The sequence below is a fragment of the Leptonychotes weddellii genome, chromosome 10 (genome assembly GCF_054177405.1).
Source record: "Leptonychotes weddellii isolate Sample4059 chromosome 10, ASM5417740v2, whole genome shotgun sequence".
Taxonomy (NCBI): Eukaryota; Metazoa; Chordata; class Mammalia; order Carnivora; family Phocidae; genus Leptonychotes; species Leptonychotes weddellii.
Genome location: NC_138378.1, coordinates 18,780,437 through 18,851,236, shown reverse-complemented (window position 1 = coordinate 18,851,236; position 70,800 = coordinate 18,780,437). Strand labels below are relative to the sequence as shown.

General features: G+C 51.3%; 1 protein-coding gene and 1 long non-coding RNA gene across 2 annotated transcripts; one reads left to right on the top strand and one right to left on the bottom strand.

Moving 5' to 3' along the window:
* Window positions 1–11,732: 11,732 nt before the first annotated feature.
* TGM2 (transglutaminase 2) lies at window positions 11,733–44,774 on the bottom strand. The gene is made up of 13 exons (XM_081832796.1): window positions 44,621–44,774; window positions 41,410–41,589; window positions 36,535–36,777; window positions 33,165–33,283; window positions 30,571–30,699; window positions 29,098–29,275; window positions 25,066–25,201; window positions 24,295–24,398; window positions 22,051–22,293; window positions 20,212–20,484; window positions 15,427–15,587; window positions 14,239–14,375; window positions 11,733–13,548 (listed from the first exon to the last, which is right to left on the bottom strand). Exons 1-13 carry the CDS (start codon window positions 44,628–44,630, stop codon window positions 13,398–13,400), a joined length of 2,064 nt encoding a protein of 687 aa, XP_081688922.1. The 5' UTR covers window positions 44,631–44,774; the 3' UTR covers window positions 11,733–13,397.
* On the top strand, window positions 16,682–23,808 carry LOC145723798 (uncharacterized). The gene is made up of 2 exons (XR_014149092.1): window positions 16,682–17,975; window positions 18,221–23,808. It is a non-coding gene; the product is annotated as an uncharacterized LOC145723798 (long non-coding RNA).
* Window positions 44,775–70,800: the final 26,026 nt, after the last annotated feature.

The window sequence follows — 70,800 nt, the reverse complement described above, 5'->3', positions numbered from 1 at the left end:
TATCCTTAATTGTTAGAGGATTATGTAGGCTTCCTATTTTGTCTCAAGTCAAAATTGGTATATTTTGCCTTTCTAGGATGTTGTCCATTTCATTTAAGTTTTCAAACGTATTGACTCAAAACATTCTCTTTTTTCCTTTAATGGTGACAGTATCTGTAGTGATGTCTCACTTTTTAGTCCTAATATTGGGGTTTTGGGGAGCCATTTATGTTTTTCTCTAGATCAGTTTCATTCAGGGGTTTGTCAATTCGTCTTTTTAAAGAACCAACTTTGGCTTTGTTGGAGTAGCTCTGTTTTAATTTTTGCTTTCTTATTTTATTAATTTCTGTTCTTGCCTTTATCATTTACTTTTTCCTACTTTTATTAGATTTGTTTTTTTTTTTTTTAAATATTTTATTTATTTTTTTTTGACAGAGAGAGACATAGCGAGAGCAAGAACACAAGCAGGGGGAGTGGGAGAGGGAGAAGCAGGCTTCCTGCAGAGCAGGGAGCCCGATTCGGGGCTCGATCCCAGGAGCCTGGGATCATGACCTGAGCCGAAGGCAGACGCTTAACGACTGAGCCACCCAGGCGCCCTAGATTTGTTTTGATATTCTTTTTCCAATATCTTGGCATGAATGTTGATCAGTTTTCAGCTTCTTCTCTGACATATGCACTTAAGACTATAAATTTCCCTCTACATACTGATTTACCCACACCTACAAATTTTGATATGAATTTTCTTCATTATAAATTGATCAAAAATATTTTCTAGCTTCCTTTATCAGTTCTTCTTTTAACCCATGGGTTATTTAGAAGTGTATTTTTAAATTTCCTAGCCTATGGAAAATTTCTAATTATCTCATTATTGATTTATACCTTCATTATAAGGAATAGCAGTTTAGATAATATGCTCTGTGTGGTTTTAGTTCTTTGAAATCTGGTGAGACTGGCTTTATAGCTCAGTTCATAGTCAAATTTTGTAAATTGTCTTATGTATTTGAAAATAAGGTGTTGGATGCAGTTATCTGTATGTGTCATTTATTTAAGTCCTTTGAGTAAAGACTATTAATGCTCATTCCTACCTGATTCTTCTCTTTTGAGGGTGGATATAGGCAGACTACACTTTTCCATACCCTTGGAGACAAGAGAGGCCATGTGACCAGTTCTAGATAAAGAGATGTGAATGGAAATATGTTTACCTTCTGGGCCAAGGCACCTAAGAATGTGTGCTACCTCCACATTTTTTCTTCTTTAGAAGCACACTGAGATGACAGAGCCATGTGGTGAGAGACGCCTGGATCCCTGGGTCACTGCATGGAGGAGAACTTCCCTAAGAATTGCCTGACCACTGCACTTTGTGTGAGTAAAAAATAAACCTTTGTTGTATTAAGCCACCAAGACTTTGGGATTTTTTTTTTTTTGGTCACCGTTGCATAACCTATCCCTATACTGACTTTTTGCCTCCATGTCCGGCCAAATTCTGAGAGAGATATATTGAATCTTCCATTCCGATTTGGATTTGAGTATTTCTAATAGTTCTGTCAATTTCTCTTTTGTCCATTTTGAACTATGCCATTAGGTGTTTATAAAATTAAAATAGTTTACTGAAACATTTTTTATCATATGGTACCCTTCTTATTTCTGGTAATACTTTCAATGACAAAGCTTCTTTTATTTTCTATTAATATGGTCATGCCACAGTTCTTTTGCAAGCTGTATTTTATTCCATCCTTTTACTTTCCACCATGTTATATCCTTATGTTTCCTAGTGGGAGGGGTGATGGGAGGAAAGGGAAATTTAGAATGAATTCCACATACCTTCCATGTGTGCTGGTCATGTAGCTGGGTCCTGAGTTCATAGAAGAGAACAAGATACAGTCTCCTCTCTCCAAAAGGTTACAGTATAGTAGCAGAGATGACATGGGTACTTCAAAAATCACGTGGAATGTAGTAAGTGCCAGACATCTGATACATGCCTTTATAAACCATCGCTGAGTGAATGATGTGAATTGCCACAAGAGTTCCGAGGAGAGAGAAATTATGTCTGATGGGAATGGATCCAGGCAATCTTTGGAATGGCATTTGAATTGGGCCTTGGAAACCAGTTATTTTTGGACGTTCAGAGAAATAGAAGAAGGTAAGAACAATTCAGGCATGGGAGCAGCATGAAGGCGTGGAATATCTTTTTATGTTTATGGAGATATAATTTATATACCAGAAAGTTCATCCACTTAAAATGTACAATTCAGTGGTTTTAAAGTGTATCTAAGAGTTACGCAACCATCACCATAACCTAATTTTAGAACATTTTCATCATCTCCAAAAAGAAAGTACTCATTAGCAGTCACTCCCTATCCTCTTGACCCCACCCCCTCCCTGGCCCACCCCGTGGCCCTAGACAACCACTGATCTACTTTCTATTTGTCTATTCTGGACATTTCGTATAAATGGAATCATCCAATATATAATCTCTTATGACTGGCTTCTTTCATGTAGGCCTAAAGTTTACCAGGCTCATCCACGTTGTAGCATGAATCAGCACCATGTTCTCTTTCGTTGCGGAATAATATTCCATTATATGAATGCCCCACATTTTATTATCCATTTGTGAGTTGATGGACATTTAGGTTATTTCCACTTTTTAACTTCTGTGAATAATGCCGCCCTGAGTATCTGTGTTCAACTTTTGTGTGCAGGTATGTTTTTATTTTCTGATTCCACTAAGAGTGGAATGGATGAGTCAAATGGTAACTATGTTTAACCTTTTGAGGAACTGGCAAACTGTTTTCCAAGGTAGCTGCACCACCTCATTTCCAGCAGGCACCTATGAGAACTCCAATTTCTCTACATCCTCTCTCACATCTGTCTTGTTGATCACAGCCATCTGGTGGGTGTGAAGTGGCAGCTTGTGATTTTGATTTTCGATTCCCAATGGCTAATGATGTCGAGCCTCTCTTCATGTGCTTATTGGCCATTTGTAGATCTTCTGAGAAATGCCTATTTAAATCCTTTGCCTCTTCTTAAATTGGGTTCTTTGACATTTTATTGTTGAGTTCCAAGAGTTCTTTATATATTCTGGCTACAAGACTCTCATGAGTTACACGATTTCAAATATTTTCCCCAATTTACATGTTGTCTTTTCACCTTCTTGCTGGTATCCTTTGAAACACCAAAGTATTAAGTGTTTATAAAGTCCAATTTATCAGTTTTCTCTTTTAGCACTTGTGTTTTTGGTGTTGTATCAGTCGTTCTATTTTGTTCACCTAGGTGCTGGTCCCCTGGGTGGTTCAGTTTGTGGAAACCCATCGGGCTATTAGTTTGTGCACTTTTCTGCACATGTATGCAAGATTTCCATAAACAAGTTTTTTAAGGGGCTGATCATAATTGCTGCTTCCTCCACTGTGTCATTGTGGGGACTGGATGAGTGAATGCATGCACAGTGCTTGGCATAGGTCTGGCCCCACTTAGCGCTAAGAGATGGCAGCTGCTATTGGCATCATTGTAAAATCTAGCTCTGCTCCTTATTGGGTGGGTGATCTTGGCCCCAAGTCACTTCACCTCATCAAGCCTCACTATCCTCATCCATAAAATGGGTTAGTGCCACCCACTTCACCAGGGCCAGCAGGGACCTTGATGACATGAGATAAAATATTGTCAAGCTTGAGGTCTGCCCCAAGGAGGCCCTCATGCAGGCTTGGATCAAAAAAATAGGAAAAAAAAAAGAGAAAGAAAAACCAGAGTCATGACTGAAGAGAGACAAACTCTCAGGGCTGTGAGGGTGTGAGTGGCTGCCAAGAGCTGGCTGTGGGCCCCTTAGAGCTTGTGTGAGCTGGGCTGGCCAGGCCTGGGAAGGAATGAAGGGGGATTTGGTGGCTTCCAGGTAGAGCCTGGCCTGGTGGTGCCAGGATACCTGGTTATTTGTGAAGTCATCAGAGACCAGACCTCCTTCTTCCCCTCAGCTTCCCACACTGGTTGTCCCTGTTCAAATCCCGTCTCCTCTTTGCCCAAACAATCCCTCCACTTCCCCAATGCCTGTCTTGCCCTTGAGGTCCCACCAAGGAAGACTCATCCCCCTGCCCTGGGCCACTCCACATCCCCCACTCCGTCTTCACCCTGGTGCTCCCACTCCCTCCCAGGCAGCTGGAGGGAGCTTCCTAAAGCATCCAGGAGGTCATTATCACCCGCTGCCCACAACCCTCCAGTGGCAGTGGCTGCCAGAGGATTAATTCCTTCTCTGGTCTCGACGGCAAGTGCAAGTTTTAAGGGCCTTGAAGTTTTTACCATTGTGTGGTGCGTGGGCGGGGTGTGTGTGTGTCATTAAATATGACATACATATATAGAGAGAAGTTCCACATACTAGGTGTAGAACTCTATGAATTCCACCAAACTGAACACGTCTGTGTAAACCGACGCCGCAGTCAAGAATCAGACCGTTACGGGCGCCCAGACACCTGCCCCCGGGGCCCCTTCTAGTTTATCACCCATCACCCAATGGCAACCACTTCTTACGTTACAGAGGAGTTTTGCCTGGCGTTGCACTTCACATGAATGAATGAAATTCGGTGTGTACCTTTTGTCGGGCATCTTTTGCTTAACACGTCTGTGAGAGTCAGGCAAGCTGTTGCCTGGAGCCAGACGTTGTCTTTTCTCATCCCTGTGCGGGTGCTTAGAGCCCCTGCACTGCCCTTTAGATGCCTCTCCCACTGGGTTTGGGCCTCTAGGTTGTTTTCAGCTTTGGGATATGACGAAAAAAAGCCATTCTTGCCCATGTCTTTTGGAGGATACATGGATTCATTTCTGTTGGGTAAACATCCGTGAGAAGAATTGCCACCCCATCGGGACAAGTGAACGTTTGGCTTTAGAAGATACCGCAAATCATTTTCCAAAGTGGTCCTGCCAATTTACACTCCTCTCCCGGCCACATAGGAAAGTTCTTGTTCCAGATCTTCATGGACACTTTGTGTGTGTGTGTGTGATATAGACAGAAAGAGAGATTATATATATACAGCCTCGTTCATTTTAGCCATTCTGGTGAGTAGGCTGTGTTATCACATTGTGGTCTTAATTTTGATTTTAGGGGACTATCTTTTTTTTCTAAAGATTTTTATTTATTTATTTGAGAGAGAAGGAGAGTGAGAGAGAGCATGAGCAGAGCAGAGGGAGAGGGAGAAACAGACTCTCTGCTGAGCAGGGAGCCCGACGTGGGGCTCAATCCCAGGACCCTGGGATCATGACCTGAGCCGAAGGCGGACACCCAATGGACTGAGCCACCCAGGTGCCCCAGGGGACTATCTTTAAGAGAAAAAATATAAGATAGAATTTTGAATATAACATTGGGTACAAAAGTGAATATTTATTAAGAATGTGAAAAGAAATCATAACAAATTTCTGGAGACTTTCAAGCTTCAGATTCCTTTCTTGTGAGATTTTTTTGAGGCTGTTTCCCAGAAATGCTTACATGGAAGTGCTTCCTGATAGCAACCTGGCTCCCCTCGCCTCCTGCAGTGCTCAACAGCTGCTTTTGGTGAACAGGCCCCCGTGAGCGAGGGGCTCAGAGCTCAGGCGTCACCAGCTTCCCGGGAAAGGACCTCTGGCCCCTGCCCATCTCCTACTCTTTAGGGTCTCAGCTTCCACGTCAGCTTCTCAGAAGGCCTTCTCTGCCCTCATTTTGTAAGGCCACGTCCTGAGACAGATGATGACAGAGCAGGAGCTTAGGAGCAGTCACTGTGGACCCAGCCTGCCTGGGTTGACCTCTTGACTCCACCATCTTCTAGCTGTGTGACCTTGGACACGTCACTCAACCTCTCTGGGCTTCAGTTTCCTCACCTGTAGAGTGAAGTAGGCCATGCTAGCTCCCACGTGGTGGGGCATTGTGAGGACCCAGCAAGTTAATGCACATAACACAGTTGAAAGGGTGCTTGGCACCCTTCTCCATAAGATTGTCATGATGGCCCCCATCGTCATGAGCCTTGGTTCTCTCCTTCTGGCACATCTCACCTCACACTGATGATCTGCTTGAGTGCTCTGCAGGACACATTTGCCGTGGTGCCCGCTGTATCCCCAGGCCGAATGTGGCCCCTGCTACGCCCACATAGCAGGAGCAAAGAAGATGTTGAGTGACTGACTGTCCTCAATGGATCTCACATCCGTCCAGGTGTGTCCAAGCCACAGCCATACCCTGGTCTGTCTTCATCATTCCGTGCAGGCAGTGATCCCCTTGCTCACCTGGAGCAGGCACTGACTGAATACATGAGCCTTGGCCGCCTACCCTGATCTCACCTTTCTCAGATTGGGGCCAGAGTTTCTGTTGGCTTCTGTGTCCCCCAGGCCTTTACAGTTTACTAGGCCTGTTCCCTTCTGTAACCACATCTCTGGGTTCGGTAACAGGGCCGAGATTGGGAGCCCCAGTGCAACAGAGGTCTGGAAGGGGTAAGTGGCTCCTCAAAGTCACACAGCACGAGAAAGTGGGGGGATGGGACACATGCCCAGGACTCCTGGGTGGGCTGCCCACCCTTGGTCCCAGGGCACCTCTCATCCCTTCTGATGAGCACCAGAGGCTGAGCACATAGTAGGCACTTAGGCTTGTTCAGAAAGAGTGGAAAGAGGACAGGCTGGGCTTTAGTCGTTGGCTCTGGGACCGTGGGCAAGGCCTTGACCCACCTGTGCCTCAGTTTTCCCATCTGTAAGAGGGGTTCACTTACCAAGTGAAGGCAGATTTATCTCAACTGGCCTGGGTGGTATTTCTCCTCGGTCCTTCTGTCTGTCTGTCTGTCTACTCCATGATGACTTTGGAAGGAGCTGGCATGTAGTCGGGACTGACTAATGGCATGGAGAGAACCTGGGATTTCCCTCCAAGCCTCTGGTGTCCGTCCTGACCCAGAGCAGTGGCCGGGAGCCATGTTTGGAGAAGCAGCTCCTCTGCCATCTTTAAAGGATATTGATAGATATTGATGAAATGCCGCTGGCGAGCCCAGATGATCTGCAAAGATCTCGGTGAATGGTTAAGGGTTTGCCAGCCCCTGGAATACATTCCCCCCTCCCCACTGCCACCTCACAGGGTGGGCAACGAGCAGACATGATCTTGGACAGTTGTTGTGAACAGTGTGATAACATGTCCAGCTCAGTGGCACTTCACGACTCCTCTGCTCCTACTCTCTCCTCTCCCAGGTGACGCAGGGGCAACTAAGGCCCAGAGAGGGAAGAGATTTACCCAACGTCGCCCAGCACATCCAGGCAGACCTCCCGAATCAGAATCAAGTCTGTGATTCCAGGTCTCAGCCTTCTTTACCCCCCAACATTATTAATTATTTTTAAAAATAGCTTTGTTAAGATATAATTCACATATGTTACAATTCACTTTTTTAAAGTAGATAATTCAATGGCTTTTAGAACAGAGTTGTGCATCCATCACCACACTTACTTTGAGAACATTTAACCACTCCAAAAAGAAACCCCGTACCCTTTAGGTGTCAACCCCCTTCCCCTCCCCCAGCCCCCACGAGCCCTCCATCCCCTCAGCCCCAGGCAACCACCCATCCATTTTCTGTCTCCATATGTTTGTCTATTCTGCACATTTCACATACGACATGTGGTCTTTTGTGACTGGCTTCTTGCACTGAGCATAGTGTTTTCAAGTTTTATCCATGGGGTAGCCTGTATCAGCACTTCGTTTCTTTTTATGGCTGAGTAATAGTCCATTGTATGGGTGTATCACATTTTATTTATCCAGTGATCAGTTGATGGACACTTGGGTTGTTTCCACTTTTTGGCTATTGTGAATAATGCTGCTGTAAACATTCACGTAGAACTTGTTGGGTAGGCATGTTTTCAGTTCTCTTGGGTATATACCTAGGAGTGGAATTGCTGGGTCCTATGGTAACTACATTTGTGAGCCCAGGTTCCTGGCTCTGGCTTTCTCAGACCTTCAGGGTGCTGATGGTGGGGAGGCTTGCCACTTGCAGTGCCCGGGGTCTGGGAACCCAGTCTTCCCTTCCACTTTGCAGAGTCTTCTGCATGGGAGAGTCAACTGGATTCTAACTCCTGCTCTCTGCCATCAACCTGCTGATGTTCCATCAGCATGTTACGGGTGAGCTGTGTTACGTCTCTGAACCTTAGTCTTCCCATCTGGGAAATGGTATAGTAATCTCTATGGTCCCTTCTGAGGGTTAACTGAGATCATAAAAACACAGTTTGCGTCCATTCATTCATTACATTCATTGGTGGCTGATGTGCCATGCACTGTTCATAGTGGAAGAGACACTCAAAATCCCTTGTATTTACACAGGAAGCATCTTGCTTAAGCTTCAAGATAGCCCTGGGAGGAATACCTCCCGGTATCCCATCTCCTAGAAGAAGAAGAAGAAGAGAGAACTCTGGAAGCCAAGTCCCTTTTCTCCATCCCCCTTGAGACTTAATTTTAGAATCTAGGAGTACTCTATCTTTTGAACTTTTACTGCGGTAAGCCCTACACGCAAAAAGAGCACCATTGTGCGTAACTGAATGTACCTGGTACTGAACGCCCAGATGAAGGAAATCGAAACCCATCCCCATCCCCCCAGTCCCCTTGCGCTCCAGCCCCGTCTTCCCCGCCAAGGAGAACAGATGAGTTCTACCCGTTCGTGAACTTCCTATGAGGGCAGTTCCGTAGTTCACGGTCTTCTGTGTTTGCTTCTTTTGGTCAGCGCTAGGTCCGTGAGATTCATTGTATCGTTGTGTGTTATCATAGCTCCCCTGTATTCGAGGCCGTGCAAATGATTGAAAACAATGATGATTGTTTTCACTGCCTCTGCTTTTAATGGGTCTCTTTGAGCTTTTCTTCTTGAAACAGAACACCAGGTCTCACACTCTCCCAAGAGTGTGTGTCTGGACATCTGCCCAGACCTGTGTGGGAGGGAAGTGGGGAAGCCAGGACAGGGTATGTGCTGACCTAGTCCTGGCCCCAAGGTGCATGTGCTTCTAGGAGGCTGCCACCTGGCCCTCTTCCCGAGGCCCCTCCCTTTTGGACTCTGTCAATATTCTGTTATTCTAGGCTTGCCCTGAGGCCAAGGGGTGAGCTGGCAGGCATCCTAGGAAAGCAAGAGCAGCTGGAGAGGAGAGGGACTTTTAGGGGTGGGGAGATGGACCCAATCAGATCCCCACTGAGGCCTGTCAGAGCTTGTGTGGAGTACGCTGTGCCACGTGTCCTGGAGTACGTGGGAAGGGAGGGTTCGGGTGGAAATCAGACCTCCCCTGGGCTAGGCTGTGTGCTGGGGAGGGCAGGCTGCCTGGGTGCCAGTCCCAGCTCTGTGACTATAGAATCTGTAAAATGGGGGCAACAACCTGTTAGGGTTATCCGAGGAGGAAAGAGCTCAATGCACAGAAAGGTTCCTGACGTGAAGTTGGCTCTTAGGATTATAACATGTAAGAGTCAGCTAGTTTATGTGTGTCATTGTTTTGAGCCTGCATACTGGTCATGGAAGGAGACACCATATCATCCCCATTCAACGGCTAAGAAAGCGGAGGTACAGAGAGGTTGAGAACCTGCCTGAAGCCACACTGTGAATCTATGGCAGAGCCAGGCTTTGATCCTGGGTCTGTGGCTCCAGCACCCAGGCCTCTGAGCCCAGGGCTCTGAGCCGTCGTGGAGCAGGGCATAGCCCTGCACTGTAGGGGCCTGGACTCAGCCCTCCCCTGGTTCTGGGAGCAGGAGCTCAGGCTCCTTTTCTTTGTCTGTAAAATGGGCCAATAGGAGCAGCAGGGCTTTTCTCCTTCCTGGGTTCCTGGCTAGTAGGCTCCCAGGGGTGGGACAGGCATGGGGGCTGGTCAGGAGAGGCCTCTGAATCTGCTCAGCATCGGCCGACTTTGCTGAAGCAGCCTTGCCCTTGCGTTTTAGGGGGGAGATGTCAGGCCTGGAGGCAAAGTCAGCAGTCCTGAGTCCACCTGGTGGCCCCCTTGCAGGGCGTGTGCCCTGACTCTGCTCTTGGGGTGCTCCAGAGCCCCAGCCAGGCACACAAACAGCTGTTTCTAATCCAGGCTGCTGAGTGGAGCAAATGCTACCTATGATAGACCCAGGAGAACCAGAGGTTGAAGCCATTGGCCGCAGTCCAGGAAGGCTTCCCAGAGGAGGCCTCCTTGGAGCAGGGTCTTGAAGGCTGATTAAGAGTTCCTTAGGTAGAGATGATGGCAAAACTTAGCAGAGGGAACAGCGATAGGCATCAGCTACTCAATTCTATCCCCACGCCCCACCCTTGCTTAGCCATCTGTTTTTCAGGGGGGCTGGAAGCCTGAAAATGATATTTTCCAGAGCCCCTTGCCAGCTCGTTTCTGGTTAGGCTCTGCCAGTGGGGAGAAAGCAGGAGGAGGAGAGATGCCTGCCCCCCTCCAGCTCATGCTGCAGCCGGGCCGGCCAACTTGGGCGGACCTCAGACATTCGGGCAGCCCTGTTGGCTCCAGCAGGCAGGGGGTGAGTGCCGGCTCGGCTGGGGGCTCCCGACCATTCTGGATGGTGGCTGCCTTGTCACCTGCCATCTCCCTTCTACTCTTCCTGCACGTCGGATGCCTTTGGAACCCATGTCCCTCGTCCTCTCAGCCTGAAATGGCCCAGAGGTTTCTGTTTTCCAGCCGGTCACTAACTGATAAACTGCTCAGGCCATGTAGGCCAGGACAAGCTGTAGTTTTCAGGGGACAGAAGGATTCAGTACCCAGAAAATGTGATGATGTCATGTTTTCATTTTGATTTATTTTCTTAGGTGCGTGTAGTGTGTTTCAACAGGAGTTCCCCCAGGGCAGAGACTGTCCTCCATTGTTTATTCAATCAACAAACATTTATTGGTGGCTGGTCAGTGGGGAATGAGGTGAATGGCCAAGTTCCCCTACTTCTACAATCCCAGTCTAGAAGCCACCTGTGGTTGTGGAGAACTTGAAACACGACTGGTCCGAATCGAGACGGACTGTCAATGTAAAACAGAGGCCACGTTTCACACACTTGGTATGAAAAGAATGTAAAAGATCTCACTGTTTATATTGATTACATGTTGACATAATATTTCACACATACTAGGTTAGATAAAATACATTATTAAGACATACTTTACCTGTTTCTTTTTACTCTTTTTAACGTGGCCACTAGAAAAATTTAAGTTACTAGAGCTTTGCATTTGTGGCTCCCGAGCTCGCTCTCTTGGACAGCCCTGGTCTTATGGAAGCTGAGCTGAAACACATCAGTTTATCAATTCAGCATTTTTTGGAGTCTATTTAAGAGACAGACTTCAGATAGGATGGGAAGGGGGACAGATACAGCAACATGGAACTAAAATTCATGGTGATAAATGTTTGAGTTGGTCCATGTTCCAGGGCTCTGGGGAGGGGGGGGGGGTTGCTGAGAAGAAATCTAGGAAGGCTTCACAGAAGAAGTGACTTTGGTGTTAAGCATTATAGGATGAGTAGGAGTTTACCAGATGGATAAGGAAGAGGAAGAGCACTCCATGCTCAGGGAAATACCCAGGCAAAAGCTAAGAGGTTGACAGGTGCCCAGGGCATTTGAGGGAGTCAGGAAATTTACTGTGGTCCAAACATGATTTGTTGGAGGAAGAGGCTAGAGATGGAGCTGGGCTGGGTAGAAGCTTGAATGCCAGTCAAGTTTCGACCTGGGGGGTCGGGGGGCTGAGGCTGGGGAAAGACTCTTGGGCAGAAGGAGGTGGCTGGTCCCAATGTGGGTGAGTTCACCTACCTACCCACCCTCCTCAAAAGCGGAAAAAGGACCAGACCAGACCTTGTTTGAATGTGCAAAGCAAACGCTTTTATTTTGGTGCTCATGCTTTGTGGCTCAAAAGCATCTACTTCCTGCTTGGAATCCAAAAACATTTACAGAACCATAGAGAATCCCTGCAACCTTTGTAAGAACATATACATGTGGGCTTATTTTGTGGTCCTTCCCTGTGCAAATCAGAAAGTTCTACGTGCATCAGAATGACTTTCTCCAAGTTCCCCTCTGAGATTTTGGGGGCCCTGGAGGCTGTGACCCCACCCCGGATAGAGCATTCTCCTTCATCCCTCTTCCAGCCCAGTCACATGGAGAGAGTGGGAGATAGAGTCAGAGATGACAGCGCATGGGCTCTCGGAGCTTAGGGCGAGGGCTGTGTTCCTGGGCCCTAGCCCTGCAGAAAGGGGGCGGCTGAGGTGCTAACTTTGTTGGTTAGTGACCAACACAGGCGGCTAAGTCTCTCATGAAGTCTAGGCATTGCAGTGGGCAGGTTCATGGGGAGGACAGGGGCCTCTGGAGCTCTCTTCCCCAAAACTGGTCTGAAGGAAGGTGCCTGGGCACAGACAGGGGACCCAGACAGGGCTGGGGGTGGGAAGGTTTGGTCAGGGTCAGGGTTTCACACTCAGAAACATCTAGGCCTGTGGCCTCAGGCTCTGTAGAGCCAGGGAGGAGGACTTGCTGTCATTTGCAAGTCTGGGTCTTCTAAGCATTGGAAGAGCAGAGCTGAGAGGTCAATACTCCATTGCCCAATGAGAAACCTGAGACCCAGAGAGGGGAAAGCAGTGGCTGATCGGACTTGGGGCTCAAACCCAGGGCTCTGACCCCTCCAATCTCCTCCCTACCTCACCCCAACTGTATCGTTTCTGCTCAGGTCCCAAATGGCCTCTTTAATATTCTCAGGTCAGGGCTGGTGCCATGAATGGGGAGCTGGACTCGGAGTCAGAAGTCCTGGGTTGTGTTCCAGTGCCTTCCTACTACCCAGCCTTGCAAATAGCCTGCTGGTGCAGAGTGAGCTGCCTCTCCCTCCTCCAAGCCCCAGTGTCTTCACCGAGAAAGCAGCTCCTACTCTGTGATTTCCCATGGTCACTTAAATGGGTCAGTAGCCATGTGAGCACTAGCAAGCACAGGAAGTGCCCAGCCCATCGTAGGTGCCTCACAATGGTGGTGGTGGGGAAGGTTGGGCCAGGGCTGCTGGGATGTGAGGGGACCTCGGCTCTGGCCTTTCCTGGGACTCCACCTGCACCTGCTCTGGTTCTCCCAAGGGCTCCTGGGGCCTGTGTCTTGCCTGGGATCTGGTCAATGGGCACACTGTCTCCCTTTGCTGGTTCCAAAGGGCTCTGGAGTAAACCAAACAATATGGTGGGTGGTCAGTGGTTTCCAACAGCATTTGGGTTGTAAAGGGAGGCATGGGTGCCTCCTCCCCCACCCCAGACCCAGTCAGCCAAGGGCAGTGCTCCTAAGGGGGAAGCACAGAACATTCTTCATAGTTAAAGGGAGATGGGGATCCAAGCTCAGAGGCACAAGATAAGCCAGTAATACATTCCATTCCAAAGAGCCCCCACAGGCTCTGAGGTCTGGGGCCCAAGAGGGGGCAATTGGTGCATTAGCTTGGAACAAAAATTGGGGTCAAGTTAGGGGCTCTTAGCTGGCTGAGGCGGGGCTGGGCACATGGCCCTTAGGCGGGACCGATGATGATGTTCCTGAAGCCTTTCACGGCCTTCAGCTTGTCACTCTCGAAGTTCACCACCAGCTTATGGCGGCCCACGTGGCATGGCAGCAGATTCACTCTCACCTTGACCTCCTCCCCTGCCTCCACGGGGTCCGGGCTGTGGAGAGGCCAGGATGACATGTGACTACTGGGGACTTAGCACAGAGCCTCAACTTCATGCAACAAGAACAAAATGGGCCCACTCACCGCTCTCCAAGAGCCTGGGCAATCTGCCCTCCCACGTGCAGAGGGGCCCGCGTGTGTGCACGTGTGCATGGAAGTGGACGCTGTGCTTTGGGGTAAGGGTGGGTACACTCAGGGGACTCCGTGTGTGAGAATGCACTGAGCTGTACATACAGGACTTGTGTTATTTACTGTATGTAAGTTACAATACAATAAAAAAGTAAAAGGATCTCTGCTTGTACTTGTGTATGTAGATATGCATCTGTGAGGACACACCCACACATGTGCACGTGCACACATTCCAGATGTGGATGCTCGTGTTTGCCCGAGGCCCTAGAGGCGGGTGCTTAGTGACTCAATGTGTTCACTGTTCAGGCCTGGGAGGACACGGGCACGGACTGCAGCTAGAGTGCTACGGGTGCTCAGGGAGGATGCGAGGTGGGGACTGTGCCTAAGGGGCTGGGGAATGGTCACGTCGGTGTATTAAGGCAGGTGTGTGGGTGGGTGTGTGGGAGATGAGAGGAGGGAGTTACCGGCCAGGGTTTGGTGCCTGCAGGCAGCCCCTCCCTCCACCAGCACCCGCCCTGTGCTCCCAGGCCCCCCAGCTGGAGTGACCAGCACTCACACGTCCACGATCTTCTGCTCCTCCATCAGGCCGGCCCCCTCCATGGTGAAGGTGCAGCCTAACAGGGGCATGGGAAGGGGGTTCCGCAGGGACGCCTCAGCCACCAGCTTGCGGTTCTGCTTGGGCTCTCCCAGGATCTGGAAGACGGGACATATGTCAGAGGGAGAGGAGCCTGAGACCCTCAACGGCAGGCAGGGGCCAGGCGGGGCCCGGCGGGGCCATCTCTATATTTGCTGCGATTTGGCCCCACTCTGGCACGATCGCTCCCCACCTCTGTGCCTGTTTCCTCATCTAGAAAACACGGACGTTCACGGACCTGCAGTGAGGCTCCACGTGACTCGGGGGATGTAGAAAGTGCCTCCCTTGTTCTAGGGCCTGGATGGAAAGATCACAGGCTTTGGGGCCAGGCTGATCTCTACCCCTTCCTCACTGTGTGACCTTGGGAAAGTAACTACCCCCTCTGAGCCTTGGTTTCTTCTTAGGAGAGAAATGCCTTGCTGCAGGGCTCTCCTGAGGATTAACTGAGCTAATATGTGCAAGCTCCTAGCAGAGTGTGTGGCACGCAGTGCTCACTCCCGCCCCCTCTGCCCTTTACCACTTATTTGTAACTGCAGCATTTGGGATTCTGGGGCTGTGGCTCCTCCAGGCGAATCACTATGATGCCGAGGATGATGGTGATAAGAATAGTCAGCCCTTATGAGCCCTTATAATGCATTTCCTGGGATGCACATTTAATTCGTACAACACACCTAGGTGCTAGTATTAACTCCACCTTGCAGACAAATAAACCGAGGTCCAGAGGGGCAGAGTGACCTGCCCAGGGCCACCCACGCACAAACCCAGGGAGTCAGACTGCAGAGTCTGTGCCCTTAAACCCTCTGCCTCTCCCTGCCCCACTAGGGCCCCAGGGCCTGGGGATCTCACCTTAGCTTTCAAGGGTCCATGATTCTGAGATCCCTAATTTCCACCCCCCCAACCACTCTGGGATTCTAGGATTCATTCCTAGAGGTAGGAGTCCCAAATTCTTTCAGCTTCATGATGCTTTCCTTTGATGAAGTTAGAATTTGAAGAACCCTGGGGCATCAAAGATCTGGAGGTGGCAGGGCTGCTGGTATGTGCATGTGGGGTGGGGGAAGCTGTCCTGGGACCCCGCCCCCAGCCCCATACCCTGCCCAGCCCACCCCTTACCCGGATCTTGATTTCTGGATTCTCCAGGTAGATGTCCCTCTCAGCCAACAGGTAGCTGTTGGTATCCGGCTCCACGAGGAGGCCCCGCACCTTGATGAGGTTTGACTCGGTCAGACACTCACAGTACTTCTCATAGAGGATTCGAAGGGGAATGCTCTTCTCTGCAGGAAAGGAGAGGGAAGAACACTCGTGATAGCTGATTTACGGCCCCCATCTCTCCCATGGCATCTCCACGAGGCACAGAGAGGGGAAAGAATGTGCTTGAGGTCACATAGCTAGTGAACGAATAAGCAGATCCCAGGCCTTTCCCCCCCGTCTGCCCTGGCTCAGGGGTCCCCAGGAAGGAGCTGGGAGGGGAGGCAGGACAGCTGGTCGGGGAAGTGCTGGAGCTCCAACAGGCCTGGGTTCTGATCTTGCCTCTCTGCCCTTAGCCAGCTGGTGATGCTGGGCAAGTCACTCCACCTCTCAGGACCTCAATTTCCCTGCATGAAGCTGGTGGGATTGTACCCATTTTACAGATGAAGAAATACTTCCACCAGTAAGTGCTCAGATCGGGAGACCTGGTGCAGCTCGGCCACTGACTGGCTGTGTGAGCCTGGGAAGGTGACCTCTCCTCTCAGTTTCTCCTCTGTTCCCTGGGACATCTGGCACCTGCTGGGAGGAGCTAAGACCAGAGGACACTTAGAGCAAAGCCACACAGTGATGAGGGGATGAGAAGAGCCAACCCCTTCCACCGTGGAGAAGCAAAGTGTGGTTTCTAGCCCCATTTTTCTGACAACACTGAGGCACAAGGACACTAGGGGTCAGCTTGCAGGAGGCAGGAAAGAAGAGCAAAGAGCACAGGCCTGAGAATCTGCAGGCTTGGCCGCGAAGTGCTCGTCCACTCAGTCCCAGAGAGCCTTGGGCAAACCCCTTCTGGAAGGCTCCTCGGACCTCCCCTCAAATGGGAGCGCCGGAGGGCTGGTCTTGGGGCTCAGTGGAGCCCAGCCAACCCCGGGCCATGATGGGAGACGTGGCTGCCTCTTTTCCTGCCATCTGTCCCCTCACTCCCCTACCAGGCTCCAGCCACTCGCCGGAATTTGCACACATCTGAGGATAACCTCATTATTTGCTCATTGTTTTGCTCTCAGTCCACTTGCCTTATACTTTTTAACCTTTTTTGCCTGGGGATGCTTTTCCTTATTTGCGGCAAACCAGTCTCATTTACTATAAATAGAAGGTAACTGGCAAAAATAAATACAAGCCAAGTCACGCTCGTTCAGTTCCAGCTAGATATTCTTGTCTGCCGAGGGCTCCAGGCTGAGGCGGGAGATCGGCGAGGGGTAGGGGTGCTGAGCCTGCAAGCACCACTGAGATGCTCCTCACGGGGTCCATCTGAAAGACGGTGGGGGCCTGACGGACAGCCACCTTCTCGCTGCAGGTCAAGGTCTAAGCCCCGGCCTGCCCCGCGCCCCAGCTGTTCATCCCCAGGGTGGATCCGCCCCAACCTCTGAGCAGACGACGTGGGGGAAGAAACCCCAACCTTCTGCCAAAAAAGACAGAAAGGAGTGAAAATCCCCTGGTCAGAGCCTGGTGGAACCGAGTGGAAACCGGCCAGCTACACGGGAAAGGACAACACCGCCCTCCAGGAGCTTAGAGGATGTGGCCCCAACTGTTGACTTTTCCAGAAGGCTGAAGCCAGCGTGGGACCGGACCTTTGAGAACCTCGGTCCATGGGCCAAGGATCATGGCCTTGGCAGAGAGAGGAAAACATACATGTACAGCCAGTCTCAGTCGTTCCTTAGATGACTAGCCCTGTTCTAGAAAGTGCCCTGGGCGTGGCTACAGAGGCCACAGTGGCTGCACTCCCAGTGACCCACCTGGAGGGCTGAGGGGAGGAGAGAGAGGACGGGTGGGGACAGGAAGGGGAAGGGAGAGAAGCAGCGCAAGGAGGCAAGGGTGGGGATGGCTCTCTGTCCTAGGCCTGGTTTCCTGTCTATTAGCACATTCTGGAAATTCCCCAGATCTTATCATCTAAGAATAACAAGCAAGCCAGCCAAAGTCTAGGGTCATGGTGGGGGCGGGGTGGTGAAAGCCTCTATCTGAGGCCAAGCTTGGCACTGGAGGCCTGACCGAGCATCCTAGACTAGCCCCACCTTGCAGCCCGAGGGCAACACACAGGACCTCTGCCCTCCTCCGCCCTCTCCCTGCAGGCTGCGCTCCTCACGGGTCGCCGAGGCAGGAGGGACCGCTCTGCCGTGAACACATCCCCAGCAGAACAGTGCTCCAAGGTCCCAGATGGTAACTGGGTGGCAAAGGGTGACTCAACAGGAAGGAAGTTCTTCTGGCATCGTTGGCCCGAGCTGGAGTTCACCTAATGCCACACATTCCAGGAAAGACAGTTCCTCCCTTTGAAGAGGTTCCGAACATGAGAAGAACCTGCTGGTGCACAGTCACACGCAGGGGCTGGTGGGCTCTTCAAAATCAAACAGCCTTCCTACAAGTGGGGAACCTGAGGCCTGGAACGGAGAAGACAAATCCCCAGGGGCCCACAACCCATCGACAGAATGGTAGGAACTAGAACTTGGGTTTGCTGGCCATGGCACATACCCGTAGGGATGGACCCCTGCCGAGGTCCCCCGGGGCCAGGATGCAGAGGTGACAGCTGGGTCCTTCGCATGCCATCGGGGTTGGGAGGGGCTCAGGAGCCACCGGGCCCAGCACCGAGCCCGCCGTCTGGCACAGCAGGTGTTCAGGACAGACCGTCAGGGCTTCTCTGCCTTCCCGTGATCAGGCCCCATTTTATACTTTCCAGATATTTCCTGAGCGCACGGTCTCCTCCAGTCCTTCCAGGGGCCATCGGGACGGTGGGCTGTTGCCCCATTGAACGATGCGGGTGATTCGAGGCTCCGAGAGCAAGTTCATCCCACCCAGGTTTGTACATTTAGAAGGTGGGGGAGGCCAGAGGCAAAGCCAGGCCTGGCTGGCCTCAGAACACGTGTTCTAGCAGCCCGAAGTGTTGGGGTCCTGTCCTGGCTTTGCCCCTGAGGACGTCCCCCTGCTCAGGGACCCTGCTAGGCCCTCTGCTCTGGGTATGCGGCCCCAGGAGCGCCCGTGGTGGGCCCGAGACAGAGAAGCCAGGAGGTGACACTGTCACCGCCACGGGCTCCAGGCCTGAACCGGACAGGCCTTCTGAGGAACTCCAAGGCCGTGGTCCTCACGCCAGACCGTTGGGGGCCAAGGGCAGAGGCAGAGGTAATGAAGGGGAGGAAACATGCGTCTGAAGGCAAGAGTAGGGGCCAGGCGAGGGCAAACAGACTCCATAAACACAGAGCCCTCCGCGCCCTGGGCCTCTCCACCAGCTCCGCACGTGAGCATGCCGGCTCCCGGGTATGGAGCACCTACTCTGTGCACCCCCCCCCCCCCCAGCCCACCGGACAGTCCTACACTGCAGGATCATGACTGCCACAGGCCTCATGGGGACACTGAGGTTCAGGGAGGCAGCCATTTGCCCAGGTGACCCAGCGAGTGGGACCCTCCTCTCTGAAGCCCCAGGATGAAGAGTGTTCACACTACCCCTCAGAGGATGATCAGAAGACCCCACCACCAAGACCCCTTTGCCTCCTCAGGCCTGAAGGCTGCCCAAGCACAAACCAGGATCAGGTGGCTGGGGGGCAGGACACCAGGCTCTACGCGGCCTCACTAAGTGACCTGAGTGGCCACAACCCCTCCCAGGGCCTCAGGCTTGTGTTTAGGAAGATTATCAGGTGCAGTGACCAAGCCAGGCAGGGAAAGAGACCCAGGAGGCATGTGTGCGGGTTTCTGACCAGGAGGCTTGAGCGACAGAGGCTCTGTCTGGGGGCTGCAGACTGGGTCGGCTACTGACATTATTTCGCCCCAGAACAGGGCAGGGGATCTGCCTCACAGGGAGGCCAGGTCGGAGGAGAAGTTCAGGCCGGGAGGAAAACACTTCCTCCCCGGGGGCCGGGCTGTTCTCCCCTCACTGCTCCCAGAGCTACACTGCCCAATAGGGCAGCTTCTGGCCACATGCGGCTGGTTAACTTGAAGTGGAATTAAAACTTGAGTTCCGGGGCGCCTGCGTGGCTTAGTCGTTAGGCGTCTGCCTTCGGCTCAGGTCCTGATCCCAGGGTCCCGGGATCGAGCCCCGCATCAGGCTCCCGGCTCGGCGGAGAGCCTGCTTCTCCCTCTCCCACTCCCCCTGCTTGTGTCCCTGCTCTCGCAGTTCGTTTCAAGTGCTCACCGGCCACATGGAGCTGGCCGCCAGCGTCTGGACAGTGCAGACACAGAACAGCTCCCACGTGGCAGAAAGTTCTAGAGCCCCTTCTCTTTGAGGCTGAGAACCTCCCGAGAGACAGGAGAGGTTCTCGCAGGGGCCGTGGGGGGAGCCGGAGGGAAGGAAAGAGCTGAGAGCAGGCAGTATTGCGTCCAGGGAAGTAACCTGAGGTCCCATGAAGGTGACATGGACCAAAGCAGTGTAGTTGCTGAGAGTATAGGTTCAAGTCTCAGTCCTGTCCCTTCCTAACTGTGAGGCCTTGGGAAAGTTCCTTAACCTCTCTGTGCTCAGTCTTCTCATCTGGAGAATGGGGCAATAAAAGAATCCACCTCCCACTTTTGTTGTAAGAATTAAATGGGTTGCTCGTTATAAAGGACGTGGGCAGGACCTGACCCAGAGGACGTGCCACAGAAACATCTGCAAGGTCCACCGCACCTGCCAGGTGCTGAGCGCATTACCTAGCACATCGTTGCTTGGTGGTCAGTAACTGCTCCGGGAACGCAGGGCCTTACCGGACAAGGGCTCCAGTGAAAGACTGAGCAGGTCCTTGGTGCCACACTCGGGCCCCAGGACCCCGTTGTAGCTGACGGTGCGGGCATGCAGCAGGAGACGGCAGGTGTGGCTCTCGGCCGTGTTGTTGGTGATGTAGGCGAAGACGTCAAAGTCACTGCCCATGTTCATGCTCTGGCCCACGCGGATCCGCATGGCCACCCCCGTCTCCACTTTATCAGTCAGCCTGTTCAGGTGGTTGGCCCTTTTGAAGGCTTCTCTCTCCTCTGGGGACCCTGTGAGGATGGGGATGAGAGCTCCACTATGGCCCTTGAAATAGGGACCAAGGACAACGAGGCTGGGGCAGGGCAAGCTGGCTTTTCAGAGTCCCGGTGACTCAGAGCAGCTCTGGAGGATCCCCTTGTCTACACTGCTGTGCCAGGAGGACGAAAGAATATTTTATTCACTTTCCACAAGTAAACTCCTATACCTCCCTCAAGACGAGCCCCAAACGACACCCCCTCCTCCAGGAAGCCTTCTCTGACCACTCCTGCGCCAGGATAAATGAGTCACCATGTCTTCTCGAGTTTCACCTGTGCCTATTGCCTATCATACTTTTTATTTAACCAAGTTGTTTTCTGTTTATGTACTTACCCTCTTAAGCGGCTCAAAGACTAAGACTGTATTTTACTTACCTCTGTCATACCCAAAGCCTCTAACAGTGCTTGCTGGATAGTAAACACCAATATGATGACGCAAACTTTCTCACCTCCCAGTGTTCACCCAGGTATTACCTCTACCTGAAATCTTTTCCCCCTTCTCCCCTCCCGGTGGAGCTCCCCGCCTCTGTGTCCCATCTACCTCTCTCCTCTGCTCCTTTTTGTTTCTTCCCCGGTGTTTCTGGGTGCATATCTACATCTCCCAACAAACCATCAGCTCTAGACCTTTCAGAGACCAGGGGAAGCACCTTTTCCTTCTGTTGTCTCCCTTCCAGCTAGAGTATGGCTGCTTGTTCCCCAAACCCCGGGCCAGCGCCGCTAAGTCAGCGGGAGTCAGATGAGGGCAGGAGCGATGTCTCCTTAGACACCTAAGTGAGCCCTCCTGGGCTCACGGATGCTTAGAAAACATCTACTGTATTGAATTGGCTGCTGGTTGTGTTCCAAAACAATTTAAAAAATAAGCTGTGTCCTTTCTTCCCTCTCTTGATTTAACACAAGATGCGGAGAGCGGCTTCGTCTTTGTATCAGATTGCAGCTCTCTTATTAAGTTGCTCTTGCCCCATTTCTCTCCTCCTTCCCCATCCATCTTCACGCTCACCTCCCCAGCTCTGTGTGAAATACTGCACAAATAAACACTACAGTGTTCCTGGAATCTCTTTTCCAGGGCCCGCCCCTCTGGACTTTCACGCTGTTCTAGTCCAAACACATTGCAATTACAAGAAAAGGGGGGTGGGGGTGGGATAGCCCATCTTTGGTTGTAGGTGCCATTACGACAAATACTGTTACAAAACAACACAGACATCATTAATCTTTCTGTTCAGATGCATGCGTCTCCAACATAACGGGCATCCCTTCAGTTGTATTTAAGTCAAACCAGCCAAAAAAGCAAGGCTTAAAAATCCCATGGAATCCTTTTGTGGAATACAGAATTCTTTTCTTAAGTGAATACTCCTCTACTACTGTCTCCCAGTGTGCTTTTTTCTAAGAAAAGATGTAAAATGGAGAGTAACCTACAGGTCCTTATTGTATGCAGGCTGCCAAAAAAACACACATGCACGCATGTGCGCACACACACACACACACACACGAGCCCACTGGCTGGTAAAACGGGCTGGTGAAGGCTCTGGGGAGCCGGGCACCTACCCTCCGGGTACTTGTAGGTGTGGGTGATATCCTCCCGCTCATCACGGCCCACGCTCTTTGTGCTGATCTTCATCCCCACGGTCTGGGAGTTGTTGGTGGACTTGCACATGGATCCATCGTCCTGCAGGATCCAGTTCACCACGTCGGCATTGACCTCAGCAAAGACAAAAGGAGCGTCGTACTTGGTGCTCAGGTTGCCCTCCTTGATGGCACGAACCGGAACCGGGCCACAGCAGTATGTCCCTGGTTGGGGATAAGAGGAGAGATGGGCCTGGACTGCGGGGAGGGTGGCACCCTCTCACACCTTCCACATTTCTTTTTTTTTTTTTTTAAAGATTTTATTTATTTATTTGAGAGAGAGAGAGAATGAGAGAGAAAGAGCATGGCGGGGGAGGGTCAGAGGGAGAAGCAGACTCTCCGCTGAGCAGGGAGTCCGATGAGGGACTCGATCCCGGGACTCCAGGATCACGACCTGAGCCGAAGGCAGTCGCTTAACCAACTGAGCCACCCAGGTGCCCACACCTTCCACATTTCAACCACATTGTTGCAGGGAATCTCAAGACCATCCAGCCCTTTGACTCAGGGACTCCATTGCTGGGAAGGAAGGCAGCAGAGAGTAAGAATTGACAATGGAGACTCTGGAGCCCACCCAGCTCCTGGGGTTCAAATCTCAGCCGGCCTCTTATTAGCTGGGTGACCTTGGGGAAGTGACTTAACTTCTCTAAGCCTGTTTTGTGTGGTGGGGATATTTGTACCCACCTAATGAGGATTCGGGTACACTAAATGCTATGTAAGTGTCTGAAATATAAAATAGAAGCGTATCCTCAGGCATCCTGAGGAAGGGAGGGAGCCATGCGGTAGAAGGCGTCCATCTGTCCTGCTTCCTGCCCGCACAGAGAGCCACACCCGCCCATCAATGTACTCAGGGAGTGCGCCATGACTGAATGAACATGAGAGCTGGGTGTTTCTCTCACTGGGGTTCACAAAGTTAAATGTAGAGGGCTAGAGGCTGGGTAGCTTACTACAGTATATCCATTTGATGCAACGCGGTAACATTCATTTAAAATTAAAATCACGGAAAACTATGTATAGAGAAATGCCAAGGACATATGGAGAAGTGACAGGGCCTAGACGAAAGGCCACGTGCAGCTGGAGATCTTAACGCAGGGACCAAAGACCCCCAAAGCACTGCAAATAGAATTCGGGGGTCCGTGAACTTGGATGGGAAAAAAATTACATCTTTGTCTTCACTGAATTTGGATAACACTTCCTTCGATTGCGAAAGCAGACAAACCATAGTCTCAGGTGCATTTATGACTTCTCACCCATAAGGAACACAGACATTTATGTATCACTTTATAGTTGTCATAGATAATTGGAAATACCGCTTATATGCATCTGTACCAGTACATTATGGAACTTACGATCTCTACCACTAGATCTTGTTCTGTAAACCGTATATTATTATATCATAAATTTATTTTTTTAAATTTTGATAACCATGTTTCAGTGCAATTGGTTTTCTTTGTTACCCTAGGTAATATATTCTATGCATTTAAAAATATTATTCTGTTGGGAAGATGGGGTAACTGGGTGATGGGCATTAAGGAGGGCACGTGATGTGATGAGCACTGGGTGTTATACGCAACTGATGAATCGTTGAACACTACGCCAAAAACTAATGATGTACTATATGTGGGCTGATTGGATTTAAATAAAAAATAAATAAATACAAATAAAAATATCATTCTGAGAAAGGATCCATTTGGTTTCACCCAAATTTGCCTTGGTGTTCTGTCTCTTTTTCTCTTTCTCTTTTCTCTATCTCTTTCTCTCCTTCTCTCTGTCTCTGTCTGTCTCTTTCTCCCTCTGTCTCTGGCTCTCTGTCTCTCACACACACACCTACAAACAAATATATAATAGGAAATTACTGGAAGCTGTGTGTAAATGTTAATGACATTTCTTTTGAGGGGGAGAGGACAAAGATGTTGTTTGATTTTTTTCTTTGTGCTTCTCCATATTTGTTTTCCACAATGCATGTGAATTACTTTTCAAATCATAAAAGAAGCGGATCGTACACTACGAGTGAGGACCCCCCACACTCGTGCAGACCAGTCAGTGGTCTCTGGAGTCAGCCAGACTGGGGTTAGAACCTGGCTCTGCCTCTCCCGGCTGAGGGACTGTGGGGGTGTTCTCGCCAAGCCTCAGTTTCCCCGTCTAGGGAAGGGGGCCACGCCCACCCACCTTCACTCTTCTCCTGGGGCGTGGGGTCGAGGGCCTGCCACCCCTCGTAGCCAGGCTGCAGGTCCGGCCTGCTCATCCATGACTCCGCCCAGCAGTGGTAGTTCCTGTGGGAGAAATGAAGCGAGGACTCACACTCCTCCCGCGGGCAGTCCACACTCGCCTGTCCTAGGCTCAACCCAGAGCGTCCCCGACACTCCTCCTTGCTCTTCCGCCCCTGGGCCCCTGCCAGGTGCTCACTCCTACTTGGGGAGTCAGCGCTTCTCCCACAGCTCTCCCCTTTCAGTGGCTCCTTGAGTCCAACTGATGGGACCTCCCTGCTTCTTGGCTGTCCCTTCTTCTCCAGCTCCTGGGCTCTGCCGAGTTTCAGGCCTGCCTGGGCCACACCCCGGCCCCCCGCCTGCAGTCTCTCCCCTTCTGATCTCCTGCTCCAGTGTCATCAGTGTCCCTCTCCCAGTTTGAAGCCTTTGGTGACAACCCGCTGCTTTTGGAGTCAAGCCCAGACCCTCTAACCTGGCATTCCAGACCCCTGAAAAATCATTCCCCTGACACCTTTTCATGCATTGTTCACTTTGTGTGTTGACTTTCCCTCCTTTGCTCATGCTGGGGCCCCTACCTGGAGAGCCCTCCCTAGACCCTGTTCCCCCTTGTCCAAATACTGTTCAACTTCTAACCCCAATTCAAATGTGACCTCCTCTGAGAAGTCTTCCTAGGTTTCCCTTCCAGGGGACCCTCCCCAGTGGGGTCCACCCCTGACCCCGGGCCCCAGCTTACCAGATCATCTCGCTTTTGTCCCTCTGGATCTCCCCAAATTTGTTGTAGACATACTCGATGAGCAGGTTGCTGTTCTGGTCATGGGCCGAGTTAAAGTTGGTCACCACTCGGGTGGGGATACCAAGGCACCGCAGCACTGGGGGTGGGGGAGGGGACAGGATGGAGAGAGGGATCAGGGGATGAGCTGAGGATCTGGAGACATCTGCCCTGCTCTGCGCATCCACATGCCCATCTGTATCCCAGGCAGCACTGTACCCATTATCCAGGTGGTGAGGGTGGGCACCATCCCCTGACCTGGATGATGGTGCCCACCTCATTGGTCACTCCATGTCCACTCTGCCTCCTCACATCACAGCTAACAGAAGAAGCCCCCAAAATGCAAGTCTGACATCAACACTCCTCTGCTAAACCTTCGATGGCTCCCCATGGCCCTTGAAGTCAAGGCCAGACCTCTGGCTATGGCCGTTGGCCCTACAAGGTTTGGCCCCTGACCATCTCCTGGGCACTTTGCCCGAGCCACACTCGCTGCTCCTCCAGCACTCTGCACTCCTGCCAGCCACAGGGCATTGGCATATGCTATTCCTTCAGCCTGGAAGGCCACCCACCAGGTTTAGATTGCTCCACCATTTGCATTCATAGCAAGATTGGGGATTCATCATCCTTCACAATGGACGGGCATGTGAGTGATCCTTTAATTTGTCCTCTGAGGGCAGTGAGTGATCTGTCTTACTTTACGTGCCCAGAGCCCAGCACAGGCCTGGCACAGACAATTTTGTCAAATGGATGAAGGGGTGGATGAAGCAGAGAGAGGAGGAGGAAGAAGGGGAAAAGGGAAGAAGGGCAGGAATGGTAGAGATTAGGGCAAGGAGCACACAGTGGAGCAGGCAGAAGAGGGAACAAGGGTCCGGGGGGCCTTCCACGCAATGCCGGCTGCTTTGGGCTGTGTGGCCTGGGGCCAGTCCCTCCAGTTCTCTGGGTCTTGTTTCCCCCTCTACCACACAAGGTCATGGTACACACGCAGGGCCGGCAGTCGTGCGGGGGCGCCGTCGTGGAAGGGGAGGGCCCTGCGCTCACGCCAAAGCATGGTTTACAGAGGTCACAGTGACAGGGGAGGGACAGGGGTCACAGTGGCGGGGGGGGGACAAAGAAGCAGGACAGCAGGTGGCACCTACAGACCTCCGAGGAGGGAGGGGGGCCCGGGGCAGGATTCGAGCCTGAATGGCGGGGTGCTCCTGACAGGCGGCGTTTTGGGTGCCTTTTCACTCCCTCATTTTTTAATGAGTTTTTTATGTGTTTTGTGAAAGTAACATACTCTTGGGTGGGATAAAGGAAATAAATAAATTTTTTTTAAAAGGTGAGAAAAGGGGGCGCCTGGGTGGCTCATTCGTTAAGCATCTGCCTTCAGCTCAGGTCATGATCCCAGGGTCCTGGGATCGAGCCCCGCATCGGGCTCCCTGCTCCGCGGGAAGCCTGCTTCTCCCTCTCCCACTCCCCCTCCCACTCCCCCTGCTTGTGTTTCCTCTTTCACTGTGTCTCTCTCTGTCAAATAAATAAAAAATCTTTAAAAAAAAAAAATTAAAAAAAATAAAAAGTGAGAAAACCCCTACTGAATGGGACTTTTGCCTTTTAGTTTTGATTGAGATTGAGTCTTGGAGATGGTGGGTGGAGTGTGTGCATGTGTGTGCGTATGTGTGTGTGTGTGTGTGTGTGAGTGTGAGAGGGACCTTTGCCCTGTTGCCCTGGGTCCACTGTCAAGCAGGGTAAGAGGTCCCGGGAAGGCCCTGGATTCTGGCCCTGGACGAGGGCCCCTGGGAGCAGGGAAGAAGGACAGTGTTGACCTTCCCCCTCCTGCCTGGTGGCTCCCCCTGAGGCCCCGGCAGTAGACTCTCTGTGTCCCGACCCCAGGCCTTGCCCCATGACATGACAGGGCTCAGGATACAGACCAGGCGTGGCGAGGAGCAAGGCATCACCCCTGTCCTAGAGCTGGTGTCCCAAGAGGGCTTGTCATCACAGGCTCAGGCCAGGAGGCTGCCCCAGAACCGGGGACACCTGACCTCAAGCCTGGCCATGCTGCTCTCCAGCTGTGTGACCTTAGCCAACCACTTCCCGTCTCAGATTCCATTTCCTCTTCTAAGAGGAGCTGATAATAGCAGCTTTGGGGGATGTCGCGGTGATTCAGAGAGGTATGGATGTGGGCAGTCTCGTCTGCCCCGTGCCCAGCCTGGAAGAGCAGGGTGCCACGGTGCCTGTCACTGCAAATGACTATCCAGTCACCGTGGGCTGACTCTGGGACATTTCGAAAATGCTCCAGGGTCTGGCTGAGGAATCCCAGCTTCCCCTGAAGCCCACGAACCCAAGCCTAACCTGAACCAGAGACTGTGCAAAGTGACATCTCCCCGTGAATTAGGTCCGTCACCTCTGTGTCCATTTCATAGGTGAGGATACAGGCTTGGAGACCCCAGTTCTCTTGCCCAAGTCCACCCAGGGACTGGTGACAGAGCTGGGATTCAAAACAGGCAGCGGAACACCAGAGTCCCTGGGCCAGTCCAGCAGGCGGCTTCCTGCAGAAGCTGCGGGGGCCTGCTCATCCAAGCCACTTTTCCCTGGCTCTGTCCCACACCAGGCCGGGGAGAAGGCTGCAGGGACCCAGACTCAGCCCTGGCCTTGGGGAGAGAGGGGTCTGGAGCAAGATCTCCGGAGGTCACAGCCCCAGGGGAGGGAGGCATCTGCATGTGAGTTTGTGGACCCAGGCCACAGATGGTGGTGGGTCTCCAGAAAATCCTTGGGGTTGTCTGAGGAGGCATTTCAGGCCCCTAAGAAGAAGAGGTCTAGGACAGGGGAGTTTGCACAAGAAAAGGGAATGCACAGGTCCCAGAAGCAGGCAGACATGGTGGTTCGGCCGTGGGGAAGGGGGAGCAGAGACAGCCCAGCTGGGAGCCTGGGCCGCACTACCCCTACCCAGACTGCTGGTGTGGAGGACAGCACCAGGACGCCCCGAGGCCCTTCCCTGGGCCTGGGCCCTGGTCCCGGAGTCAGAGAAGCTGCGAATCAGGACCAGCCTCTTAGATTTCCTGAGCCTAATAAATAATAATAGCAGTGTAATCATCGTAATAAGAATAATCTAACAGCATGAGATAAGTATTTGCTGTTATGCAACCGAAATCATTTCTAGCACTTCATACGTTATCCTCACAACTGCCCCAGGATAAAGGCACTGTTATGTCCGGTTCACATGTAACAGAGCTGAGGCTCAGAGAGGCTCAATGATTACCCGGGGACACAGCTGGTTAAGAAGCAGAGCTGGGACTGGGATTCAGGCCTTGACTCTGGAGTCTATGTTTTTATGTGGTACAGGATACGGACTCATTCTCATACGCACCAACCCCAGCCCAGAACAGTCTTCACCATTCTCTGGGCTCGAATATTTAAGATTTTTTAAAGATTTATTTTACATTTTGGTTTTAAATTGCTTTCTCTTTCCTCATCTACATTTTAGAAAGAGTTTCTCTTTCTTGACATTGATAATGACTGTTATTATTGAGTTACTAATAGCTAATATTTACTGAGAGCTACATTGGGCTGAATTCTGGGCCGAGCAGTTTTCTATCAACCCACCCCCATTTTACAGACCAGGAGGGAGGCCCTCTCGCCCCCATTTTACAGACCAGGAAATCAAGGTTCAGAAGGAAGTCATTTGCTCAAGGTCACAGAGCAGCTGAGTGTTCCTGGGGATTTTTAATTCAGGGGTGCCTGGCTCCAAAGCCCATCTTCTCAACCCTGAGCCCAGGCTGCCTCCCAAATGACATCCCTTGATCCTAATAACCACCTGCAGGGTAGTGGTTGGAAAAAGGACCAGAGAGGGGCAGCCGCCGACTCCAGGCCTCACAGTACGTTGGTGGCATTGGAGGCAGAGACAGGACCAGAACTGGGATCTGCTGATTCCCGTTTGAGTGCTCTCCCTGCCCCCGTCCCAGCGCTCAGGGAGGCTGTGAACCGGTCCCAGCCCCGGCCCCCGCCCAGCGTGCAGCTCACCTGTGCAGGCCACAGCTGCGAAGACCCAGCACTGGCCGTACTTGACACGCTGGCAGCCCGAGGTCTTCCAGCGCCGCAAGATGTCCACACTGCCGATCCAGAACATGGGGCTGACGCCATCCTTGTAATCGTTGTCCCAGCGTCCCAGCAGCACACCCTGGTCATCATTGCAGTTGACCTACAACCAGCAGGGCATCAGAGGGGCCAAGCCTGGGGAGCAGGTGCTGTGAGTTCAGTATGCGGTGAAAGGCAGGGAAAGGAATTTAGGAGCGGGAACAGCCCATGCAAAGATACCAAGGTGTGACAGGCTGGTACGTGGGAGATGGTTGGGGCTGGAGCCCGGGGTGTGGGTGAGAGAAGGGGAAGAAGGGAGGAGGTGGTGAGGGGTCAAGGTCATGAAGGTGATGCTGGTGATGTGAATTGGTCCACGGGGTGGCAGGAGAGTGACAAGAAGTGATCTGAGTTTTATGAAGACCCCCTCCGGCCCCTGCGTGGATTCTGTCATTCCCCTCACGCTCCCATTGCCTTGAGAATAAAATCCAGCCTCCTGACTGTGGCCCATGAGGCCTGCATGGCCTAACCCCTGCCCACCTCCTGCACCCCACTCCCGCTCGCTCACTCCACTCCAGCCATGCCAGCCTCCTTTCTGCTCCTTGAACCTGCCAAAGTTGTTCCCTCCTCAGGGCCTTTGCACAAACTGTGCCCCCTCCCTGGAATGCTCTTCTCCCACTTACTGTATCAGCTTAGGGATCATCATGTAAGGCGGGGGGGGTCCCCCCAGCCCCTCACCGAAGTTGGATTCTGCAGTTAGACACTCTCACACCTCTGGCTTCCTTCGGTGCCTGCATCATCATTTCTGATTGTGACTCATTCCCACGGTATTTCTTTTTTTTTTTTTAAAGATTTTATTTATTTATTTGAGAGCGAGAATGAGAGACAGAGAGCATGAGAGGGAGGAGGGTCAGAGGGAGAAGCAGGCTCCCCGCCGAGCAGGGAGCCCGATGCGGGACTCGATCCCGGGACTCCAGGATCATGACCTGAGCCGAAGGCAGTCGCTTAACCAACTGAGCCACCCAGGCGCCCTCCCACGGTATTTCTGTCAATGTCTGTCTCCTCCCACCCACCCACCCCCGAGCATATAAGCTCTCTGAAGTTAGACACCATACACGTCTTACACCCAACTGTTTCTCCAGTGCCTAGGACATGGGTGGCATCTAATAAATATTTGCTGAATGAGTGAATGAATGGATGAATTGCTTTTAGGGACCACGTGACATTACCCTTATTTGTGTAAATCTTGTCTTTGCAAATACAAGCTCTCTTAGCTGAGACTTTCCCATCTCCTGGGACCCCCCCAACCAAGCCCAGGGTGGAGTGTGGCCTCCATCATCACAGGAAGGGGGGAGCCGACTGGAGCCCATGATGGGCCCATGATGGGCCCAGACGCTGGGACGGGCCCCGCCTCTCACTCACCATGGCGCTCACCACCCGGCCCATGTAGACAGGGCTGCTGCGGCGGGAGCAGTCACGGCAGGCATCCTTCAGGAACTTGGGGTTCATGTCCAGGAGCGTCAAGCAAATGTCCAGGATCCCGTCTTCAAACTGTGTTGGGGGAAACAAGAGGAGGAGGAGGGAAATGAGAAGCTACGTCCTCCTGGAAGCCTGCCATGCAGCCCTGCAGCCATAGGTCCTCTCTGTTCCATCTCACACACTAGGGAAGTCCGGGCTGGGTCAGCCACATCTCTGTGAGGCCAGCTCTGCCTGGCCCAGGATGGGCTTTGGGGGGACAATGACTGAGTTTGTGAGAAAGAAGAAGGGATGTGCCTGCATTCAGAGCCTGGCCGGGGTGGAGGGGAGGGGGGTGTCCTGGGAACGTGGAGTAGCACCCACAGTGTCCCTGGGGCTTCCCTCTCTTCAGAGTCACCTCAGGCCCTGCCACTGTCCCTTCCCTGTATCTGCTGTGCCAAATATCTCATTTCCCCTAAGGCCTGACTCACCCTGCAGAGCTGATGAGAATCCTCTCTCCCCCCTGCCCCCTCCACCCCAACACACTGCTCTGATCGGAAATGAGGTAAATTATATCTTGAAATCACTCCTCTGTTTCCACTGCACCTAGGATAAAATCTAGACTTTGCCCTGTGACCTCAAGACCCTTCACAATCTGTGTCCTACCCCATCTCTGACCTCATTATCGCCACTCATTGCCCCAGGACCTTTGCACTTGCTATTTCCTTTCCTTGGAATGCTCTTTCAGCCACTCTTTGTATGGCCCACACCTTCTCATCCTTGCAACTCCAATGTTATCATTATCAAAAGTAGGGCCCTCCCTCCTTGTCACATTACACTGGACCACCTGTCTGACCAGTCCAAAGGCAATCTGCTCCCTGCTACCCACCCTCTGTGGTGTTGTCCTAAACCAGGCTTCATCACAGGTCTCCCTCCATGGCTTTGAGCCCTTTTGTGGCTCCCTATTGCCATCTGCCTGACATTCACACCCCGGACACTGCTGACTTTTCCCACTTCATCTCTTGGGACTCCTCCAGACATAAAGTGCTCCCTGAGCTACAGAATTCTTCTTAAGCACAAGATAAACTTTCCCACCTCTGAGCTTTTTGCTCAGGCCATTCCCTTTGCCTTGTATACCGTGTTTCCACCTCCCCCATAGACCAGCTCAGACCTTGCCTATTTCAGAAATTGCCCTGATTCCCATCGGCAGTTATTCACTTCCTTCCTCTAGGTCTTATCATTCTGGATTGTGATGGCTTCCAGAAGATTTGCAAGAGCTGTGTCCAGTGGCTCAACACAAACTTGGACACAGAACAGAGTCAGGAAAGGAAAGGAAGGACTTGGCTTTTGTTCTGTTTCTCAGGGGAGAATACAAAGCCCTGGGAATTAAGAGCCAATTTACTCTGCGATGTATTTTTTGTATCCCACCCACACCACCATTTCATGTACATCCCAGAGCAGGCTATAGGTTCTTGGGCAGATATTCTTGCAATTAGTATCCCCAATATTCAGATGGGGAAACTGAAGTCAGAGCCCCACACCACCCAGGGAAGACTTCCCTGTGGTCCCAGGGCAGGACTCTGGAGACCTGAATATGGAAACCCTAACCCAGGGGCTGTTGGGAAAAGTCTCAAGGTGAACCCCATCCCAAAAGGCCAACACCCCCCAACACACCAGTAGGTGGAAGGGCCAGGAAGGAGTGTGACAACTCTTGCTTCATGAGTTTTCTCAGCAAGGTCTCAAGAATTTTCATGGGAACCTGGATGGCAGGGGAAATGAGATCCCTCATTCAAACCACCAGCCTGCGCTGACTTGCTAGAAGATGAGGAACCACATGGAACAGAGATGTGCCATCTAGCAGAGGTCAGCCACGCCCAGCCTAGGCAGCCATGCCCCAGGTGAGCCATAGATTTATAAGAAATAATAAATAGCTGTTGTTTTAAGCCTGTAAGCTTTGGACTTGTTTGTTACTCAGCAGTAGCTAACTGATACAACCAGTGGTTCACAAAGTATGACCACTGATCAGCAGCATCAGCATTGCCTGTGAACCTGTCAAAAATGTAAATTCTCAGCCCACACCCAGGCCTACTGAGTCAGAAACTAGGGGTGGGACTCAGTGATCTGTGTTTTAACACACTTTTCTGGTGATTCTGATGTATATTCGAGTTTGAAAGCCACTGATCTAGTTAATGGTGTAAAGCTTCCCTTCAGCACACACAATGGCATTTCTATTATTTTGGTATATGGCCTTGAATATTCCCTTTCTCACTCCTGGAGCACCTGCTAGCCCCACAATTCCCAAAGGCTCTCCCGATTCTTCCCCACTTTGAATCTGGGACTGCCATTCCCACGGTGGGTAGGGCAACCCTTTGCTGTATGACCTCAGGCTTGGCCTGGACCCTCTCTGATCCTCCAGCCATTTCAGGGCTCTTGAATCCCTGACAGCATGGGGTGGGCAGCTCTGAGACCAGCTCGCACCTCTGCAGCTTTGACCACCTCAGACCCAGGGCCCCACACACAGTGGGCCTGCAGTGGTTGGGAAGGTCAGGATGTGGCCCTACCTGCCCAAAGTTCCAAGGTATGCTCTTGATGCACTTGACCGAGCCCTGGTAGATGAAGCCCTGCTGGGTGAGCACGTACTCCTGCCGCTCTTCCTCTGAGTCCAGGTACACAGCATCCGCTGGGGGTGGGAAGGAAGGGACCTGAGCTCTGGGTGTGGCAGAGTGCAAGGTCCCCAAAGACATGGCAGCCAGGGGGCCAAGACCCAGGGCTAGGTCAGAGTCTTGGAGGTCCTTCTATCTTTGAATCAGAAAAGCTAATCATTCATTAATAATCCCATACCCATGAGATAAGTGTTTTCAACTAGTATTATCAGTGGTTGCCATTTCTCTAACACTTGCCTGTAGTAAGTGTATGACATATATTAATGTTTAATTTCCGCAAGAGCTCTATGAGAAAGGGACCTTGAAAGCCCCATTTTACAGGTAGGAAAACTGATGCTCACACAAGAGATAGAGGAGCCCTGGACCAGGAGTCAGGAATCTCCTAGCTGATCCTCACTTGTTGTGTGACCTTGGGGAGATCACTTCTCCTTCTTCATCCCCCCCACTGTGTTCCCTGAGGATAACATGGGATGCAGAGCTGAAAGGTGCTTGGCAAGCTAAAGCCCTGAGCCAGTGTGAGAAGGAGCTTGATTCAAGGTAGAGAGAAAGCCTACTAGGGTTACTGGGGCTCCGGGGAAGTGCGGTCCTGTCCAGCTGTGGGGAGGGGGTGGTCAGGGAGGATAGCCCTGAAGCAGGTGCCTTGTGAATGCTGCTTTGAGAAATGCCTACGATTTAGATACTCGGAGTCTGGTGGGATGACACGCTAAGCAGAGGACCAGAGACAGCACAGGGACAGGTACTGGTATGCATGGCGCTTAGCTCCTCATGGCTGACGACCACAGAAAAGAGCGCTGGGGCAGTCGGGCCCACGTGGCAGGAGGTTAGAGATCAAGCTGGCCTTTACCAGGCCCCACTTCACAGGTGAAGAAACTGAGGCCGGGAAGAGGAAATCCAGAGCCACATTATGACTTGGGTGGGCCCTGGGCATTTTTGCTTCTGTGGGCCCCTTCCTCCGTAAAAAATAAATAAATAAATAATAATAATAATAAAATAAAAATTAATATATTTTATGACTGCATTGGTGTAATAACAAATAATGTAACATATTCTCTGACCTCAACTTCCATTTTTGTCTTCTGATTTTAAAAGGAATTAAAACATTTTTATGGGTCACTAAAAATATGGTGGCACTGGACTGGAATGCAGCTGCTCGGGGCCCTTGGGCCTTGGGGATGAGAGGTCCCCGCACATACTTGGCACTTGCTCACTCCCTCCTCTCCTCCTGTCCTTCCTGAGCTCAGGAGTAGAAGGCTCTGGTTTCAGGGGCAGGTCCCAAAGGGACAGCAGTGTTCCCACCCAGCCGGCCCACCCCACCGAGCCCAACTTCCTGCCTCCGAATCACTGGCTCCACGTCCCGCCCTCCCCAGGCTCCCACCCTGGGATGTGGGTCACTTTAGTCACTGTGCTGCTTGGCTGACAGCTACCCCAACCCGCAGGGTGGGGATGGGGCAGGGCTGGAGGAAAGGCAGAGGAAGGGGACATCCCAGGAACCTTGATCCCTGTTCTCTGAACTCTGAAACCCTGCCATGTTGGTGAGTGGGGAGGAGGAGGGGGACACGGGCCTCTTCCTGCTCTGTGCATGGGGCGGCCTACTAGCTGTAAGCTCTGCAGATTGACAAAATCAAAGCAAGTCTACCGCGGGGTGCAGCAAGGCCACTTTTATCCTGAGAAACCATTCCATGTGGCCCCAGGGCGTGTGAACAAGGGTGTTCTATAGACACCCTTCCTGTGAGGATCCACTGGGGACAACCTCATGTCCTTGGGTGGAGGGCCAGATCAATGAACGGTCCACACTGGCAAGACACAGGGCACTCTGAGCTCTTAAAAAGAAAAAGCAGGGGCGCCTGGGTGGCTCAGTTGGTTAAGCTTTAGGCTCAGGTCACGATCCTGGGGTCCTGGGACCCTTATGGGGCTCCCTGCTCAGCAGGAAGTCTGCTTCTCTCTCTGCCTGCTGCTCCACCTGCTTGTGCGCTCTCTCTCTCAAATAAATAAATAAAATCTTAAAAAGAAAAAAAGCAGATGTGTATGCACGCCAGTGTGGAAAGATCGTCAGGATGTATGGTAGAGGGGAAAAGTTAAATAAGTTGTGGGTTGATGTATACTGTGGGATCCTTTTGTGTTTAAGAAAGACAGAGAATCCCATTAAGGTGGCAGTGTCTCTAGGCATATACACTGGAATCTAAGGAGATGAGTCCCTCAAGACAGCTAATAATGCTGCTCCCCAAGGAGAGTCAAAGTGGAGCTGTTTTCCTGCACTGCTTAAAGCTTATATGAAGAGGACATCTAAAAGCCAAAATATATAAAAGAGAAAATAAAAAATCTTTCCCCTCGACTGTGTTATAAAATGCCTCAAAATGGAGAAGAAGAAATAAAGCAGCGGCCCAGTAAGAAGCAGGTTGTCTGATGCTGGAGAGGCCAGAATTTGTGGCTGGGCCCCCGCTTTGAGGAGGGACACCCTGTTCCTCAGCTGGGGCCCACCTGGCCTGTCTCTCTGCCTCGCTATGCAGGAACAGGAAGGAAACAGATCCGGCTGCCCTGTTAGTCATATGGGGAAACTGAGGCCTGGGAAGGGGTGTGGCAGCCCCTGCTGCCCCCTTCCTCCTTGAGCCAGCCTCGGCTCTTCAGGCCGTCCCCTCCAACTTGCTAGTTTTGTCCAGCATTGTCCACTTACTTCCTGAGGAGCTTCCCAAAGCCACTTGACCTCTCTAAGCCTGCGAGGACACTGACAGTCTCCCCCTTGGGATTGTTGAGAGGAAGCAGGGAGGAAGCGTATAAGGAGGCACTTAGGTAACCAAACTGCTCCTGCCCGCCGCTTCCGGCTACCTTACCCCTCCGCCTCCCTCAGTTTCCCCTCCCCAAGCCCGTCTGGTGGAATTTCCAACAGAGCCGCATGAACCAGAACTGGGAGTCGGTGGTGAACGGCGGCCCCAGGCAGCCCCTGGGCACCCCATTCCTGAATGGGGCTGTGACCCCGAGACACCCGCACACCCAGGTCACGGTGCTCGGGGAACACACGCGCCTCGGATGCGGGCTGAGATCCCTTGGTAGCTGTGCGGCCTCGGGCAGGGTAGGGGCGTTTTGCTTCCCAGTGTGCGTCTGCCTGTGTAAGGGGGTAACAGCATGCGCACACGGCGAGGGCTTTGTGAGGCGGGCCTGAGGGGGCTTCCCTCAATCTTCTGCCCCATTTCCCCCGCCCTCAGCGGCCCCCACGGGTGGTCTAGGCCGGCCCAGCAACCCCCTCGGCCCCGCCCAGGGGAGTATGGCTTACCTGGGCACCAGGTGTTGAAGAGCAGCGTGAAGTGGCCCAGCATGAAGCTGGAGCCTTGGTAGCCGGTGGAGGCCTCCAGGCTGAGGCGGTACAGGCCGACGGGGGCGCTGGCCGGGGTGCTGAGCTGCAGCGAGACCACGCCGTCCTGCTGGTTCAGCACGGTGGCCGCCCAGGCGCCCTCCTCCACAGCACTGGATAGTGGGAAGCGGGCCTTGGTCCCGGCCTCCTCGCTGGGGGCTGGGCCTGGTGGAGAAAAGGCCGTGGCCATGAGCCAGCCAGACGCGGGCAGGGCCCGGGCGCACGCAGGGGGTCCCACGGGCCGGGGTTTGAGGCCTAGTTCCGCGGCTGACCAGTGAGGGAACTTTGGCAAGAGGTTTCATCTCCCTGAGACTTGGTTTCCTCGTCTATAAAGTGAGGATCAGACCCCAGCCTTGCAGGGGTGCTTTTGTGAGAATGCGTGAAAAGCCACAGGCACCAGGCAGATTTCTCCTGGGAGAGGGGGCAGCTCCACCCGGGGCAGGGTCTCAGTCACGCTGCCTGGGCGGGTGTGACTGTGCACAAGACACCCCCCCCCCCCGCTCTGGGCTCCGTGTGTCCACCTGTAGCATGAACAGGAATCCTTGGGGAGCATCCTCTTTCCCACCTGAATCCTTTCCCTGCTAGGGAGCAGCTTTCCCTTTCAGAAGAATAAGCCCAGACTCTGAGCAGGAGAGGACCTTGGTTCTCTGATGTCCCCATGGGAGCCCATCTGAGAGGCCCCTTGCTGTGGAGTGTTGGCCCATCCAGCCTCTAGGTGTTTGTCTCCCCAGGCCCCCCTCTGGCTTTTGGCCTTTGTATCTCCATAGGCAGCTCCAAGGAGGGGTCATAACCATCCCCTCCCACCCCACAGCCTTGGCCCTTCCTGCTTCCCCTGAGGCCCCTTGTACAGGTAGGAAAACTGAGGATCAGAGAGAGGAGGGTCTCCCAAGGATATCCCAGGAGTCTGGGGCAAAGTTAGCATCTAAGCCCAGGTCTCTAGGCTCTGGGCTGTCCTCCACGGTGCCTCTCATTCCCATGCTCTCTCATAGGGGTCTTGAAGGCTCTGTGAGATAGGGAGCCGGCCTCAAGCTTGGCTGCTTTCTCTGGTGGGGGGAAGGCCCTGCCCCTGCAGGCAGGTCTGAGTCATGGGAGGGTGAGGAGGGGCTGGTCATCCTTTCTGGACTTGGGTGGCCGAGAGGAGAAACAGAACCTTCTCTGCCTAGTTGGGTGGCTGCCCAGGAAAGTTTATTTTTATTCTTCCGAGCTCCCTGTAGCTCAGCCCACCTGCTTCCGATAATATGGGGGCCTGTTCACTGAGGGGCTCCCTCCCCGCACCCTGCCCCCTCCTCCCAACCCACGAGCCCCACCCACACCCAGGCCCAAATATAACCATGAGCTAACAGGCATGACACAGGCCTCCAAGGCCCTGTCTGTGTGCCAGGAGTTGGCTGTAAGCCTTTAAATCCTCCTGAGCAGTTGAGCAGCACTGAGCCCCCAAGAGCCAGCCGGGGTCTGGTTCCCCTACTCAGGCTCTGAGCAGTGTGTGACCTGGGCTAAGTCACCAGGCCTTTCTGATCTGCAATTTTCTCATCAAAGAAGAAAACAGGCTTAGACTAAATGTCTGGGAAGGTCTGATTCTAGGTCTCAAACTGGCTCCGTGACCTTGGACAAGCTACTTAGCTTCTCTGTGCCTCAGCTTCCTCATCTGTAAAATGGGGTCAATTACAGTCAATTACAAATACCTCCTTATAAGGTCATTGCGAAGTTTAAAAAGGTGGAGGTACCTCGGATGGTGCCTGGCAAACAGTAAGTGCTCAATAAATGGCAACTAGTTTTTGTTATCGTCACTCCCACGTCCTAGTGCAGCTTAGAGGACGGGCAGAGACTTCATAGAAAGCATTCCAAACAGTGACTAGAACAATAATTATGCAGGATACGTGAGTATTCCTCCATGTCACCAAAAGGGACCATTGCAAGTCAGAAGCCTCAGGCCAAACAACAGATTTTGAGGACTGGAGTGAAATGTAGAAATTGCCTCGTTCAACTGAATCACTTTACAGATAGGGAAACTGAGTCTGAAAGGGACCAAGTCAGGGTGACCATATGGCCCAGTCTGCCTGGAACAGTCCCAGCTTACAGCCATGGCCCCAGCATAATTCTTAATGGTGCTCTTTCATTCTCAGAAATGTCCCTGTTTGGACAATCAATGATTTGGTCACCACAGTAACAGCCCGGGCCAGGGCCCACGGCTACTGTCATTATCGATATACCACCCTCAAGGACAGGTCAGGAAACACATTTCCCTTTCTCTCCACCCTGGGGCAGCCGTGCACACACACACACACACACACACACCCCTTTCTTCCAAGGGGCCCTGGGCTTGGGGGGGATGAGGACAGGCTGTCCCCCCTGGTCCAGCCACTGCTCATGTGGGCCGGCTCCGAAAATTCACTGGCTGCCATTCCACGTGGTACTCTTTGTGGGGCCAGAGATGCTTTAGGGACCCCTCTGGGCCTAAATGACCTGGAGAGTCGGGAGTCCTGGGGACTCTCCTAGACCATGGTTGGTGGGGGTGCAGGGAGGGGGAGTGGATGAGGAGAACCTTCTGGAGGAAAGCCCTCTATCAGCCTCATAAAAGTTCTTTTCACTACTTCAGGCTGACCTCAGTCCCACCCCACTCACCCTCCAAACCCTGGCCCCCTCTTAGAGGGAAGCAGAGCTTTATTCCCATAGTAAGAATGGTATTTGTCTACTGTGGTCTGTACTCCAAAACAGAGCCTGTCAGGTCTCCAACCACCTGGGCGAAATACACAGCATCTCGGTATTTACAGGGTCAGGCCACATAGTCTGCTCACTGAGTGACCTTCTCCGGCACTCTCCCCTCTCTGGGCCTCAGTTTCCCTAAAGAGGTAGGACAGGCTGATCACATGCTAGAATGTTCTGGCACATGAGCAGGATGGCCAGGCCAGGCCCAGGGCTGGGTGCTAATCCAAGCCAGGCCTTGAGGTGAAAGGCCTGGCTTCCTGGTATTGTCCCTCAGGCTTCCCCAGTCCATCGGAGTTCTTGGTAACTCAAACAGGGAAGCTATGTGCATCCAGAGATAGAGTGCCTTCCCAGACTGCCCGCCGGGGCTCTGGAGATGATCAGGGCAGATTGGCTAGGGTTTGAGGTAAGTCGCTGCAAACTGGAGAACAGAGATTAGTTGCTGGGGTGGGAAGATCAGCTGCCCACCCAACCCTGACCTTAGGGCCTAATTACCTAGCCCCAGGCTGCCTAGATGGAGGGAGGAGAAGAAAGGGGATGCCTTAAGAAAGAAGAGAAAGAAGGTGGAAGTCACAGGTAGCCCCCTCTGGCAACGGCTCTACCATTCCATTTCACAGAGGAACAAACCGAGGCCTGGCTGGCCCTTGTGGTGAATAGGTCAATGTATCTGCTGTCAGCTCACAGCAAGGAAAACCTCAACACTGAGGATGGAGTTTGAATCCTGCTTTGTCCCTAACTCACTGTGTGACCTGGGCAGGTAACTCGACCTTTCTGAGCCTCAGTATTTTCATCTGTAAAACGGGGTCTCATTATGCTTCCAAGATGGGAGGATTTAGGATAAGCATGCATACAGTAGGTGCTCTGTAGGTGCTGTGATTCTCATCATCACAAGCCTGACTCTTCCCAGGGTATCCTGTTAGAACTACAACGTTGCACTTTACAGAGAGGGAAACTGAGGCTAGAAAGATCAGAAGCTCCTAAAGCCTCCTCGGGTCAGTTAAAACAGGCCCTAAAGGTGCTGGCTGCATGTGAGGAGGGCCAACCCTGGAGAGTGGGTGTATCCCTGCCAGAAGGGGAGGGAGGAGGAGGAAAGACAAGGGGGTGGATATCCGTGGCCAGTCTGCAGGCACAGTGATAAGCCTTATCAAAGGGCTGCCACGTAAATACTGGCCTCAGCCTGTTGGCGGCTCTCTCTGACCTTGTAGGTCTCAGAAAGAACTGGCCTTTCTCACCCTTTAGCAGAGTCCCAGCCAGGTGGCCCCTAGCTGACCTCAAGGGAGTGGTTCCCACCCGAGGGCAAATCCAGAGATTCGGCATTCAAGGCTCCTGTCCCAGGAATGGCAAGCCAAGAAGATTGGGCACTGGGCATCTGGGGGTGGGGTGTCTGGGGCCTCAATGTCCTTTCACCCATCGCTGGACCCCCCCTGGAACAAGAGCAGGAACCGCGGCTAACGTCTACAAGGCACTCGCCCATGTCCGAACCTTCGGCCCTAACAACCCTCCACCACGAGTGCTTCGCACAGGATAAAACGCGAGCTCAGAGAGGCTAAGCAACTTGTCCAAGGTCACACAGCGGGTAGGCAGTTCAGCCTGCACCAGAACCCAGGTCTGTCTGTCAGCCCCCGAGCCTAAGGCAGCCTCCCGAGGCTTGGAGAAGGAACTATGGGAACACAAAATTACCCTCTCAGAGAGACAGAGCCAGCTGGGTTCTCTCCACCACCCAGACCCGATATGGACCTGAGCCCAGAGGCCTGATCGGGTTATGTAGATTTGGGGAAGTAGCTGTTGATAAGAGTTGAAAGCTGTTCTGCTGTGGGGAAGAGTGGGCAGGACCTTGATGGACCTTGCGGTAGGAAGCTGAGCCGCACCCCTCGGTGACAACAGGTTTTCAGAACTCAGGCATCCAGCCCACTTGTCTACGAGGCTGGGTGGCCTGGGGCATCATCCCTCCACGCTCTGGGCCTCAGTTACCTCATCTGTAACAGGGAGCTAGTGGCCGATAGGAACTCCCTGCAGCCCCGTGCCCCGTTGTCAGGGGGCTATGAAATCACGGAACACAGCAGGTCAGGGCGCGGGGGTGGTGGAGGATCTCACCGGTCACTGCACTGAAGGTGAGGCTGTCCGTGCTGGCCTCGTAGCTTCGGCCCTCGAAGTGCAGGGTCAGCCAGAAGGGCTGGCCCCGCCTCACCACCAGTCTCTCCCGGCACAAGTCAGCTGTGCGGTGGTCATGGCCGTTGACCTCCAGCTGCAGGTCACATTTCTTCAGAACCAGATCTACGGAGACAGTGGGAGGGGTGTGAGCCATGGTGGCCTCCCTCAGCCAGCTGTGACCCCGGGGCTCCCTGGATGTGGGGACACCCAGGGTCATCTGGGAGCCAGCCCTCTCTACCCCCTCCCAATCCCCTGCCCCGCCCTGCCACCCTGGGGCTAGCTGGGCCAGATGTCCCCAACTCTCAGTCACAAGGTCATGCCCACTGTGGCGTGTTGGGAGAGGTCTCTGCCACCTTCCAGCAGTGTGACTTCAGGCAAGTCCTCTTTCCGGGTGTCGCTTTCCTCATCTGTCCCCAGGACTCTTGTGAACCGCTCAGCACGGTGCCTGGCACGTTACCTGCTTCCTTCAACACGAGCTGTTCTGTCCTTATTAAAGGGTTCTTTAGGTAAAAACGAGGTGGGGAGCAGTATTTGGTGTAGGTTATTTACACAGGCTTTGCCTTTTAGTTTCAACTTTCGATTTACAAGAAATACGGAGGACTGAGGAACATGTTCCACACAGAACCAGGATGCAATAGACAGAAACAAACACTCTGGGAAACAATAGGCAGAGGATCCACTTTCCTTAACAAATAAATTGCAAGGAAAAAAAAATCGTTGAAGGGAGAAACTATAGGTTAAGAGAAACTTAAGAGACATTTCGGCCCATTTGGATCCTGATTTTTTAAAAAACGAAACTTCTCTCTACTTTGATGTACGTTCAGTATTCGCCATAATAAAAACGTTTTTAAAATGACAGGGGCTTTGGAGTCTTCTGGACCTACATTTTGGTTCCGCTGTGCTGCTGTGTGACCCTGGGCAGGTCTCTCTCCCTCTCTGGACCTCCTCTGAAGTCTCAAAAGACTGATGTGAGGACTAGGACAGGGTGTTGGGCACCGTTTCCCCAGGGCAGAAGTCTGATATGTGAAATCTCTATTTATAGTTTCGGACGGAGCTGAAGACCAGGGCGGAGGCAGGGGTGGTGGGTGGGTGGAGGTCTGAGGGAAGCGCAAACCTCATAAGTCTTGGCAAGCTCAAGGTCATGATTAGGAAGACTGTAGCATGGGGAGAGTGGGCAAGGCAGTCTCTCCGCATTGCGGGGTCCTTGGAGAGTATGTGGTCCAGCTGAGGCCAGGGGCAGGGATTTGCCCAAGTCACCCAGCAAGTGGATCCTTCCACGGGGACATCGACCCACGTCCCCTGCCTTCTGCTGTGGAAGATCCCAAAGTGCCCAGTGACTGCTGAGGGACGGCCCTGACACGGCTCATCTCCACTTAAACCTCACAGCCTCTCCACCCACATGGGTAGAGTCCGACTGTGAGGACTCGACTGTGCAGAGGGAGATATTCTGTGGCCCCAGGTCCCACGGCAAGCGGCGGCATGGGGATTGGAATCCAGGGCTGTGGAGTCTGGAGCCCGCGCCGGAAACCATCTCACTCACAGCTCAGGGTTTGTTCACCATCTCCCCCATTCCTTCCTTCCCCTCCCTCCCACCCCTGTGTTCTGAGCGTGGGAGGAAGCCTGAGGAAGCTGACCCCCTCTGCACTCAGAGCAGGAGAGACCTCCACACCACCAGGGAGAACTTCCTGCTGGCCTGCTGGGGCGAGGAAACGTTGTTTTTGGAAACTTCTATTCCAGAAAGCTTAAGCAGTTGAGACAACCCCGCCCCCCCCCCTTCGCCCCGGCCCATGGTCCACCTGGGAGACCCTGGAGAGATGGTCACTTCCTGGGCTGGGGCAGGTGGGGTGCTTTCTTGGGTTATTGTCTGAAGAAGGATTTCCAGAAATCATGCCCAGCTCCAAAGGCACAGAAACACTGAGTTCTAGGATCATAGGATTTCTGCACTGAGAAAGGAGCCGAGGTCTTCCAGGCCGGTGGGACCCCTGTAGGAAGTGGCCACTGTGGTAATAAGGCGGGTGGCTCATCACAACCGGCACCTCCAGGGTCCCCCAGCCCCACGGAGCCTCTCTTGGGGACAGGGATGGGAAAATGCACTGGGGACAAGTGGCCACCTAGGTCACCCATCACAGCCAGCCCTGAGCCGGTTTTCGATCCCATGTGTTGGGGAGCCAGATCCCAGATAGGGACAAAGCTGGCCCGAGGTCACACAGCAAGTCAGGCAGGTCCACGGTTCATCCCTCTCTTCCCTTTTCCACGTGCCCCACCTCCCTCTTCACATTCCCTCTCCCCGCACCTCCTTCCGGGGGCTACAGTGTGCAGAGGCCATCTCCAAATGGACTTGACCCAAGAGTTGGGACACAGGGCACAGTGGTCTTAGAGCAATGACATCCTCCATTGCAGAAATCCCTCCCCTGGGACAGAAGGGCGGCCACCGTATGCGTGTGTGCGTGCGTAGTGGGCGGAGCAGGTAAGAAATTAATCGGACCCCTTCTCTATTCCTTTTGGCCCTCACCGATGTACCAAGAGCCACAGTGCTGTCCATTTTGCAGGAGGGGAAACTGAGAATCCACAAGAGACCAAAGACCAGAGTTGCAGAACCTGAGGGCTGGAGGGACCTTAGAGAACCTGTCTGCTCTCAGCCCAGTCCCCATAGGGTGCTGGAACCTCTTCTCTGGCCCCGGGGCCAAGCAGTCTCCCAGGTACCACTAAGGAGAACGTGCATACCTCTTCCCAGCTGGCAGGGACTAACCAAAGCTAAGTGTTCGGAGGCTGGACAGACCCCTCTGCACAGCTTCATGGGACGCAGTCCCACTAATTGACTGAGGACAAGTGACAATGGTCCACTAGTCCAGGACTTTACAGTTTACCACACATTTTCACGTTCCATTGCCTCATCTCTTCCAGGGAGGCAGGGGTTAATGGTTATGCCCTGGGGATAGGGAAAGGAAGGGCCCAAGCTGGGCCAGGACTGGGAACCAGGCACTCCTCACCCAGCCCACCCTTCCTGTTGCTCCCAAACTGGGGGACCTAGGGACTGAGCCCCTGGCCAGGTGTTTCCTCCCCTCCCCCATGGCCCAGGCAGGACCACTGCGACCAGGAGGGATGGCCAGGGGCAGGGCACCTGCGTGGTGGCAACGCTGCCCCTGATACTCACCCTCGGCCATGGTCAGGTGGTGGCGGTGGCTCCTCCCCTGACCAGTGTGGCTGGACCCTCCAAGTGCGACCACTGAAGGCAAGCACTGCTGAAGCTGAGAGAGCCGTGAACTTATAGCGGCTTTGGGCGGGCAGGGGGCGGGGCCGCGCTGGAAGGCGGGGACCTGGTGGGGCCACCTTTGCCCAAGCTGGGCCCGCTGTCTGCTCTCCGCTAGTTAGGGTGCCCCCAGAAGCAGGAGCCCGAGGGAGGGAGGGAGCAGCCGCTGCGCAAGGGCGCCCCCTGCAGGAGCGGACAGACATCAAGGCTGGGACCGCAACGGACAGGGAGACACAAAGAGACCAGGCCCCACAGACACACCTGGACACATAATCAGACCTCGGGTAATAGAGACACCGAGGCGCGGAAATAGACACAGGCAGGTACAGACACAGGGCTGCGCCAGGACACAGCTTACCTGGATCCACAGACACGGATCCGTAGTCAGGTCTACCCCGGATCAAGAACACACACACACACACACACACACTCTCTTTCTCTCTCTCTCTCTCTCTCTCACTCAAATACAGATACAGATGGAGCAGACACGGACACACAATCAGAGACATTGGGACATGGACACTCAGTGACACACACACACTCCAACAGATAGAGAAGATGAACCTGGACACAGAGACCCAGTGACATGGATGCAAAATCAGATTAAAATCACAAAGACATGCCAGGACATTGATACAGCCCGAAACAGAGAGACAGGTCCCCATCCACAGCCACTCGCGGATCAGCAGGTGTCCAGATGCAGCCAGCTCGAAGACACACAGATAGACCTCACAGACACGGACCCATCATCAGGTGTGGACACAGAAGCAGATTGGGGCACCCGTGGACGCACGAACCTGCAGATACTCTGAGAGGGACCCACACGCAGACACGGACTCATGTGCAGACACGCAGACATGCCCACACAGATATACCCCCATCTCTTCCTGTAGCCCAGCTCTGATAATCTGCCTCTCCCACCCATCCCTCAGTCCCCCTCATCATCCATCCATCCATCCATCCATCCATCCATCCATCCATCCACTCACCCACCCATCCCTCCCTCCTCTCTCCCTCTCTCCCTCCACTGAGCTTCCTTGCAGATCCGCTGTGTGCCAGAAAGGACCAAAGCCAAACTTCTAGGGACTCATCCTCTGAGCCCCGGAACCCAGCACCCTGGCTGTGCCCATCCTGATTTCTCTGTTTCCCCAGCTTCCTACGCTTCTTACCCACCATGAGGCTTGAGCAGAAAGGGTCCCTGGAGAGACTGGGGCCTGTAGGCCTCCCCCAGTCTTTTTCTGGAACAAGTTCTGTATCTATTGATGGATCTGAGCTATGAAACTGGCCTTCATTCCCATTCCTGTGTAACACAGTGCAAGGAATAAACCATGTTGCTTTCGTGGATGTTTGTCCCTGGGCCCAATGGGCCCTGCCTGGGGTCTTAGTGAGAAAACTCATAACCCAGTGCTGACTTGTAAAATATAACCCTGTGAGCGAACCTTGTAATTGCCCCCCACTTTACAGATGTTGTTATAAAAACTGTTTCCTGCAGCTAGCAAGAGCTCAGAGGAAGAAGCAGGGTGAGTGGACATCAGCCAAGAAACCCGGTTTTGAGTTCCAACTCTGACGCTGACTAGCTGTGTGGCCACGGGCAGGTATTTTGGTTCTCCAGGCCTCAGTTTTCCCTCTGCAAAATGGGGGCAAGAATTCTTCCCTTACAGGCCTGGAGTAAGACTCTACCAAGAAGACTGAGGTTGAGCACCCAGTATGTAATGAGCACTTGATAACCGGGGTCCCTGAGTTTTGGAACAAAGATGCCAGTGTTCCAAAACCTGGCCCTGAGGGACAGGGACCTCAAAGAGAAACAGGAGGCCTGGGGCCAGTCAGGCTGTGCAAAAAGAGATCTGCAAGATGTACGTTTCTACAAGGGTCGGCCCTGCCCCAACTGAAAGGGTGCATTTTGCTTTTGTCCATTCTTTTCCATTTGGAAATGATAGGTGCTTCTTTCCTTGCTACTAATTTCCCTTGTAACCTCTGGGAACTCCCTGGAGGACAGGAACCCATGTGAGTCTTATTAGAATACCCACCAGGTTGTTCCTAGTATGGGGCTTACCACAGAGCCCCGCACCTGTCCCCAACTCAGCTGTCTCTGCTTCCTTCCTCTCCCCTTTCCAGAGAACCATGGTCACCTGAGTGATACAGTCACTTGAGCAATCGAGGGCCAGTCGGGGTCAGGACTGGCTTCCAGGAAATGTCAGGCAGGGGCCAGTGCCCAGGCTAAGCCTAAAGACGTGGATTTCACCTGGCGACCAGGGGGCCCTTGCCCCCCAGCTCTGGGTTTCAGTTTCCTATTTGTTCAGAGGGGCTGGGAAACCCTCTGGGACATGTAAGGATTCAAAACTCCATTTTACTAAAGGAAAAACAGAGACCCAGAGAGGGTGATAATAGGCTCAAGGTCCTCAAAGAGTGCAGACAGGGCCTTTCTCATCCTATGCAGGAGAAGTGCCATGCAATGGTGGGATGGGGAGCATCTGAGGTCACTCTTGGCTGTGTGACTCTGGGTAATTTACTAGACTTCTCTGAGCCTCAGTTTCCTCCTCTATAAAATGGGTATAAAAAGGACCCCCACCTCTGGGGATTAGAGATAATATCTGTTCAGTACCCTGCACAATAATAAGTGCTCAATAAATGTTACCCAAAACTTCTTAATGATGATGCCATCAAGAATCTGGACTCCCCTCCCCCATAAAAGGGACAGTCTTTATGTGTAAGTAAAGCAGGTTGCAGACAATGTAGAATGTTCAGGGTAGAGATGCTCAGAAGAACGCCCTACATCCCAGATAAGTCTTGTACCCAGGGTCTAATGCCTAAACCATTAGAGAGATCAGTCCTTTGCCTCCATAAGGATCTCCAAGCCTCAAGGTAGAGACAAAGGTGAAGTTTTAGAACTTTTGAATAACTCCTTACCAGCCAGATATGGCATTTAAATCTCACAATATGGGTCTTGTCATTTGTTAAATAAGGAAACTGGGGCTCAGAGCAGTGAAGCGATTTGCCCAGGGTGACACAGTCAGGAAGTGGGGGCTTGGAACCCGGGCTTGATTCAAAAGCCTGTGCTGGCTCTCCCATGGTTCAGAAGGCAGTCCTATCCCACCCGGCCCCCCAGGGGTGGGGTCTCAGGGGCCTGGGTCATGTTCAGTCCTACAGCTCTTGGCAAGTGAGGCCTCCGAGGGCAGTGGTCCATGCTCCTGAGCCATGGTGTCTGGTGTAGGTTCAATTAATATTTGTGGCATGAGAGAGGGAGGGATGAGTCAGAGAGAGCTGAAGGAAGAATGGAAAGAAGGAAGGAAAGGAAAAAAAGAATAAGGTTCAGAGAGGTTGGGTAAACCACCCGAGGTCACACAGCACAGCTGGGCTCCCAGGCCCTGGCTGGGCTCTGCCTTTCCCCAAGGACAAGGGACCCCCAGGCCGGAGATGGCCCTGGATGGCTGAGCTGGGAGGATGGGGGAAGGCAGGGCAGTAGTGGGTGGGACCATGATAGGGCATTTGAAGGCCTCAATTTTTCTACCAACTGGTGACTAATGACAGATGAGCAGTGTCTGGCATGAGGGAGCCCAGGGAGGGCAGGGCCAGACTCCCCTGAGGTGGGATGGGTGAGGTAGGGGTGTTAGGACAGGGGACTTATGGAAAATGTCAAGGCACAGGTGTGACCTTTCAACGGGTGGCCCGTCTGGGGCTAGGATCTGGGTGGCCCAGGGGTGGGGAGCAGAGAGCCGAGTGCCTGATTGGGAAGGGCCGTCCCAATGTGTCCATTTTACAGATGGAAAAACTGATGCGGCCATCTTGTCTGCAGCTCTGCCCTCACAACGACCCTTAGCTCTGGGACTGGGAGCACTTTAGTTCCCCTTGGTGGGGCTTCGGTTTCTGTTTCTGTGAAAGCAGAAATCACATCCCAGACCTCATGGGGCTGCTGTGATGATGAGGGGAGCTGTGGGGCCAAAGGGAGCCTTCTGAGGAGCTGTCTGCATGGGCCCCTCCCTGCCGAAATACCTCAGGGCCAAGGCGAGCTCTTCGCCTGGTATTCAAGACCCTACAGATCTGGCCCAACTTACCCTCCAATTGCATCGTCCACTTCTGCACCGTCCAGCCTCACCTGGCACATGGCTGGCCCCACACACACCCCGAGGTTATCTGCCTCTGGGCCTTTGCTCGAGCTGCACCCTCTGCCTGGGATTTCCTCCCCTCTCCACCTCTCGAGGTTTCACCCAGGCTCTGCACCCTTCCCAAAGGCCACCTCCTCCTGGAGCCCATCCACAGCAGGACTTCCTTCCCCTCACACACAGGGCACCGTCACCGCCTGCCGTGCAGCAGGACCACGTGTGGGCATCCATCTCCCTCCACCCACCGGCTCACTAAATGTTTGTTGAGTGAGTAAGTGACCTCTGGGGGTGGGGGGAGAGACTTGTTCAAGCCCGGGCTAACCCCAGAGCCTTGATTGGCAGGATTCAGGGTGCCAGTTGCCCATATCAGGACCAGGAGCCAGGGTGTGTCCCTGGGGCCTTTCTCAATTCTTGTTGCGTCCCTCAGAAATGAGATGTTTGGGCCCAACTTACATCTCCTACAATCCCAGGCGTAGGAAGACCCCTTGCTGAGCTCAGGGAGGGCCAACAACTTTTCCCAGGCCACACAGCAAGGTATAGAAGAGTTGGAGTGGAGCCTCCAAACACTATACAGAAGTAAATTCTGGCCCCATACCTCTGTTCCTAATTTTGAAAAGGTAGAAAGCTGCTTTTATTTAACTTGCAATGGGGTACTGCGTTGTCCCAGGGAGCAGGTTGGGACATGAGGCATGCAGGATGGGACCAGCGATGAGCTGGTGTGGCAGGGGCTGACCCGGGTCCCACGGCCCCAGGCTCCAAGCCTAGACCCTTCTTGCTGTGTGGCCTCAAGCCTTAGTCTCCTACGAAAAGAGACTCCAAACCTCCAGCCCACTGGGCTACGAGGAGGAGGTCCGAAGAGGAAGTGAAAGCCCCTCCCAAGAAGAAAGTTGGTTCTATTATTGTTGTCCCCACTAAGTGGTTTCAGTTGTGAACTCTGCAGACACCCCAGGGAGCGGAGAGTTGTAGGACTTTGGAGAGTGGAGTCCTGACCATTTCAGGCAGGAAGATTTGCTCTACTCATGGGAAAACCTACTTCAGACTGGACTCACAACCCATTAATCACTTACTTGGCATTTGGTCTTAACAAAGAGGTAACATCCTGACCTGATGAAACCACCTCTAAAGATTAGAAGTTGAGAAATTAGGATTGGGGAGAAAAACCACTAGATGAGGTGCTGAGACAGAGAGAGAGAGAGAGAGAGAAGGAGGAACCTGATACCCTGCGCAAACAGCCAGTTGCAGAGGAGCCTGGACCTTGGCAATGCCGGGGGCCCTTGGCCTTGGGTAAATAGTCCAGCTCACTCTGTCCAGCCGCGCAGCGCACTCGTCAGCGCTCATGACAGTGACCCAGGGGCAGCCCGTGAGCTGCACCTTGAGCCCACAAGACACTTTCCACTTTCCCTTCTTGCTTCTTATGGTAGCGGTGTGGTTCAGCTACAAGGACACAGGCTTGGGAGCTAAGGAAACCCCTGGGTGCCTTCTCCAGCTCTGCTGGTTACTTTCCCGTGTGATGGGGGGTAAGTCGCGGCACGTCTCCAAGCCCCGGCTTCCTCATCTGTAAAACAGGGACAATCATAGTAGTGACCCTTCATGGGCTTTCTGTGAGGATTAACACCACATGCCTGGTGGCGAATAAGCTGTCAAAAGGGGGGGGTTGATTATTTGATGATAAAAAGGCCCGATGTCCTGACACATGCTACAACACGGATGAATTTCAAAGCCATTACACTCGGGGAAAGAAACCAGTCACAGGAGACCACACATCTCTTTTCGTAGGAGACCACACATACATGACATGCCCAGAAGAGGCAAATTCATAGACACAGACAGTAGACTCATGGTTGTCAGGAGCTGAAGGGAGAGGGAGTCAAGGAGTCACTGCTAATGGGTCTGGGGTTTCTTAGGGAGAAGGGTGAAGAAATTGTTTTTAAATCAGATTTGGTGATGGTTGTACAAATCTGCGAATATACCAAACCCACTGAACTGCATACTTGAAATGGATGACTCTTCTTGGGTATGAATTATATCTCAATAGCATGGTTTTTAAAAATAGGGGTTGCTTTGGGACGCCTGGGTGGCTCAGTCGGTTAAGCGTCTGCCTTCGGCTCAGGTCATGATCCCAGGGTCCTGGGATCGAGTCCCACATCAGGTTCCTTCCTCAGCAGGGAGCCTGCTTCTCCCTCTGCTGCTCCCCTTGCTTGTGCTAACTGTCTCTCTGACAAATAAATAAATAAAATCTTAAAAAAAAAATAGGGGTTGCTTTAAAAACAAACAAAACATCAAGAAAAAGCTTTGAAATCCTTGGTAAAGAGTACCCCTATTCTCCAATCAAGAACCTAACAGAAACACTTGCATATGTGTGCCCAAGGGAAATGGACAGGGAGGGTATTTACGGTATTATTTGTTATGGCAAAATTTGGTCACAACCTAAATGCCCAGCAAGGGGGAATGGCAACAGAAAAAAGGAAGAGGTAGTCCTCTGCACACAGCCATGGTTAACCAACTCCAAGTCGTAATGTTGAGCAAAGAAAGGAAATGGCAGGATATTATGTGGGGATGACTTCCCCACATAACGGGTGACTGTTCACTTTCTATGAGAACAAATAAGGAAATATATGTAAAGTATGTCAATGTAAGTCCACAGAAGTGTTGAAAAAATCCACTCCAAATTGCTGACAGTGGTGGGAGGTGTTTGGGGGCCATGCTTGGGAGGGTGGGCAGCAGTGACTAAAAGGGGTTTCAGTATTCCTTGGAAGTTGAGAAAATTGTTAAGTGGGGGAAATGTTTTTATGCATCGCTGAGGTCCTTAAAGACCGATTTTTCAGAAGAAAAGAATAACCCATTTTACACTTAGAATCAAGCTTTTATAAAAATGGAACTACTCTAAAACAAAGAAGTTCTGGCAAGTTGGTAGAAAAAATATAGACAGAGATAAAAGAGAAAATAAGTGTGCCAAAAAAAAAAAAAAAAGTCTGCAACGAACCCATAAAATACCTTGGACAATATTGGCACAAACAACAAAATCAAACCCACAAACACAGCATACGAAGAAAGAGGAAACTCATGACGAGAGTTCCCACATGAAATTCAGAATTTCGAGGACTGTACATAGATTTTCAGTTTATTCCACAGCCCTACGTACGTCTTACAATGCTTCTGGAGCACCGTCCCCCCCAAACACACACATGCACACACTCCAAGAAAGTGCTTGAAAAACTTTTACTTAGTTGAAAAGAGGGTCAGAGAGGTGAAGGGACTTGCCCAAAGTCACACGGCTTGGGAGGGGCAGAATGGGTGCTCGGAAGTCCATACTTATAAGCAATATTGCTAGGATTTCATGCAAGGGGAATTAAGCCTTGGGGTGAGTGCCTGCTAAGCTCTTATCTGGGGCTGCTGGAAACCTGGGGGATGAAGCACCAGATTCTGCAGCATTCCCCAGCATCTCTGCCCCACCCCTACCCCCTTAGGCTGAGTCATGGGCTGTGTCTGTCTGACACACCCAGTTCAGTCAATAAGAATCAAACACTCTTTCGTGAAAATAAATGACCCTCTAGGGCAGTGGCTGAGCTTGTCTGACTAAATCGAACACTTGTTTGGCTGAACTGACCACTTGTTTCTCCCTCCTGTTTGATGAGCCACTTGAGTGACTCTCTGTCCCAACTGAATGCTTGGAGGGCTGAAGCAACACTCAGCGTGACCCAGTTAGTCTGAAGCCAGACCTTCCCATCCGAGGGGGGCCTGCAGTCACCATGTCTCCATGTCACAGGAGGTGGGAAGTTGGACCTCATTCCTGAAAGGGCAGAACTTAGTGTCCAGAACGATAAACTCCAATACACACAGGTCTCTTCAAGTTCACGGACCCCTTTCTGTACAGTTTGTCCACTGGTTTGCTTCTGGGTAACTGCCCTTTTCTATTGGCTTAGTGGGCTGTCAATCAGTAGCCCTGCCCAACTGGAATAAAGGGCGGGCCTGAAACCCAAACTCAGCCAATCAGATCCTCTCCTGGGACTTTGACTCTTCTTTTGGGTAAATAGCGGTGAGCCGTCCCCATGTCCTTTCAACTGAGTTTTTGGATGTTAAGCTGCCCTGAGTCTGTGCTTGTCCATGCAACCAAAGAGCTGAATGGGTGCACCTACATTTCCTTCGTGTAATTCTCCCCACAACGCTATGGGGTTTAGGGGTTATTGTCCTCGTTTTACCGAGGACACAGGCTAAGCGAGCTTAAATAACTGGCCCTGGACCACACAGCAGGGACTTGAATCCGAATCAGAGTCATGACGGGAGCCACAGCTGCCTTTCTAAATCCCTAGTCGCGGGGGTAGGAGGGGAGCAGCTCCATCATGCAGGTTCTACCCAATGTTCTCTGATTGACAGTTGATAGAATCAAGGCTTCACTCTCTTCCTCCAGCCTCAGTTTGCCCACTTGAGAAATGACAAGGTTGGATCAAATAATGAATTCCCGATGCTCCTAGAGTCTGTGCTTCCAACACGCTGTGACTGTAAGAGCCGAGTCATCAAGCCCCGGTCTTCTGATAAACAATTCCAGGGAAATAGAGCTGGTGGGGGAGAGAAATCCAGCGCTCACCCCACGGCAGCCCCCACAGAGGGCTTCCCGAGCCTGCACCCGCCTGGCTGACCCCCAGAGGAGCAATTTGCACTCTCTGCTTTTCTGGCCTAAGATAAAAATACCCCTGTCACATTGGATTAGCATCGCCCCTTTCGCAGAGAATCTTCTCACGGATGCAGCCCCCTTGCTTTGTCAATATTTTCAGCATATTCAGGTTTCTAAACAAGACCTGACAGGTTGGGGTCTTTTTTTTTTTTTTTGAAGGCTCAAATGAGATTAACCCTGTCCTTTCCTGGCGGCGGTTGGCTGTTGGCTTGCTGGGAGATGGAGAAGTGGGAAGAAGGAGGTGATTGATGCCCCATCTCAGGTCAGGACAAATCCTGCCTCAGGACCTACCTTGACCGGAGGCCACCACCCTCCCTGGGTGCTCAGGGCAGTATCCAGGCTTATCAGGGAGCCCAGAGGCAGAGCCAAGCATCCAGCTGCACGACCTTATGCAGGGGTCTTCCCATTTCTGCACCTTTTCCCTCACCCAAAAAATGGACATAGTGGGAGCACCCACCTCCCAGACTCAGGAATAATGACTCAGTGCCTGGGAGAGCATGGGGCCCAGGAAAAGCTATACAAATATTGCCTAATTTTATGACTCTTATTATTCCCAAGGGCTTGGAGGACCTCAATTCCATGTGCCCCCTTGGGCATGTGCGAGGGAATGCTGGCGTCATTAAGCGCAGCTGTGCCAGCTCTGCGTGGAGGACAGTTAGGCACGTTATTGCCTTTTGTTGGTTGGCTTCCAGCCCCAGCTGGCTGCACAAGGACCCTACGTTGTCATTTGCTCTGGTGGTTCTCTGTCAGCCTGATGAATGGCTCTGTCCCCCAATTTCCAGATGAGAAAGGTGAGGGTCAGAGAGAGCAAAGGTTTTGCCTACAGTCCTGGGTGGGACTTTGGATCCAGGACGGGCCTTGGGGTCTGCAGGGTGGGTTCGCATTCCATCTGTGCCTTTCTTGCAGTTTTGGTCCTGTGTTTTGACACATTCTGCCAGCTGAATGCAAAGGGCACCTCCGCTCCCCACCCCCACTCAGCTGCCATAAGTAGCTCTGGGAAAAGTGTATCTTTCTAGACCAGCAGCTCCAAGAAAGCCACTGGAAAATCGCATTCCTGGCATTCAGATAGGCCATCCATCTGTGGTTTTCTCATAATTGATATTAATGCGTGTTCACTGTTCAAAATTTATAAACTACAGAAGATCCAAAAGAACAAAGTAAAAGCCACTTCGGATATCTTAAGGGCGCCTGGGTGACTCAGTCTGTTAAGCGTCCAACTCTTGATTTCAGCTTAGGTTGTGATCTCCTGGTCGTGAGATCGAGCCCCACGTCGGGTTCTGTGCTCAACTCGGAGTCTGTTTGAGATTCTCTCTCTCCCTCTCCCTCTGCCCCTCCCCTCCGCATGTGCTCTCTCTCTCTCAAATAATAAATAAATAAATCTTTTAAAAAAATATCACCACCAGAGAGAACAACTGTTAGCATTTTGTTGTATTTCTTTCAGTGTTGCTAAATCGTATTTATGTGTATTTGTAAATTTATGTACATATAAATAAATTTCCACTTATTATACTTAGTCACTAACAATAGAATCTCTTTCACTCATCCAACAAATGTTTACTGAGCACCTGCTCTGTGCCAAGCACGCGTGGCATGCACACGGGATGCACAGGTGGACAGGACAGCTGTGGTTCCTGCTCTCTCGAAAGTTGCCTGTAAGGACTATCTTGTCGCCTGTTATTTTTCAGTGTGTGTCTAACAGTTTTCAAGTCACACGTGTATTTCTTTTTTTTTTTAAAGATTTTATTTATTTATTTGAGAGAGAGAGAATGAGAGAGAGCATATGAGAGGGGTTAGGGTCAGAGGGAGAAGCAGACTCCCTGCCGAGCAGGGAGCCCGATGCGGGACTCGATCCAGGGACTCCAGGATCATGACCTGAGCTGAAGGCAGTCGCTTAACGAACTGAGCCACCCAGGCGCCCCACACGTGTATTTCTACAGTGCAGTATTGGTTGTCTAGAATGTGACCCAATAGGCGAAGCCTAATTTATCTAACCCATTTGGTGGCACATTTAGGTTGTTTCCCATTTTTCACTCTGTCGACAGCGGTCATCCCTGCAGCCATTGGTTATGGTAGGTTGGCTCATTCCACATCCATTTCAACCTCTTTCCAGATGCCTTCCTGTACTGCAGGGGCTGGAAGGGTGAAGACTGCATTTCTTAGACTCCCTTGCAGCTAAGGTCTGGAGACCAGTTAGGTTATGCCCATTAAATGCCCACGTGTGAGACGTGGAAGACAAACGTGAGGCACAGGTCGTCTTTTCTTCCTGCTTGGGCTGCTTCGGGCTGGTTGTAAAGTCGTTAGGATTTTCTGCAGCCATGGTCTCAGTGTCTAGTCACCAGCTTGTGGGTGTCCAGGGGATGGTGATGAGAACATCATCGCCGCCTGATCCCTACATTAAAGCTAATGTGACAAAATTCCTGAAGACAGCAGTCCCAAGCTTCGGGGTTGTGGTGGAGGCAGCAGCTTCCACGGGTGGGCAGGATGACGGGGACGTTCTGAGCCATTCCTGGAGGCCCAGCCCACTCTGTAGATCTTTCCATAATTTTGCAAGAACCCAACTTCCTGACTTAAATGTCTCTCCATTTAAAGCAGTAAATGTAAAAATAGTAAAATTAATAAAGTGGTAAATGTAATTTCTGCTTCCCACAACTGAATTCCAAGTGATACAAACTACATCTTTGAGCCTGTTGACAGTTATGGCCTCGGAGTAAATTTCTAACCATGGAATCAAGGATTCAGCCTTTGTTTTTTTTGTTTAAATAGTTTTATTGGGATATGATTAACATGTCATAAAATTCATCCATTTAAAGATTTTAATAGCTTTTAATGTATTTTAATGTATTTAAAGTTGTTCATCCTCACCACAATCTACTTTCAGGACATTTTCTTCACCCCAAAAAGAAATTCCATACCCATTCACTCCACACTGTTCCCCCAACGGACACAACCACTCATCTACTTTCTGTCTCTATGGATTTACCTATTCAGGAAATGTCATATAAATGGAATCATACAGTAGGTGGTCTTTTGTGACAGATTTCTTTCACCTGGCATCATGCTGTCAAGGCTCCTCCATGTGGTAGCATGCACCAGGACTTCATTTCTGCTCCATGCCAGACACTATTCCATTATAGGGATTCCCCACATTTTATTCACCCATTCATCGGTTGATAGACATCTGGGTTGTTCCTACTTTTAAGCTCTTGTGAATAATGCAGCTGTGTGCATTTGTGTACATGTTTTTGTGCGGATGTAGGTTTTAATTTCTCTTGGGTATATACCTAGAAGTGGAATCGCTGGATTATATGGTAACTCTATCTTAAACTTTTTGAGAGACTGCCAGACTGTTTTCCCAAAGTTGTTGCACCATTTTACATGCCCACAAGCAATGGCCAGATTTCCATTTTCTCCACATGCTTTCCAACATTTAATACTGTCTCTTTCTAAAAATTACAGCCATTCTAGTGGGTATGAAGTGGTATCTTATAGTTTTGACTTACATTTCCCTAAAAATGAATAATGCTAAACATCTTTTTATGTGCTTGTTGTATCTTCTTCGGTGAATGTCTATTCAGATCCTTAACCCATTTTTAAACTGAGTTGTTTGTCTTTTACTATGTGTATGAATTATGAGCATTCTTTATATACTCTGGATACAAATCCTTTATGTGATTTGCAAATATTTTCTCCCATTCTTGGGTGTCTTTTCACTCTCTTGATGATGCTGTTTGTAGCACAAAAGTTTTTAATTGTGACGAAATCTATTTTTTTGTCTGCCATTTTTGCTCTTGGTGTCATATCTAAGAAGGCTTGCCTAACTCAAGGTCATGAAGATTTACGCCTATGTTTTCCTCTAAGAGTTTTATAGTTTTAGCTCTTACATTTAGATCTATGATCTATTTTTAGTTGATCTTTGTGTTGGTGTGTATCTATACATCCAGTTGTCCTGTCATCATTTGTTGAAAGACTTCTTTCCCCCATTGAATGGTCTTGGCATCCTTGTTGAAAATCATCCGACCATAAATGCAAGGGTTTGTTTCTGGATTCCCAATTCTATTCTCTTGAGCTATCTTATCCTTAATGCCAGCACACACTGGCTTGATGACTGGTTTTGTATTTAGTTTTGAAATTGAAAAGTGTGAATCCTCCAACTTAGTTCTTCTTTTTCAAGATTGTTTTCACTATTTGGAGTCCCTTGTAATTCCATATGAATTTTAGGATCATTTTGTCAATATCTGCAAAAAAAAAAAAAAGCCAACTGGAATTTTGATGGAGATTGCCTTGAATCTGTAGATCAATTTGGAGAGAATTGCCATCTTAACAAAATCAAGTCTTTTGATCCATAAACATGGAATGTATCTCCATTTATTTAGATTTTTTACTTCTTTCAACAATGTTCTATAATTTTCAGTATACATCTTGCAAATCTTTTGTTAAATTTACTCCTAAAAATTTTATTCTTTTTGATACTATTACACATTGAACTTTCTTAATTTCATTTCAGATTATTCATTGTTATTGTATAAAGACAGAATTGATTTTTGTATGCTGAACTTGCATTCTACAACCTTGCTGAACTTGTTCATTAGTTCTAGTAACTTCCTACTTGGTTCCTTAGGATTTTCTGTATATAAGATGATGTCATCTACAAGTAGAGATAGTTTTACTTCTTTCCAATCCGGATGCCTTTTATTTTATTTTCTTAACTAATTGCTCTGATTTGAACCCCTATTACAATGTTGAATAAAAGTGGCAAGAGTAGACATCATTGGCTGTCTTGTTCCTGACCTTAGGGCGAAAACATCTAGCTTTTTGCCAGTGAGTATGATGTTAGCTGTGGGTTGTTCATAGATGCCCTTTATCAGGTTCAGATCATCCATTTTTTGAGGGCTTTGTTTTGTTATATGAATCATGCCCCTTTGACATGCCACTCATTCTCTTTGGCCACTACATTTTCCACATCATTCCAATGATGACCTCAGTGACTATGAAGGTGTAGTCTCCAGAAATTACCAAAACTCTCCAAGTGATGACTAACCAGCAGAGAGAGAGAAAAAGAAAGAGAGAGAGAATCACCTCCCTTGATCAAGTTACAATACTTCTACTCACACAATTTAAGTAGAACTGGCTTTTTGGTGACTGTAATCATAATGTGGATTCCTTGATGAGCTTCAACTAAATTAGTGGTTCTAAACCCTGTCAATCCAAAGGTCCCCTCCCTTTAGTAACTTTATTGAGGTAAAGCATTGTTATGTGTCAATTTGGCTGAGCCACAGTACTCAGATATTTGGTCAAACATTATTCTAAGTGTTTCTGTGAGCATATTTTAAAGGTGAGATTAACATTTAAATCAGTAGATTTTGAATAAAGCAAATTACCCTCATAATGTAGTTGGGCCTCATTTAATCAGTTAAAAGCCTTGATAGAAAATGACTGACTTTCTTGCCTCCCCCCCATCCCCCAGGAAAGGAGAATTCTACCAGCAGACTGCCTTTAGACTCAAACTGCGATATTGGCTCTTCCTTGGGTATCCAGCCTGCTGGTCTACCCTGCAGATTTTGGACTTCCCAGGGTCCACAATTGTGTAAGCCAAATACTTAAAAACAAGCAAAAACAAAAACAAAAACAAAAACAAAACAAAAAACCCCCTACCACACTATATATAGATAGATATAATGATAAAGATATCTCTTTCTCTCTATGAATATATATATACACACATACACAGAAAGTGCACATAAGTGTACAGCTTGATGGATTTTTCACAAAATGAACACAGCAGATCAAGAAAGAGGATGTGACCATCACCCAGAAGTTCCCTTGTGCTTTCATCCAATCTTGAACCACTCAAGTGTAACTGCTGTCCTTTCTAATAGATAGATTAGTTGTGCTAGTTTTAGAACATTATATAAATGGCATCATTCAGTACATACTCTTTTGTGCCTGGCTTCTACCACACACCTATACATTCACCTGAGATTCATCTGCATTGCCGTGTGTAGTGGTAAATCATCCGTTCTTCTCACAGTGGAGTATTCTGTTGTCCGGCTCACCTCAGTTTAGGTATCCATTCAGCTTTGATGGATATTCCATCATTCTTAGCTTGGGATTTTTACAAATGGTGTTGCTGACAACATTCTTGCATGTGTCTTTTGGTGAATGTGTTATAACATTCTAGTTGGGTAGAAACCCCAAAGTGGAATTGCTGAACTTCCCTTTTTATAGCAGTTTTATGCTTCCTTTCATTTTAATTTTCTGAAATGAAATTCATGGACAATAATCTCCTAACACACTTATGTGTCAACACTATGCCCAGTCTATAGTATAAAGGTGGTATAAAAGGGAAGTAATTGGGCGCCTGGGTGGCTCAGTTGGTTAAGCGACTGCCTTCGGCTCAGGTCATGATCCTGGAGTCCCGGGATCGAGTCCCGCATCGGGCTCCCTGCTGTCAGCAGGGAGTCTGCTTCTCCCTCTGCCCCTCCCCCCTCTCATGTGCTCTCTCTCATTCTCTCTGTCAAATAAATAAATAAAATCTTTAAAAAAATAAAAAAAAAATAAAAGGGAAGTAATTTATACTAAAATCATGTGTATTGCAGTGTGTTCTTGGACACAACTACCCAGCAAGACATAATAACCCGTATCTACTCATAATGAATAACTTTGGATTCCAGAGACGTAGGCAGACTAGACAGCATTACACACAAGCAGGGCAGGAAAATGACAGGGCAGGAGGCACAGGTGGAAATTAAACTAAAACCGGTTGTAGGACAAGAAGCAACAGCCCTGACTTATTTGTGTGTGATAAGTGAGAGAGAGAGAAATAAACTTAATTGAAGTAAGAACATGCCAAGACACACTGCAGCCTGTCAAATGGGGAGATAAGGAAGGTGAGCCTCAGAGTGCAGTGACAAGTAATTCCCATTTTATGACACAGGACAGGGTAGTGGTGGGGTCCCACAGAAAACAGATCTTCCTTAGAAACCCATTTCTTGGGGTGTCTGGGTGGCTCAGTGGGTTAAGTGTCTGCCTTTGGCTCAGGTCATGATCCCAGGGTCCTGGGATAGAGCCCCACTTCGGGCTCCCTGCTCAGCTGGGAGTCTCCTTTCTCCCTTTCCTTCTGACCCTCCGCTCCTGCTCATGCTCTCTCTCTCTCTCTCACTCTCAAATAAATAAATAAAATCTTAAAAAAAAAAAGAAAGAGGGGCGCCTGGGTGGCTCAGATGGTTAAGCTTCTGCCTTCGGCTCAGGTCATGATCCCAGGGTTATCTGCTTAGTGGGGAGCCTGTTTCTCCCTCTCCCTCTGCCTGCTTCTCTCTCTCTCTCTCTGTCAAATAAATAAAATCTTTGGAAGAAAGAAAGAAAAAGAAAAGAAAGGGAGGAAGGAAGGAAGGAAGGTAGGAAGGAAGGAAGGAAGGAGCCCATTCTTCAACAGGGGTGCATTCTGTCTTCAGATCTTTTAAAAAAATGCACTTTGCGATCACATCCCTCATTAGGCAGAGGTGATGAATGCATGGATCACAAAAGGAAGCTTTCCATCCGACAATGTGGAGAAACCTCAGGGTGCATCTGAGTAAGATTGAAAAACAATACGTTTTTTATCTCAACGTTTAATTTTCATAACATAGATTCAAAACAACTATCCTTAAAAAAAATTCCGTGAGATTTCTTTCATCTCTAACTTACTAATATTTGGCTCTAAGCCCATAAAAAAGGAGTTACACATCCCTATTAAATATTTACAGTTGGCCTCACTGTTTTTGCGGTTACTGCATTCATGCTCTGGAACCCCTTTCCTCGAAATATGTAGCTGGTGATGGTGCTCATGCATTGACTACACAGACTGTAGAAAGGAACAGATTCAATAATTGAGTTACTGTCCTTATTCTATGTACTTCCCTGTCCGTAACAACCTTCTCCTAAGTTACTGAGCTTTCCACATCACTTCTTGTATGAACCCTCCAGTACTGGGATACATGAAAGCCTGACCTATTTTTATTTGTTGTGTTTTCATCCTATAGACATCCGTAAGGTGGGAAGGATGTAGGGCAATTTTCAACAGTGTGAGGCTGCTCTGTGTGATGTGGGATGGACCTTACCCCCTAAATGTCATTAGAGCCCCCCAACTGTAGAAATAGCCAAAAATGACCCATGAAGTCAAACGTCCCCTGAGAACTACTGATTTAGACCTGCTTCGCTACCATTCTGACCTCTTCATTCCAGACTGTGTTGTTGGGGTTGGGTCCAAGTCCAGGGGTAGACATTCACTCGCATTATATTTTGTGTTCTTTTTTTTCTTTTTTAAGGTTTTATTTATTTATTTGAGAGAGAGAGGGAGAAGCAGACCCCCCTGCTGAGCAGGGAGCCCAACATGGGGCTCAATTCCAGTACCTGGGATCATAACCTGAGCTTAACAGACTTAGCCACCCAGGCGCCCCTATATTTTGTGTTCTTATAATCAGCCTATTGGTCTTGTAGGTCAAAGTCCTTGGACATCCTGGTTCCAACATCCACTGTCTTATTGCCTGCCCCAACCACACTGTAATGGGCCATCTTCCCATCTTACCGTGACTGATGGACATGTTGAACAAATGGGGTCAGGGATCAAATCCAGTGCCATTTCACCCTAGACCCTTCCTCAGATCAGTAGTGAGCTTATATTTGGCATCTCCTGGCTTCCGGTTATTTTTCAACCTCATAGAATGCAGCCCACACTTCACCCACTTGTTGTTAGAGTGCTTAAATATTAGACCTCCATGGGGTGGAAAGAGCACATTTCAGAACAGAGAAGTGACTTGCCCAAGGTTACTTGGCAAATAAGAGTAAAAACCAGGGTCCAGCGGGCTGCCCCAGGGCTGACCCACTTCGGGCCCTGGGGGATTTAAATTCCTCTGATGGCTACTCAGCCGCCCAGAGTGGATCATGCCCTGTTCTGATCTGGCCTAAAAAGGGGTGGAATCCAGGGGCCTGTCCCAGCCAAGCACCTAGTATCTACAAGCTTATTTCAACATCTGGCAGAAACCCCTCTGGAGAATGGGCGGGGAGCCAGTGCTCTGTGGAGAGGGTGGGGTGAGCAGCCCCTCAGATTAGAGACACCAGCCGCTGCTGCTCAGGCATCTGGGACAGAATGGTGGACAGAGCCCCCAAACGGGTGACTCGTGCTCTAGGCCCAGGCACATCCCTCCTCCCTTGCTCGCCTCCCAGAAGTACTGGAAGGAGCCAATAAAGAGAACTAGACTGTTTAGGTCTTCTAGAACATTCCAAAGACATTATTTTTTAGTCTAGGTGAGGTGGGGGCCATTGAAGGAGTTTGAGCAGAGGAGACAAGCCCTCCGATTCAGGTTCTAATAGGATGTTAACCGGATGCCGTGTGGGGACTGGATCGTACCGGGCAGATGTTTGAAGCCGAAGGTCAAGTGAGGGGTTACTGCGATCATCCAGACAAGAGATGGTGGTGGCAGTGGGGAAGGTGGTGGTGGGGCCGGCAGGACCTGCTAACAGATTGCGTGTGATCGTGAGAGACAGACATCGAAGATGATTCCAAGGAAAGAGGGAGTTGCCAGTGTCTGGGAGAGATGGCTGGTTTGGTGGGCGAGAACTGGAACTCAGTCTGGGACATGTGAGGTTCGAGTCGCCTCAAACAGCCAAGTGGGAATGTTGATCATCATTAAATAAATAAGCCCTGTTGCCTTTTGCCAAGGAGCACATTACTTCAACAACATGGACTTGACTTTCTGATGGCAGCTTGGCCAAAAATCAGTGTGTACGTCCAGAGCACCCGCCCCTCCACCACTGTGTGTTCTCTCTCTGGCTCCGTAGGACACTTGCCTCATCGCCCACCTGCCTCCCCTTGTACTTCACTTTCAGTCCTGCCGGATGGTGGCTGCTTTCTCCCTGAGACGCTCTGGCTAGACCCGGAAACACCAACGTGAGCACTATGCCGGAGGCGGCCGATATTGGAACTCAGGTCACCCCAAACATGGCCTCCAGAGTGTGTAAACATCCACTCCATTGTTTTTGTGTGATAGGGAAGGCCACGGTTTATTTAAGTGGATTATTATACACACGGAAGGGCTCCTGAACCAGTCCCTGCCACTGAAAGGTGAGGAACTGTTAGTGAGTTTCTCAGTCCACGAGCCTGTTTCCTCATCTGTAAAATGGGCATCAGGTCCTTGCCTGAGCCAGAGGGAAAGGATAATCAGAGTGAGTTTCAGAGCCATGTCTTCCTGCCGGTGGTTCAGAGTTTGACGTGCTAGATCCAACCATCAGTTGTGCTAGAAACAACCCCTTGAGACCGGATGGTTCTGCCCTCCAGGAAACCAAGGGCCTAGAAATGGACAGCGTCTCTTCTGTGTCACATAGCAACGCAGGTCTGCCCTGAAGCTGGAACCCAGGCCCTCCTGACCCCAGTGTCGGGCACTGCGCTCACCCCCGATCTACCTCCATCAGTCATCTGATCTATGATGACTCTCATATGATGTGTGATGACTACCCCTAGGCCAGCCATCATGCTCTGGGGGTCTCTGGACATAAAGCAGTCCATCTTCCCAGTCAAAGAAAAATGCCTTCTACCCACTCCATGCTCTACCATGCCCCGAGAGTCTCCTTCTCTCCTCCTTCCTCACTCCCTGGACACACTCTGCCCATCTGCTTGGTATTACTCAGGCCTCCAAGGACTAGACTTTCAGAGAAGGATCTGGACATCTGGTGTCCCACAGGTCCACGGAGCTGAGTACAGACTTATTACAGAGCATCGACTGTGTGCCGTGCACTGCTACCTGCCAATAACCACTTAGCCTATCCTCGTAGCAACCCCAGGAGGTAAACAGATACCATTCCTGGTTCCATTTCACAGATGAGTAAACTGAGGCCCAGAAAAGTTAAAGGACAGAGCTGGGATTCAAAAACAGCAGTCATTAGGCTCTTAATCACCACGCCATGCTATCCAAAGTTTTCACCCTGATCAAGGTCTATGGTCACTGCTAGAGGCAGCCCCTCTTCCCTAACTCCTGCTCATCCCTGCTCATCTCCTACTCATCCAGAAGAGCCAGACCTCTGAGGGCGGTCTCCAGGGAAGATACGCCCAGGCTGAAAAATCAGGGAAGGCCAAAGTGGGGCCAGATCAGAGTCGGGGCTGGAGACTGGGACCAGGCCACGGTCACCCTCTAGTCTCTCACACTCCCAGCTGAGGCCAGGCCGGGCCAGGGGCTAGGCCAAGCCCTGCAGGCCTTCCCCCAGGGGAGGCCAGGCTCTGCAAAACAAGCCTCCTCCCTCTGCCAGCTCAGCCTGCCCGGCCCTGCCAGAGGCCTCAGCAGCACAGCTGCCCGCCCCAGAGCTGAGGCTGGGCTTGTCGGGGTGAGGGCCCCCCAGCCTGCCCCCAAGCTCCAGCCCTCTCCCCTGAGAAGACACTCCTCTTCTGTCCCTGAACAGATGTTTTGGCCCTTTCTTTCCTCCCCGGAGCAAGACAACAGGGAGAGGAACCTCAGAATGCCTGCAGGGACTTTTGAGCTGTTCACTTCACAACTGGGGAAACTGAGGCAGCGAGCAGGGAAGCGATTTACCCAAGGTCAGTGAGCTAGTGAGATGGCAGGCCGAACCCAGATGGCGTGATGTTGCAGGGGCTCAGGAGAAGGCGGGACAGGCTGGGAGGGTGCAGGGTGCGCGGGGGGCGGTGGGGGGTGTCAGCCGCTCTCCCAGCCCCTGCCGATTGCTCCTATGAGCCCAGAGCCCACCCTTTCTTGCTAAAGAGAGGGCTAAGGCAGGGCCTCTCAAGACTGAAACCATTTCCTTGGAAAAAGAAAACAAACAATGAAATGAAACCAAAAACCAGACAAACCCACGATAAGTTGTATCCACCCCGCACCCGACTATGAGCTCTAAGCTTATATGGGAAATCTGGAGATGGCTTGGTGTCCTCATCCATGCACCAAACATTTGACCACCTACTGTATTCCAGGCCCTGTGCTGGGTGTTTAGGATTCAGTTACAAATACACCAGTCCCAATTCTCCTGGAGACAGATAAATCAAGAGGCAGTTACAGAAATGTGCAAATATGGCCGGCTCTGTGTTGGGCCCAGAGGCCCAGAGGAGATGTGCGTGCCCAGGAAAGGTGCTAAACTCAACCTGGGAGGGGACATGACTGGGGAAGGCTTCCAGGAGGAGGTGATGCCAGAGCTGTGCTTTGAAGGGTGTGTAGGAGTTAGCCAGGCAGGCCAAAGAGAACAGCAGGGACAAAGCCCTGAGAAAACAGGAGAGTGCAGTTTCTGTAGGGAGCTGCTAGGAGGCCAGTCATCGTGAAGAAAAGGTGGGGAAAGATGAGGCAGCTGCCAACGTAATAAAATCTTCCACTGGCCACCTCAGCCCTGATGTTCATGTTTCTGAGTTCCCCCACCATCTGTTCTCACCCAGACTAGGGTCAGGAGATGCTGCAGGGGTGCTGGGGACTGGGCCAAGGACACTCAGCAAAGATGGGGAAGCTGAAGGCCAGGCAATTTCTCTGGAACTTCCTAGAACAGACCCCTGACCTCCAGGCACATGCATAGTTTAAGGGCAGGGTGGCCGCTTTTCTGAACGTGGATTTCCCATTTGGGGCTTCAACAAGCGGTAGGATGTTTAGAGTTAGACGATGCTAGTGACAGTGATGAACACTTATCCTTCACGGAGCCCACCCCCCTTCCCCACCCCGGGCACCAGGCCTGGAGCAGGCTACCTCCTAAATACCGGTTCTGATTTTTGCCACACCGTGTTACAGAGGCGGCCAGAGAGGTCCACGAAGTCGCCCAGGGCTGCACAGCGGCTCAGAAGCAGAGTGGGGGTTGGACCTAGGTGTGTCTGAGCGGGAGGGACAGTCTAGGGGCAGCCTCTGAAGCAGACCCTGAGGCGGATTTGTGTGAATGTGGTTGATTAGGGGGTGTCTCCAGGAGCACCAGAAGCCGAAGTGGGGAGTGGGACAGGGCACGGCAGGCCGAGGGAAGGTGTGTGCCAGATAAGTGCCCCTGCTGGGCTCATGGTGCAAAGAGCTGGGGTCTCTATTATCACCTACAGGCAGGCCTTGGCGGGGGGGCTGCCCCCCACCGGAGTGAGCAGGAGACATCAGTTCGCAGGTACTTCTAGCTCCCCCTGGGCACAGGCAAAGGGGCTTCAGGTGGCCTGAGGCAGCCACAACAGAGACGGGGCCGGCTGCTGGAAATGCACGCACATCCGAAGCTGGCGTGTGGACAATAGGAAAGAGATCCAAGGGCCGGGGCAGAGCACGGCCCAAGGCCCAAGAGCTTCTGCTCCCTGTGCCGCGGGGAACCGAGCAACCACCCCTGTCCCCCCGGCAGTACCTGTGGCTGCCTTGTCGTCTGCAAAATGCTTCTGCATTGTCCCACCTCCACGTGTGAGCAGCACAACCTTAGCCAGCAAGACCCGAGACCCACACACCCCGGGGACAGGGAGGTCACTGCAACGGCCCTGCGTGGTGCCTGCCTTCCTGGAGCTTTGAACCTGGCTGGGGACACAGGTGCCAGGTTGCCAGGGGGTCGCTGCCAAGAGATGTGGGCTCTGAAGGGAAAGGATGTGATTCCCTGAGAACAAAGAAACTTGACCTAAACCAAGGGTATCAGGGAGGGCTTCCCTGAGGAGGTGACATCTGAGTTGAGACCTGGAGGAGGGAGAGACACAACACAGGCAGTGGGAGCCGCTGCCCGACGCTTCCCTAACCGGGGCCTCTCAGCCCGGATCTCCTGGGTGAGGCGGGTCCTCTTCAGGACACCTGAACAAGCAGATCCTCTGGGCTGAGCCTCAGTTTCTTCATGTGTACAATGGTGCGCGAATGAGGCTGGGACTTCCAGCTGACCGTTGCCTCAAAACATCCACCAAGAAGGGGAAACAGCAGGTTTCTCAGGCCTCTCCGTGCTCTCTGTCCCTGTGATCCAGAACTGCCTCCTTGCGTCCTCCGTGGTCAGCTAGTTAGTGACCTCTGGGCTTATCAGCTGCCTTCCGATTGCCCCCACATACAATGTCACACATGGTTGCAGAACAGCTGCCTAGTTCCCCAGAAGACTGCCCGTTCAGGCTCCCATGGCCCAGACGGCTGCTCTGGCCTGCCTGGGAAATGCCAGCGCCCAGGGGAACCCGACCTGTGGTCAGTGTTTGGAAGGCTTCCAGAAAGAGCTCCATTTCTGAGAAAAGACTGTCTTTGGTGGCAGCAAACCTGGGTCCTGGGCTCAGAGCTGACTGCGTCGTGTCTGTTCTTGGGCAATCTCTGACGGTACAGTGACCACAGCTTATCCTTTTGGGGCCTTTGAGCCTTCAGTGGGTGTTCCTTAACTTGACAAATACGTACTGAGTTTCTACTATGTGCTGGCTACTGTTCTAGACACTAGAGAGACAGTAGTAAACAAACAAAAAAAGCGAAAAAACCACAAAAACAAAATTCCTGCCCTTGTAGAGTTTACATTCTACTAAGGATGTTTACAAAGGACAAATAGACAAACGTGCTACAATGCTGGTGGTGACAAGAGCTTTGCAGAAAAATAGAGAAGGATAGAAGCTAGTACACAAGACAGGGAGGTGGAGAAAGTATTATTCTCTGAAGAAGTGATGTTTGAATAAAGACCTGAAGGAAATAAGAGAGGGAATGACATGGATATCTGGAGAAAATATATGCCAAACAGAAGAAAAGCAAGTGCAAAGGTCCTGAGGCGACAATGTGCTTAATGTGTGGGGAATGGCAAAAGGCCAGTGTGGCTGGAGTCCAGTGATAGAGAGGGAGCGTGTGTTGAACATGGGGGTTGCATTCAGGAGTGCATTTTGCCAGTGTGTGTGTGCGCGCGTGCATGTGTGTATGTGTGTGTGTGTGTGTGTGAGAGAGAGAGAGAGCGAGAGCGAGACAGAGACAGAGAGAGAGGAGAGAGAGAGAGAAACCTAGAGACTGTCTCCTTTCTTTCTTTTACCTCCCCTGCCCCATCTTGGCATCATCAAGATTAAGAGGGGAAAAACACAGATGATTAAATGATTTAAATGTGCAAGTAAAATAACACCTCAGTGAGCACATTATGCAAATCTATGCAATTAACATCACAAATGAGGTGAAGCCACCAAGGCCAGGGAACTAATTTCTCTGGGGGCTCTGGCTCCATTCTTGTCCCTCCCTGCCTGCCAGAAACATCTCTGGGAGAAGGGAAGAGAAGCGAGGGCCTGCCCTGGGCCTGGGCGTGTGCACGGTGGGACTTTACCTGCATTACTTCCTCCAGGCACCTGGCATCTGTCAGAAGCAGTGACAGTTAATGCCCTATTTCTCAGAGGAGGAAATTGAGTCATAGAGCGAAGGAGATTAGGCCCCAGGCCTCCTGGGGGGTAAACTTACGAGTTTTTTGCTGAAAATTTTCCAATCTGTCCCTCAGGAGGTTTGAGCTTCAAGGAGGGGCTGCAGATCTCCAGGCCTTTAAGGAAGGCAAACTTTCTGGAAAGGGCCAAGAGATTCATGTTCTAGGCTTTGTGGACGATGCTGGATTGTGCCCTTGTGGTGTAAGCGGGCACGATCGGGTGTGGCTGTGTTACAATAAAGCCCACTTACAAAACAGGCAGTGGCCCCACGTGAAGGCTGTCCTGTGCTGATTGCTCTAAGGCATCTGGGTCAATCGGAGCTCCCCCTGCAGCAGAGCAGGGGGCCTCTAGAGGCTGTGTGACCCTGAGCCAGTCCCTGGTCCCTCTGAATCTGCTTCTTCACCTGAGCAATGAGGGGACGTTCTGGGGGAGGTTCGGTAACGAGAGGGGGATGAGAGTGGTCACGGTGGGCAGCCCTCTGCAAGGCACACTGTTCTAGCTCTATCCCTGCATCACAAACCACTCAATGCTCCATGGCACAAAATGACCATTTCGTGATGCTCCTAGATTCTGTGGGTCAGGAATTCAGACCTAGCTCCACTAGGGACAGTTTGTCCTGATCCGTGATGTCAGCTGGGAACACCTGAATGGTGAGTCAATGGCTGGAATCTGGAATTATCCAGAAGCATCCTCACTTGCAGATCTGGCAATCAAGGCTGGCTGTCAGCGGTGGCGGGGTAGGGGGGCGCTCAGTGAGATTCTGGCCAGAACACCTACATGTGGCCCTTCCCAGTGGTCTCTCTGTGTGGACTAGCTGGGGTTTCCTTACAGCATGGAGGCTGGGTTCCAAAAGAGCGAAGTGGAGGTTGAGGTTCATTTTTATAACTTAGCTTTGGAAGCCACAGAGCATCCCTTTGGCCATGCTCTGTTGGTCAAAACAGTCACACAGGGGAGGGAATATAGACAACCCCCCACCCCCCCACTCCAGGAAGGAGAGTCAGGGTGACATCCCCATGGGCGATGTCACGGTCATCTTTGGGAAACACAGTCTGCCCCGTACACGTGGTATGAGAGCCCCTGAGAGGCCTCTGGGCCCAGAATCCCCTTTGCTGGTTCCAGGTAGCAGCCATGCTGTCACTGGGAGCCCATTCTGCTCAGACCCCTCACTCGGACACAGCTAAGACCTCTCCGGTCAAACTCAGCCCGTGCTCAATCCTGGATCTCCTTCCAGAGCTGATCCTGGGGCCCTTCCTGCAGAGGGAAAAGTGGTTAAGCTTTTTTCTTACAAACAATGAAGGAAACAAAAGCAAACACCCCCCCACACACACACACACCCACACATCAGCCCTATGACCCCGGCATTTGCAGGAGGGTTGGCCAAACAGATGGGGAAATGTTGAGACAAAACAAGCTGGGAAATGCCTCCTCAAGCCAGAGGACACAATTCTGTGTTGAGGGCTGGAAGGTGGAGCTGGGGTCCTGGCCTGGCCCAAAGAGCAGAGACTCTCAGACAGCTGGTGGTCAAAATAGGCCCTCTAAATAGAGCCCGGAGCACAGCAGGGTCACGTGGTTGTGAGCAGCTTTCAGAGGGGAAAGAATCATTGAGATCTGGGTTCCTGAGATTCTGGCCGGGGAGTCGTGAGAGCCAGGCCAGCCTCCAGTTAGATTAACAACAGCTCCTTGGAATTAGATCCAGTGGATTCCCATCCTCTACCTCTTCTGGGGTTTGACCCTCCCCCCAGCAATGGGAGAAGAACTCGGGGCTCAGAGAAGGGGAAAGGCTCACAGTAAATCGGTGGTGGAGCTGAGACTTGAACCCACCTCTTTCCACTGAGCTGGCCCAACCAAGGCCTCTTAGGGTTCAGAATCTCTTATAAATGGGTCCAATTATTAATAATAAGGTGACCTCCCATTCGTGGAACTCCCAGGCTGAGCATTACATGCCCCTCCTCACCCAGTCCAACAACAGTGCGGGAGGGTTGGGGGCTGTTATTGACACTCC

Bases quoted from the DNA above. Each gene is read 5' to 3' on its own strand.
- TGM2 (XM_081832796.1), bottom strand. The intron at 30,700-33,164 runs GTAGGGCCACAT...CCCCCAACACAG, and splicing joins TACCTTGGAACTTTGGGCAG to TTTGAAGACGGGATCCTGGA. The intron at 24,399-25,065 runs GTAAGCTGGGGC...TTTCTCCCACAG, and splicing joins GACAAAAGCGAGATGATCTG to GAACTACCACTGCTGGGCGG.